Source organism: Caretta caretta, chromosome 14 (genome assembly GCF_965140235.1).
Source record: "Caretta caretta isolate rCarCar2 chromosome 14, rCarCar1.hap1, whole genome shotgun sequence".
Taxonomy (NCBI): Eukaryota; Metazoa; Chordata; order Testudines; family Cheloniidae; genus Caretta; species Caretta caretta.
In genome coordinates this window covers 34505235-34577323 of record NC_134219.1, presented here as the reverse complement: position 1 = coordinate 34577323, position 72089 = coordinate 34505235, and the positions used below count along the sequence as shown (strand labels likewise).

Here is a 72089-nt window from a genome sequence, read left to right as displayed (position 1 = left end):
TCCCACAGCTCCCACTGACTTCAGTTGGAAAGCCAGGCTCAGTGTGTCACAACTTGGACATCCAAAACAGGAGGCATCTAAAGCAAGTGGCCCGTTTTGAGAACGTCAGCCTGAATCTCCCTGCTCTGTAAAACGAGGAGAGGATTGCTCTGTCTCACCAAGTAGACCAGGCTTTATTTCCTGTTCCCCAGGTCAGGTTACAGAAGTTGATATCCCTGGCTCCGATACCAACCAGACCACATTGGATGTGTCTACACAGCATTTTGGAGCAACCAGGAGCGAGTCTCCCAGCCCGGGTCAGCAAACTTAGCCCATCCGCCTCACTAGACTTCATATCCTGAGCTCCAGCCTCACCGGCTATCATTTTCCTGTGAGAGTTCATTTGAGAGCACAGTGATCGCTATGGAGCATTTAGTGATTTAATGAAGTCAAGACAAAAATGATCAAAGACAAAACCACCCCATCCCCTGTGGGAGAACACTTTTCACAAAGTGATCACTCTGTGCCTACGCTATCAGTCCTCATCCTCAAAGGAAACCTGCACAACACTTTCAAAAGACAATCCTGGGAGCTTAAATTCATAACTTTACTAGACACTCAAAATCATGGACTGAACAGAGACACTGGATTTATGGCTTATTACAACAATCTGTGACTCCCACTAACCACCCTCCCAGCTGCTTTTTTCCACCCCCCTTCCTTTCCTCCCTATGACTGGAGGGTAGTAACGAGCCACTTCACTTTGAATGGTCCCTTGAAATGTGTGTTAACTGCTTATGCCGAACAATCTGTTCCCCTTTGTATTTATCTGTGACACTCTCTGGCTTTGTCTACATTAGCACTTTTGTTGGTAAAACTTTTGTCTGTCGGGGTGTGAAAAGAAATATCCAGGCCTGACGGACAAAGGTTTTACGGAGCGCCCGTGTGAACAGCGCTATGTCGGCGGGAGACACTCTCCTGCCGACGAAGGGGCCGCCGCTTGTTCGGGTGGTTTGATTTTGCCGGCAGAAGAGCGGCTGCGCGGGAGACCTTGCTGCGGCACAGCTTTAGCAGCACGGCTGCGCCGCTGTGAGGTCCGTAGCACAGACCCAGCCTCCGTACATTTCCCAGCCATCAAGAGCAGCTCCGTGGACGCTCAGAAGCTTGCCTCTCTTGCCACAGAAGTTGGTCCAATAAAAAATATTCCCTCACCCACCTTGACTCTCTCATATCCTGGGACTGACATGGCTTCGACAAACACTGCATCCATCCATCTATCTATGATTTGAGGACTTCAATAGTGCAGACACAGGTGAGAGGTTTTTCGCAGGAGTGGGGGGTGAGATTCTGTGGCCTGCCTTGTGCAGGAGGTCGGACTAGATGATCATAATGGTCCCTTCTGACCTTAGTATCTATGAATCACTTTCATAGAGACCCACTAAGACTGTACTTAACAGCCAAGATCCTGATTACATTTTTTTCAGGCACAGAACTTTAAGTTCAGGGGAGTTGGGTGGGTAACTCCCTTCGGTTCCACTGGAAATTCCAGCTATAAATTATAAATTATTCCTTAGTATAGCAAAATGGTAAGGGGAGAGGAACAACACACCAGCGGCTGACTCCCTGCTCCCTTGTACCATGTGTAGTCATTTCTACCGATGCAAGGTGAGTGCAAAATGACTCCATATCAGAATTACCCACTTGTACTAGGAGGAGTGTTTCCATACCCAGTCACCACTCACATTGCTCACAGAGAAATGACTACACAAAGGTACAAAGCAGTGGAGAAAAAGGACCAAGCTAAAGATATGCACCGATGCGCTTGGTTAAAAAGCAATAACGTGTAGAAAAAACATTGACTTTAAAAAAATATTTGAATCTAATCTAATCACGTGCTTTAAAGCTTGCGAGCAGCGTGTTGAGCAACTCTGAAGAAGCCACACCTTGAGGAGTCTGAGTATTTAAGTTCTTTTATGCCTCCATTGAGACAGGTTCCCTGATGCATTGAATCCTTGCAACGTAAGGGACTCATAGATGAGACAAAGACTTTTTCTTCTCTCTTTGGGGTGGAGAATATACAGCTTGATAGTCAGGGTCAAAGTTTCCAGGGACAGCTGTTTTGAACAAGGGATGGTGGAAAATTTTCCATCAAAACTTTTTTCACCAAAAACCTGGGTTTCCAATGGAAGACAGAAGTGTCTGCTTTGGAAGACAGGAATCCCCAAAACTTTTTGAAAATGGGACTAAAGTCCTTAAATCGCTGATTTTGAACTTATTACCCATGAGGAACCTCATTATTTCGCTTTCTCTGAGGTACTTCTATGGCCTACATTGGAGTAAGCGCCTCACACAATTTCTTTAGCCTCACAACTCCCCTGTGGTGTAGGCAGCGCTGTGATCCCCATATTGCAAACAGGGAGCAGACACACCCAGAGACAGGGGGCAGCTTTTCAAAGGTATTTCACAGGCTAAAGATGCAGAGAGGTCCCATGTGGGATTTTCAAAATTGCCTAAACAGGGAAGGGCCAAAATCCAAAAGGCCCAGATCCACAAAGGAACTTGGGTACCTAACTACCACTTTAGGCCCCTGAAGATCCCAGAGTCAGGCCCCCTCTGGGATTCACAAAACTGTTGCTGAGCTGCCGTCAAACGCTGTCAGTCCCTAAACTCCCTGGGCTCCTGCTTTTTTGCAGTAAAAGTTCCCAAGGTGCCTCTGGGCATGTGCTCCGCAGCCCAACGCCAACCACACAGACACCTGAGCCCCAGAGCGATGTACGAGCTGGGAGGAGATAACCAGTCCTCTGCCTCATTTGTCTGTGGGGCCCAATTTGGTAAACATGGTCAGAGCTCACCTACCAGATTGGGCCCTTTTAGGCAATCTTATGCAAAGCAAGGATGGCTGGAGTTGGGGCAAGAGGAGGACCTCCCTCAACTTTTAACCCAGTGGTTAGGCTATGTAGTTGGGGTGTAGGATAACACTGGTTCAAGTCCCCCTTCTGGCTCAGGGGGAGAAAGGATTTGAACAGAGATCTGCCACCTCTCAGGTTTCATAGATTCCAAGGTCGGAAGGGACCATGGTGATCATCTCGTCTGACCTCCTGTATAACACAAGCCAGAGAACTTCCCCCAAAATAATTCCTAGAGCAGAACTTTTAGAAAAATATTGAATCTTGATTTATAAATTGTCAGTGAGGGAGAATCCACCATGACCCTTGGTAAATTGTTCTATGGGTAATCACCCTCACTGTTACAAATTTATGCCTTATTTCCAGTCTGAATTTGTCTAGCTTCAACTTCCAGCCATTGGACCATGTTGTACCTTTCTCTGCCAGATTGAAGAGCCCATTATTAAATATTGGTTCCCCATATAGGTACTCAGACTGTATGGAAGTCACCCCTTCACCTTCTCTTTGTTAAGATAAATCGATTGAGCTCCTTGAGTCTATCGCTATAAGGCAGGTTTTCTAATCCTTTAATCATTCTTGTGGCTCTTCTCTGAACCTCTTCAATTTATCAACTACTTGTCCACAAAGCATAACTACTTGTCCACTGCTCCATGAAGCTACTGTCTGTTGTAAAGAAATATAAAAGACAAAAATAAAATCATAATTAAAAACATTTCCCAAAGCTCACCAACCACAGCAGCAATCCTGCCCCTAATTCCCCTGCCTTGACCTGTGATCTTGAAGTTCTATCTAGGACTGTGACTTCTTTTCTGTTTCCCATACACAGAGAGTAAGTATATACTTTCCAGCTGAGCCTTTTAAAGCTGTCTAGGGGATTTGAACACACAGTTCCCACTAGTTTTATTGTGAATTGGATGACTGAATTCCTTAGACAGCTTTGAAAATCTCAGCCTCGATGACTTTTTTTATTTTATATTAAAGGCAAACAGCAACAGAAGGAATAAAAATAAAGTATCCATGACAGAGAGCACAGTGTGTGTATCGCCTCAGTAATTTTGTTTTAGAAGTGAGCACAAAATGGTAGCTGCCCCCAGGAGACTGCTAGCAATTGAGACCCCAATTCCCCACAATACTTGAGCACATGCTTAACTTGCAGGGCAATCTAGGGTGGCGGAGGATGGGGATGCGGATTAGGATTGCAATGTCCCAAACTGTGCATGAAAAGATGGCGGAGAAGAGAGGTTTATACTGGTTTTATTTCATGCCTAGGATTTCAATATTTCTTAGGGTTTAGGCTGGAGTGCATGGTTCTATGATTATCATTTTACCTGAAGTAGAATCTAATCCACTTTCCAAAATATCAAATCCAGTTTGAAGCCCTGGTCTGGATTCTCCAGCTAGTCCTTACACTGCTGGCCAAAAGGAGGAGGCAGGTTTAACAAGTCTAGAATTAAGTGGTGCCAATGTATTAACATTTAATTCTGTGTTCTCCTCATTACACGGCAGAGTTTGTTTGGTTCCATTCGATACAAGCCATGGCAGACGCAAAATAGGGAAATCAAAAGTCCGTCAGAGAATTCATCCTCCTGGGATCCAGGAATACCCAAAAACTGAAGGTTCTTCTCTTCTTGCAGCTTCTAGTGATCTACACTGTGAGCATGGCTAGGAACATCCTCGTTGTTGCGCTACTTGTGGGTGATCAGAACCTTCGCACCCCCCCTTCACACCTCCATTCTTTCTGCTTGGAGATCTGCTTCTCTTTGCCCATCTTGACAAGAATGCTGGCCAGTCTCCTGACTGGGGACAGACCCATTTCTGTTAGCAGCTGCATCATGCAATTTATACTTTTGATTCTCTGGCAGGTGCTGAATTCTATCTCCTAGCTACAATGTCTTATGATCGGTATTTAGTGATATGTAACCCCTTGCCTTATGCAGCCCTTATGAATGGCAGATTCTGCCTCCAGCTAGCAGCTGGTCTTGGATGAGCAGATTTCTGATTACTTCCATATTAATGGGTATGATGTTACAATTGGTTTTCTGTAGACAAATTAAATTACGCTTGGTGATCATGACAAACCTTTCCTGCAGTGACACCCACACACTGGACCTTATAACTTTCACCCTAGCCTTTACATTCACCCTACCCCCATTTCTTCTGGCAGTGAGGTCCTACGTCTTCTGGGCATGCCCAATGCTGTGAATTCAGAGTCTCTTTCCATGAAACTCTGTGCGAGTTGCTTCAAGTTCACCGTTTTCCAGACACGGCTAGTGGCAAGCCCATTTGCTGGGCCACTCAAAAAAGAAACACAAATGGGAGTGAACTCACAAGAAGGACTTTATCCTGATCCCTGCATAAGGGGCAGTGCAGACACTGCCCCAGGAGCAGACCAGGAGACGGATTTTGTCCCCGAGAGTCCCTGGCTCTTCCCTTGCCAGAGAAGAGGTAACATGAACCAGTTCTAGGCCCCACTGCAATTCACAATCCTCCCCCACCTCAGCTGCCGCCAAACCCTGTAGGTGTCACTCGGAGTTGGCACCTAAATTTGGGAAGTGACCGTTCCGTGTGTACCGATGTTTGTGTCTCTGAGGGTCGCCCTGCTGCTCCATTCTAGGTGTCTGGATGCCTAAGCCTGAGCGCAGTGCGTGAAGATGAACCACTTTAACTGTGGACTCAGTTATACCGGGATAAATGTGGAGAAGCCAATGACGGAAATTCTTGAAGCTGCCAAGGAATTTGGAAGCCCAGTTCTGAAAACTGATGGGAATTGAGGCATCCACATTTTCTAGGGACCTCTGAAAAATCTCAGCCTTCTGGGTACAAAGGATCAGATAATAGACATTTTTTTTGGAATATCATATATGAAACTTTGGAAATACAGAACAATCACCCGCTATCAACCTTGCATTCCTCACCATGTCACAACGGGTTTTGACAAACAAATCATCTATCCAGCTGGTCAGAACATGTTTGTTTTTTCCCGCAGGGAAAATTTTTGACTTTTTGGACAAAATACATACCCCTCCCAAACCCATTATTTTGTTTTCAAACAACCAAATTTTGAAAAATTTCAGCTGCAAACTGAACAATTTTTGGCCCCAGACTGCTAAAAACAAACATTTTCAGACGAAACTGCCACCCTCCAAAAGTTTCGGGGTTTTTGGCAGTTTTCTGATGAAAAATCAATAATTTGCAAGGGAAGCATATACTTTCCATTAAAAAAAAATCATTTAATCACACTCCCAATTCTCTGAAAAAGTTGACAATTTTTTGACCAGCCCTAATAATCTGGTTTGTCTGACTCAGCCATGTCTAGAATGTTCTTCATAGTCACATCTTTGTATTACACTAAGGTGTAACAGAGATGGTTGGACAATATTGGTCAAATGAGGTTTGGATTAAAAACAGGGTGGGGTGGAAATCATGAACATTTTAGTGATTTCCCACCCTCATTTTCTGACCAGATCCATAGAATATTAGGGTTGGAAGAGACCTCAAGAGGTCTTCTAGTCCAATCCCCTGCTCAAAGCAGGACCAACACCCACTAAGTCATCCCAACCACCAACACCCACTAAGTCATCCCAGCTAGGGCTTTGTCAAGCCAGGCCTTAAAAACCCCTGAGGATGGAGATTCCACCACCTCCCTAGGTAACCCAGTCCAGTGCTTCACCACCCTCCAGTGAAAAAGTTTTTCCCAATATCCAACCTAAACTTTAGGAGGTTCAACCCTCTAATTTGTCTAGGTCCTGCTGTATCCTATCCCTACCCTCCAGTGTATCTACCACTCCTCCCAGTTTAGTGTCATCTGAAAATTTGCTGAGGGTGCAATCCACACCATCCTCCAGGCCATCTAGGCCATGACCATCTAGCCCATCATTGCCAAGAGGAAAACCTCCGTCCCTGCTAGAGCCACCAGGAAGTAGAGCTGCAACATGCAGCCAGTGAAGGAAATTGTGTTGCTCTCAGACAAGAGGTTTTCCAGCATCTTGGGCATTGTAGCAGTGGGGCAGCAGATATCTAACGAGGAGAGGTTGCTGAGGGAGAAGTACATGGGGTTGTGCAGCTTAGCCTCAGTGCCTATGGCTATGAAGATGAGGCCATTGGCAGCAAGGGTTATCAAGTAGACCAACAAAAAGGGATAAGCGAATGGCTGGGCAATTGGAAAGTCCCGTAAGGATGAATTCAGTCACCATCATTCCATTGTCCATTTCTCTGCTTGAAGAGGAGCTCTCCTGCATGGGGTTAAATAAAAGCGATTTCATTATGTGAAATTCTATGCATGTTAATGATGGATGGTCTTAGTGTTAAGGCAAAGGAGTGGGAGACAGAAGATCTAGGTTCTCCTCCACAGGCATGTGCCTACCTGTTTTCCCCTAATGATAAACAAACATTCTCAGATTGATACATTTTGGTTTTTGTTTTTAACCAAACTGAAACATTTAATTGGGGTAGGTTAGACATTAAACTCTCTCCCCCTGAGCTGCTTCAGCGATCCATGGGCGTTGCAGTGTGGGTGCTTCATGGTCCTGTTTTCCTCTCTGAGCTGGACTCTCTGGCTGGATTACATCTCATCTGATGGACTGCAATGGAGGCATAAACAGGGGAATATCGACTAGGCATAGAGAGGTTATTTTACCTCTATATTTGGAACTGGTGCATCCGCTGCTGGAATCCTGTGTCCAGTTCTGGTGACCACAATTCATGAAGCATGTTGATAAATTGGAGAGGGCTCAGAGAAGAGAAACAAGAATGACCAAAGGATTAGAAAACACACCTTACAGTGATAGACTCAAAGAGCTCAATCTATTTAGCTTAACAACAAAGGTTAATGGGTGACTTGATTACAGTCTATAAGTACCTACATTGGGAACAAATATTTGATAATGGACTCTTCAACCTAGCAGAGAAAGGTATAACAAGATCCAATGGCTGAAAACTGAAGCTGAACAAATTCAGACTGGAAATAAGGCATAAATTTTTAACAGTGAGGGTAATTAACCATTGGAACAAGTAATCAAGCGACATGGTGGATTCTCCATCACTGACACTTTTAAATCAAGATTGTTATTTTTATTAAAAAGATCTGCTCTAATTCAAAGAGCAATTATTTTGGGGAAGTTTTATGGCCTGTGTTATACAGGAGGTCAGACTAGAGGATTAGTGGTCCCTTCTGGCCTTCAAATCTATGAATTTTTGAATGGTTCAAGCAGAAGTGAGTCCTCAGTGCATCAAGGGAAATGTAGTCCAGCCCAAGAGCCCAGCCCACAGCTCCCATGAAGTATCATGGCTGCTCAGTTGGGTGCATCCAACTGGCCTGAAATTGAATGTTTTGACTGGATTTGACAAACTGATATTTTCATTTCAAATCATCCTGATCCAGGACAAAATATTTCATTCCAATTTTCCATCAGGAAAAACATTTAAAATGTTTGGCTGAAACTCCTGTGAAAAATGTTGATTCTGACAAAACTGCATTTTCTGTCAAAAAACATTTTGATGGAAAATTCCCAAGCAGCCGTCTCTATTTGCTCCTCTCCAGTCATATAGTGCAATATAGACTATATATTTCGTTAGCAGCTCAGCCACTTATCAGCTATCTTCACCCTTTCTAACATGTCATTGATTGACTTCTCTCCCTGCCAGCTTTCTCTCCATTTCTAATTTAAATAATACCCCTACAGATTTTTTTTTTAAACTACTAAACTCGCAATCTGATCCACCTCTGTTTATGGTAGGGGATTAGCTGGAACAGTTTGATCAGAGCTGTCGCTGTGATAGAAGGATAGGTGCAGCCGCACTTTAAGAGATCAAGGACACCGCATTTCAGCACCGAGTCCTGTCGGTGGTGTCAGTGGAAGTGTGCGGACCAGGCTCATGCATGGGGGGGCGGGGGCAGAAAAGCCCCCAGAGGAGCAGGGTCCCTGAGATCCTGACTGAGCCTGGGGCTGCTGACACCCCCTTCCCGCCTTTGTCTGAGGTGTGTCCCTCTCTGTCTCCCAGCCATTGCCCTGAGCAATGGGGCTGTGAATAAGAGGCATCTCTCCCCCCCCCCCACTACCACCCAGGCTAGAGAGGGGTAGGGGAGGGGAAGGGAAAGGGGTGGTGGCTTCAAATGAGATAGGGGAATGTGGAGCTGACAATCCCCACCTCCTTAGCCCACCCCTCCCCCTTCCACCATTCCCTTGATCCCCTTCCAGTGTTTCTCCCCTCCCCCTGGCCTGACACTCCCCACCCCCCGGAACACTCTCCCCACCCTCAATCCTCTCCCCTACCACCCATCCCCATTTATCAGCAATTCATAGAGTTTAAGACCAGAAGAGACCATCAGGTCCTCCTGTCTGACTCCAGCATAGCCCTTACATTTCACCCAGTTAGACCCGAACAGGGCACCCAGGGCAGTGCCACTCACTCGGATTTGGCCTACCCGGACTCCCGCCATCATGATGGCTGGGCCAAACCTGAGTGGTGCTGGGACCCCAGAGCAGAGCTGATACTAGGCGTTAGCAGACTAAGCAATCGCTTAGGGCCTCGAGCAGCTCAAGGGGGCCCCCTATAAGTTATTAGTATGTGTGCTGTGGGGGGGTCCCCCCAAATATTCCTGCTTAGGGCCCCCAATGGGCTGGTACCACCTCTGCCCCAGAGCTTGCAGTGCCTGGAGCAGGGGGACGAGCCCAGCCAGCCCTGTGGGACAGGAGCTGCCATGCCACCTTTGAAACATTCTGGTGACAATTTCTGGTCTCGGCCCACAGGTTGAGAAACCCTGGTCCAGATTGTCTGAGAATTCAGAAATCTCACTTTAAAAAAAAAAAGACAAAATGGTGACGAGCGCAGCTGCTTTGCTGTTTGATACTCAGATGCTGTGTAGCCCTTTCTTCTCGCTCAGTCTTTGGTCACGTGCGCTTATAACATTTGCGGATGTGCAAAGATTTAAATAGGTAAGAGGAGTCCGTACTGGGATCATTACAGTCAGAATCAACTTGAACTGTAGTTTACCTGATGAATTTGGATAATGATATTTTGGTGAATTGTAGCCAGAGCTATCCTGGTATAAGGAATCTTTGCGTTGCTGTAACTGCCAGGTATAAGGGCTTGTGCCAGTGTAATTATATTGGTTAAAAAAAAAATCACACCCCTAATACACAAAGTTATTCTGGTATGAAATCTAGCCCAAACTAGAACAAGGTTGGTGGGCAGAGCTCTCCCTGAAAGTCTTCCGACCTCAGACATGGCTTTTACCAGCAAGAAAGTGATTTTGCTTGTAGAGCTTATACAGATGGGTTCCCTGAAAGAAATAAGCTATATTAGTAAGAGCACATTTTTTGGTTGGTACACCCAGGTCTACGCTAGGGATTTTGCTGGGGAGGAAGTGTCATTAAAAAGCCTAACCAACATTACTGTACTGGGAAACATTTCTGTTTAGACCTGGCCAGAGACACAACTGTATTATACAGTGGGGCTCCTGGGTAGCAGCAGAGGGTAATGAAAGGAGAAAGGACCATTTTACTCTGGGAATACCCCTAGAGGACAGGAGATAAGGAAGAGGGAACAGGCTGTTATACTCTGTAATGACTGCTAGAGGAGAGTGGAAGATAAGGACAATGGAAAGGGGCAGCTGCACTCTACATTTGCTGCCACTGGGTGGCAGCAGAGAATAAGGACCCCGCCGTGTTGTGTTACTGGCACCCACTGAGAGCCAAGAGAAAAGGACATCTACAGAAAAGCCTTCTCAGCCGAGGTGCTGTGGCTGCTGGATAGCCAGGCAGGACCAACGATAAAGACAATATACTGTGCACTAGGTGGCGGCACAGGGTAAGGGATACACATGGGGGAGTCTATTGTGGAAAATATAGATCGCGAGCGAGACATAAGAAGCCATCAGTGAGAGCCAGGAGGATTCTGTAGAGGATAAACAGGAGGAAAAGATGAACTATACTTCAGCTTCGAAGAATTAGATTTTTCTTGGTAAATGTTGATTTCACCCAACACAAACTGATGAAAAAAATTTCCATTGATGACCATTGAAATTTACAGATCGGCAAAGAACGAAAAATGCTGCTTGAGAACTTAGAGTTTGATTTAAGGATATTTACTTGGTATATTTTGACACGGGATGTTAAAAATTTGTATTTTAACAGTTTAAAGCTTTAACTTTTTGAATCTCAACAAGTACTGTAATTAAATAACTATTGACTGACCCACTCACGGTCTGATCCCCCATAATTTTCTGCAACTGAAAATGTATTTAAGTATTTTTTATTTTTATGGATTAAATCAATATTATCCATTGAAACAAATAAAAACCGACTTCTGCCAAGCCTAGCGATAGGTGCCCTTTTCTCTTGCATTACTCTCAGCTCTCACCTTGTCCCAGTAGCAGAGATGCCCAACTCCTTTCGGACACTGCTTTGCCATCTTAGGTCCATTAGACGCTGTAGCAGCATAAATAGTATAAAAGTTGCAATGTTGCTACCTAGTGACTGTTACACAATGCAGCTACTTAGCGAAGGGATGTCAATCCGGAGCCCTCTCAGGGAGTCATTATTCAACATATCAACATTTTCATTGCTTTCCCAACACCCATCAGCCTGTGCCATGCCATTGAAACCTGGGGCCTGAGCTATAAAGCACCTGGGACAAGGAGCACACAGCATCCTTACCCCTCTGCGCATTCCTCCACCCAGGATCCTCATCTCACAAGTGGTTCCCAAGTTCACAATCTGGGAGTTCCCACAAATATCCCAGTGTGCAGCACTACACTCAGCCTGTATCCAACGCAATCTACGAGAGTGGGGGGCAAATGTTCTGTGCATCCCCTCTCCCAGAGAGCTCAGGTAGACAATCACCCAGATAGAGTCACTCATGGCCCACAGGGAGAGCATGGAGACATTTCTTCAGTGAATGGTAAATTTGCCAAAAAAAAAAAAAAAAATGCATTTTTCAGGGCAGTGAAACTATTCAGGAATTCAGGTTGAATTTGGTGAAGAGTTTTCGGGAGAAAAAATTGGGAATGTCTTGAAATGTTTTAAATTCGCACTGAAAAAATTTCATTCAACTTGAATAGAATTTTTTCAGCCGTTCATGTCAGTGAGAGACTCAATTTGGTTAAAAACAAAAAAACTCACTAATTTGATCAGTTTTGCTGTGACACTTCCTGTAATACCCAGTGCTGTGAAGCACCTCGCCACCGCCTGCCCTCAGTGTGAGGAAGACTTGTTTGTACCTACCTGGGGGTCAGCTCCCCAACTCCACCAGCCCTGGGCGACAAGCACTCCTCTCCAGGCCTCTGCAGGCCCTGCTGTTACTTTACAGTTCGCGTTGGGCACATACCAATGCTCAAGGCCTCAGAGCATCCCCCTGGAGTGACCAGCGCCTGGTCCACTGGACACTTGCCATATTCACAGATCTGCTGCTTCCAAAGAACCAGAAAACCTTAGCTTAACCATTCCATCTCGGATCACCGCTCTTCTTAACACACAGCACTTACATATGTTTCCAGTGAAAACAAATAGAAGTTTATTTAGCAAAGCTTAGAGATTCCAGTAGTAGCAAGTACTGGAAACAAATGGTTACCTATAACAAAATAAAATCATAACATGTATTCTAGCGCCCAAACTTAGTTAACAAGATACATGTGTCTTGTAGAGTATTGCTCCCGCAAAATCCTTGCTGTGTTTTATAGCCAGGCTAGTGGTGACCCTCCTTTCATAAGACAAACCCTGTTAACTTGTCTCCTAGGTGAAGGACTCTCAACACCCCCTGCTGTTTTGTTTCTCTCCGATTTTGCAATCTCTTAACTTGCACCAGGCTCGTTCTGTAAAGAGGCCTCCATGGTGAGGCCTACAATATACAAATGGCCAGACAGGGAGAAAAGCATCCTGTTATCTCAGAGGTATAAAACTATAGGGTTAGAAGGGACCACAGGGGTCATCTAGTCTAACCCCCTGCCAAGATGCAGGATTTGTTTTGTCTAAACCATTCAAGACAGCTGGCTCTCCAGCCTCCTTTTGAAAACCTCCAGTAAAGGAGCTTCCACAACCTCCTTAGGCGTCTGTTCCGTTGTCCCACTGTTCTTACAGTTAGGAAGTGTTCCTGGAGGTGTGTCACCTCCTGGTGACCTGGCTCAACTCCAAGATGGTATTTTCAGTATAGATACATAATCCTTGTGAAATGTTTGGCTCAATAATTCTTAAGGAGTTATAACAATCCGTGTGATATTGGCTCTCAGTACAGAGCTCACATGCCACCCTCTGGTGAGCTCTTGTGCAGATATCAAACCCAGGGGATCCCTATGAAACTATGCACACTCTGTGCCCTTGGCCAGTTGGCAGAGGTCCCGGTCTCATATGGGCCACCAAGCTGTAAACGTAATGATTCCCTCCGCTCTCATCGGAGAGGTTAAAGACCAGGAGTAAAATTTTCAGAAGTGCCCAAGAGCCAGATTTTCATAGAATCATAGAATATCAGGGTTGGAAGGGACCTTAGGAGGTCATCTAGTCCAACCCCCTGCTCAAAGCAGGACCAATCCCCAATCAAATCATCCCAATCAGGGCTTTGTCAAGCCTGACCTTCAAAACTTCTAAGGAAGGAGATTCCACCACCTCCCTAGGTAACGCAATCCAGTGTTTCACCACTCTCCTAGTGAAAAAGTTTTTCCTAATATCCAACCTAAACCTCCCCCACTGCAACTTGAGACCATTACTCCTTGTTCTGTCATCTGCTACCACTGAGAACAGTCTAGGTCCATCCTCCTTGGAACCCCCTTTCAGGTAGTTGAAAGCAGCTATCAAATCCCCCCTCATTCTTCTCTTCCATAGACTAAACAATCCCAGTTCCCTCAGCCTCTCCTCATAACTCATGTGTTCCAGTCCCCTAATCATTTTTGTTGCCCTCCATTGGACTCTTTCCAATTTTTCCACATCCTTCTTGTAGTGTGGGGCCCAAATCTGGACACAGTACTCCAGATGAGGCCTCACCAATGACAAATAGAGGGGAACGATCACGTCCCTCAATCTGCTGGCAATGCCCCTACTTATACATTCCAAAATGCCATTGGCCTTCTTAACAACAAGCGCACACTGTTGACTCATATCCAGCTTCTCGTCCACTGTAACCCCTAGCTCCTTTTCTGCAGAACTGCTGCCGAGCCATTCGGTCCCTAGTCTGTAGCGGTGCATGGGATTCTTCCGTCCTAAGTGCAGGACTCTGCACTTGTCCTTGTTGAACCTCATCAGATTTCTTTTGGCCCAATCCTCCAATTTGTCTAGGTCCCTCTGTATCCTATCCCTACCCTCCAGCGTATCTACCTCTCCTCCCAGTTTAGTGTCATCTGCAAACTTGCTGAGGGTGCAATCCACACCATCCTCCAGATCATTTATGAAGATATTGAACAAAAAAGGCCCCAGAACCAACCCTTGGGGCACTCCACTTGATACCGGCTGCCAACTAGACATGGAGCCTTTGATCACTACCCATTGAGCCTGACAATCTAGCCAACTTTCTACCCACCTTATAGTCCATTTATCCAGCCCATACTTCTTGAACTTGCTGGCAAGAATACTGTGGGAGACCGTGTCAAAAGCTTTGCTAAAGTCAAGGAACAACACGTCCACTGCTTTCCCCTCATCCACAGAACCAGTTATCTCATCATAGAAGGCAATTAGATTAGTCAGGCATGACTTGCCCTTGGTGAATCCATGCTGACTGTTCCTGATCACTTTCCTATCCTCTAAGTGCTTCACAATTGATTCCTTGAGGATCTGCTCCATGATTTTTCCGGGGACTGAGATGAGGCTGACCGGCCTGTAGTTCCCAGGATCCTCCTTCTTCCCTCTTTTAAAGATGGGCACTACATTAGCCTTTTTCCAGTCGTCCGGGACTTCCCCCAATCGCCATGAGTTTTCAAAGATAATGGCCAATGGCTCTCCAATCACATCCGCCAACTCCTTTAGCACTCTCGGATGCAACGCATCCGGCCCCATGGACTTGTGCACGTCCAGCTTTTCGAAATAGTCCCGAACCACTTCTTTCTCCACAGAGGGCTGGTCACCTCCTCCCCATGCTGTGCTGCCTAGTGCAGTAGTCTGGGAGCTGACCTTGTTCGTGAAGACAGAGGCAAAAAAAGCATTGAGTACATAAGCTTTTTCCACATCCTCTGTCACTAGGTTGCCTCCCTCATTCAGTAAGGGGCCCACACTTTCCTTGACTTTCTTCTTCTTGCTAATATACCTGAAGAAACCCTTCTTGTTACTCTTAACATCTCTTGCTAGCTGCAACTCCAGGTGTCATTTCGCCTTCCTGATTTCACTCCTACATGCCCGAGCAATATTTTTATAATCTTCCCTGGTCATTTGTCCAATCTTCCACTTCTTGTAAGCTTCTTTTTTGTGCTTAAGATCAGCAAGGATTTCACTGATACATTTTTAAATGTATTTAGACGCCAATAGGACTTTCAGCACCATCTTGGGGCTTAAACCCATTTTTGGCATGTTCTGCACCTGGATGCTTTTGAAAATCCCACTAGGCACCTCAATACCTTTAAGTACATCTGGCCTCAAGCGAGCTTGGTGACACAGGAACACAAATCTCATTGAGAGGCCAGGGGCTGAAGAGCATCCATCACTTCGGAAGTTGGGTTTTCAGAGCTAGGTCCACAAAGGGACTCAGGTGCCTAGGGCTAGCATTTAGGCACCACTGAGAGCCTCAAAACACCAGCTCAGCTGACACCTGATGTCATAGGTGGCTAAATCTCTGCCACTAAAGGCCTGTAGGAGCCAGTCTCTGCCAGTGAATATATGCACAGCCCCCTCAGTCTAGGCACTCATCTCAGACCTCACCCCCACAGGAGCCTCAAGCTAGACGTGGCCCTGCCTGTCTCACCTGCAGGGCTCAATCCGGTAGGCATGCTCCCAGCATGCCTATCCCCAGCCAAAGTGGCTGAGGGGCATGGAGCCTCCATTATAACCCTGATCCCAGTGGCTAGGGCATTCAGCCAGGATGTGGGGGAGACAGGTCCAATTCCCTCCTCCCCCCCCCAAAGAGGAGCCATTTAAACTTGGGTTTCCCTCTTCTCGGGTGAGTTCCCCGTGCACTGGTATGGAGGGCAATCAGGTCTGGGGCTCCCTCAGAGTCTCCTGAGGACATTGTTCCACTGTGTAAAACTAATTAAACATGCATTGGGCCAGAGGAGGACTCTGCCATCCAGTGGCTAGGACACTCGCCTGGGGTGGGGAACCCACAGTCATATCCCTGCTCCGTATTAGTCGGGGGGACTGAACCTGAGTCTCCAACAGCCTGGTGAGTTCACCCCTCCCCCTTGGGGTTCCCAGCTGAAAATCCCAAGCAGAGGCAGTGTCGAACTCCATGGGAGAGATGGGGCTTAGGCAACACACTAACTGATTTTTCCTCTTGGCTAGGTGAGGCAGCTCCTTGCTCCACATGCTGATCTCTGGGGATCCCTTTCTTAGCTGCCTACTTCTCCCCATGCACCGTATAGGGAGCCTGGCTCCCCATGCACCGTATAGGTTCCCACTGGCTGGCATGGCACTAAAACTTACTCATTGCAACACCTAAGTCCCTTCGTAGATCTAGCCCTAAGTTATTCTAGTGTATGGAATTAATCGAGATATCTACCCACATTCAGCAAGTAAAATACAGCTCAGTTTTATTCCAACAGTCCTGGTATTGATTCCTCTTATAATTTCAAAACTTTGCACATCCTCAAAATGTTATAAGTGCATATCACCAAAAATGGAGTGAGAAATAAGATCCACATAGCATGAGTCTTACACCATCTTGCCTTAAGGGATTAAAGTTTCTGAATTCTCATAAAATCTAGACACTTACTGACAGTTTTTTCAGGGCTTCCTTGACCTCGTGGTTAATCAGGCTGTATATGAAGGGATTGGCCATAGGAGTCAGAATTGCGTAGCAGATGAAGAACACTTTGTTCAGGTCTCTCAGTGTGTTGGTTTTTGGTAGCAGGTACACAGTGATTAGGGTCCCACAGAAAATGGCCACCACAATGAGGTGAGAGGAGCAGGTAGAAAATGCCTTTTGCCTCCCGGCAGTGGAAGGGATTCTCAGGATGGTGAAGATGATACACACGTAGGACATCATGGTTAATACAAATGGAGGCAGAGTGAATATAGCAGCCAGGATGGTAATGACAAGCTCTATCTGGTTGGTGCCATTGCAGCAGAGATTTAACATTTCTGTGGATTCACAGCAGAAATGATTGATTTTATTGGGGCCACAGAAAGTTAATTGTAACATAAGAACTATGACTATGATACCAGCCAGAAATCCATTTATCCAAGACCCAGCTGCTAACGACAGGCAGAACCTGGTATTCATGAGGGCCGCATAATGGAGCGGTTTGCATATCGCCGAGTACCGATCATATGACATCACTGCTAGCAGATAGCATTCTGCAGCAGCAAAGAAACTAACAAAATAAAATGGTGTCATACAACCACTAACAGAAATGGTATTGTCCCCTGTCAGGAAACTGGCCAGTACCCTGGGCAGGAGGGTGGAGGTGTAGCAGGTCTCCAAGCAGGACAAGTTCCCCAGGAAGAAGTACATGGGGGTGTGAAAGTGCCGATCAGCCACAACTAGCGCAACAATGAGGATGTTCCCGGCCAAGGTCACAACGTAGATCACTAGAAACAGCAGGAAGAGTAGGGCCAGCAGTTCAGGAAGATCCCTGAATCCCAGGAGGACGAATTCTGTGATGGACGTTTGATTCCTCCCTTCTGTGTTTGCCATGGGGTGTATCTAGGAAGGATAAAAAGTGAGGAAGAGAAAAATACGTCTTGGAGATGATTGGCAAAAACATACTTAAGCTTTAACCCAGCAAAGAAGAAGTTGGGGGGAAGGAAGCCCCCTGGTTTGATAATGGAGTTGCAGGAACAGAGCTGGCTGGTATGTTGACTCTTTGGATATATTATCGTAAGTTTTATGCAGCAGATTTAACAAAATATCAACATCTCTCGAATTGGACCAGGAACCCAGTTGCTATGTTGAAGGGTCTGAGAGCCCACCATAATGGGCAGCCATTTAGACACACATAGTTTGATTCACATAATCTCATATCTCTTCTCATGACAAAGTTTGTCCAAATGTGGGATACCATTACTGAGAAAGTCTTCATATTTTTGTATAAACCAAATCAATCAATCAATAAATCTAGTGCTGGACATCAAACTAGAGGATCTAATGGTCTTTTGTGGCTTTCCAATCTATAAATCTATGAATGTACCTCTGTGATTCTTTCACATTGTTACACAGTTCCAAAATATCAAAAATTCCCAACAGGTAGAGCCAGATTTACTACCTTTAGCAAATATTAATAAGAGTTGAAAACCTTTTCCATTATATAAGTTGTGGAACCTGAAAATGTTGTTAAATTGTGCTGGGAATTCTCTCCCTGTAACATGAATTCTTGGACTATTAAGGCTGAGACTTCGATAGTACTCTATAGGAGTTAGGCACCCGCTCCTCTTGACGAGTTGGGCACCTAAATCCATTAAGGCACTTAGAAAATTCCAACCAATATTGGTAGGAAAGTTAAAACTTTTATTTCACTGATTTTTCTATTCTCTCTCTCTCTCCTTAAGTATTCAGCTGTATATCCATCTCTTTATCTCCCATGTATATAGAATGGGTGCCGTGTGTCTGCAGGCTACAGCGTCCCTGTTTCACCATCCGTATTTAACTCCAGCAGCTACAACTGGCTTTGTCCCCTGCTATGGAATCCTCTCTGGGACCTTGTGACCAGTGTGAACCTCTAGTGACTCAGGATGGCCTCTTCAAAAACAGGTGTGACTGGTTGGTTCACAGAAACATACCTAGCAGAGGGAAACAGGGTTAAAACAATAAAATCCTATGCACACATTGTCTGATTTCACGGACCATTTCAGTCTCTTGCTGAAGTTCTCATAATCCTCATCGCAGCCGTCCAGGAGGCTCCAGTCTTCACTGGAAATGTTTTCCTTCAGGGTTGCCTTGTCGAAAGCTACCGGTTGGTGCCTTCTGTTCGCCATACACAGTGCCTTTTTCTCCACCTTCACAGTGAACGTGAGTCTGGCTCTCAGCAGGCGATGGCCGCTTCCGGTGTTGAATGATGGCACTACTGAAATATCCTGCAGGAAGCATCGTCTATCGATCAGGAAGTAATCGATTTCATTCTTTGTCTTCGCATTTGGTGCGATCCGGGTCCATCTTCTGTTGGCCTTCTTTCGGAACCAGGTGTTACCAATGAACATTCTCCTCGTCTCTGCCAATATATCTAGCCGTTCTCGCACGTTTCATTCTCCGATACCTCTGAACTTTTCGTCCTCTCTCCCTCTTCCAACCTTGGCGTTAAAATCTCCCATCGCAATCCTTTATGTGGAACTCTGAGCGAGGGTTTCCTCCAGCTCCTGATAGAATCCTTCCATATCCTCATCTTTGCATGCACTTGTGGGAGCGTAGATCTGGATAACTTTGAGGGTATTGTTTCGGTTCAGTAGGAGGTAAAGCACCCCGATACGTGATGACTTCAAATGGTATGAGACGATTTGTCTATCTAAACACTGCCTTTCCTTGCCAGTTTAAGCAGGTTCCACTTAACCCAGGTACCCCCAAAAAACAATGAGGCAGGTTGCCCCCTGCAACCCCGGCCTCTCGGATAGTCTGACACCCCAATCAGAATCTCTCCCCACTTAGTCATAGATTCCAAGGCCAGAAGGGTCCCTGGGATCATCTAGACTGCATCGCTGTGAAACACAGGCCGTAAGACTTCCCTGAATTAATTCCTGTTTGAACTAGAGCAAATCCTTCAGAAAAAACATCCAATCCTGATTTTAAAATTTCCACTGATGGGAAATCCACCATGACTCTTTGTAAATTGTTCCAGTGGTTAATTACCCTCCCTGATAAAAACTGTGCCTTATTTCTCGTATGAATTTGTCTAGCTTCAACTTCCAGCTCTTAACCCTTGTTATACCTTTCTCTGCTAGATTGATGAGCCCACCCTTATCACATTTCTCATCCCCACATGGTTACTTACAGACTGTGATCAGTTCGCCCCTTAACCTGCTCCTTGTTAAACTGAACTGACTGAACTCCTTGAGTCTTCCAATCCTTTAACCGTCCTCATGGCTCTTCGCTGAACCCTTCGTGAATTGTGGGCACCACAACTGGACGCAGGATTCCAGCAGTGGTCGCACCAGTGCCAAATACAGAGGTAAAATAGCCTCTCTGCTCCAGATCACCCTGTTTATATATCCAAGCACCACAGTAACCCTTTGAGCCACAGGCTGTTTTTTTATCCACTCCGAAGTCCCTTAGTTCAGGGTTCCTGCCCAAAGGTCCCCTGGGGGTTCGAGAAGGGCGTCTGAACCTGACTACACTGGTTCATGCAGTGTCGTAGCTGAAAGCTTGTCTCTCTCACCAACGGAAGTTGGTCCAATAAGAGATATTACCTCACCCACCCTGTATCTCTCATACACTGCTTCATGCATTTCTCCCACGGGGCTTTTCCTTTTGAGCATCAGACCACTGAGGTCTGTCTACAGCTACCATGAGGCAGTGCTTGCAGAATTTAACCCTTAGCTACCCATACCACAGCCACCCAAAGTAACTGTGCGTATCAGCAGGACTTGGACCTGGGCCTGTAAGGTTAAAGGGTAAGTAATATCCCCACACTGCAACCTGGCAGTGCCTGTAGCTGACTCATTCCCTGTGGCCCATAATCTGCAGTGGTTGTACGCCACGGTAAATTCCATCCTGCATGATCGGACTGAAAGTGCTCTTGGCTCCTTGACCCTATATTCGCCCATGGGGCGCACCAAGAAGTGTCCAGGCAACAATGTGGATCCCAGCCAGCTGCCATGACCACCTTGCTTCTCTGTGTCTGAAGTCCTGGTACTGACCTCGACTCTGACTTTGATTCTGACTCCTGATCGACCCCTAGAAACACAAGTGGGATGCTGAAACCTGGTTTTGACCCTTGTCCCAATTCCTGATTCTGCCTCCGGCTCTGACCCTCGGCTTGACTCTTGACCCTGATACTGACTCTGACCCCTGGCTTCAGTTCCGGGATCTCCAGCTCCTAACACTTGTCCTACCTACCTTTGCCCAGCATCCTGACACAGACTATGTATCGTAAAAATGAATACAGACACTTTCCACATTCTTCACAGAAGGTGAATCTTAAATTGCTCATGCTTAATTACTCAAGCACTTTAATACCCCGGTTCGGAAGGTGATATATAAATGCAAAGCAGCAGCAGTTTGGAATTGGGTGCTCACCTCTATTCGTAGGACAGCTCTCACTTCAGTCGATGAACTCATTTCTCAGGGTTTGAGACCACGTGGGTGAGGTAATACCTTTTATTGGATTCAGAGTAATAGCCATGTTAGTCTGTATTCGCAAAAAGGAAAGGAGTACTTGTGGCACCTTAGAGACTAACCAATTTATTTGAGCATAAGCTTTCGTGAGGTGCTGTAGCTCACGAAAGCTTCTGCTCAAATAAATTGGTTAGTCTCTAAGGTGCCACAAGTCCTCCTTTCCTTTTATTGGACCAACTTCTGCTGGCGAGAGACATGTTTTCGACACACAGAGCTCTTCAGGGTTTGGCAGACAGGACTCCGGTTCCACTGAGGTTCTTGTCTTTCATCATTCTGCAGAAATGGGACTTTCTCAGTAAAGAGACCTGCAGTTATCTGAAGGGATGAGCTGGTGCCTGTGATCTACCCTTGGAAAACGGGCTTCCCCTTCGATTTAATAACTGTAAATGCTCTCTCATATTTGTATTCTTTCTTCATGCTTTTCAATACAGTCCCACTTCAACCTTTCTCCCACTTGGTTCATTCTGTGTCTCCAGAGCGTTGTAGCCAACAATGCCCACTGTGAGTTGCAATTATACAAGTCCCATTCTACATCACGTTTTAGTCTAATGATCCTTTTGTGGAAAATATTTCAGATCATGGACAAACACCAGCTTACATTTTTGGGAGATGCCTGTCCAAGGTGATGGCCAGTTATCATGTACTTGCACCGCCCCCGAATTAGTATTCAAGAGATGCTGCCATCTAATGGGCATTTTTGAAAATAGCAGCCCATATCTCACTCTTACAACATGCTGCCACCTAGTGGCCATTTTACAGTATAACTTTCCCATTATTGACAGGTTTCAGAGTAGCAGCCCTGTTAGTCTGTATCCGCAAAAAGAACAGGAGGACTTGCGGCACCTTAGAAACTAACCAATTTATTAGAGCTTAAGCTTTCATGAGCTACAGCTTACTTCATCGGATGCATAGAATGGAACATATAGTAAGATATATATATATATATATAGAGAGAGAGAGATTAGTTGGAAGTTACCATACAAACTGGGAGAGGCTAATTAGTTAAGATGAGCTATTACCAGCAGGAGAACACTTCAACCTCTGTGGCCACTCAGTAAAAGATCTAAGGGTGGCAATTTTGCAACAGAAAAGCTTCAAAAACAGACTCCAAGGAGAGACTGCTGAGCTTGAATTAATATGCAAACTAGATAGCATTCACTTAGGTTTGAATAGAGACTGGGAGTGGCTGGGTCATTACACATATTGAATCTATTTCCCCATGTTAAGTAGCCTCACACCTTCTTGTCCACCGTCTAAATGGGCCATCTTGATGATCACGACAAAAGTTTTTTTCTCCTGCTGGTAATAGCTCATCTTAACTAATTAGCCTCTCAGAGTTTGTATGGTAACTTCCAACTTATCTGTATGTATATCTATCTCTTACTATATGTTCCATTCTATGCATCTGATGAAATGAGCTATAGCCCACGAAAGCTTAAGCTCTAATAAATTTGTTAGTCTCTAAGGTGCCACAAGTCCTCCTGTTCTTTTCCCCATTATTGTATTGGCTACTGAACTCTATTGGTCACTAGTCAGTATTTCTGACACCCCCACCCGCCTCATTTCCTCTACTCTGCTGCCATCTAGTGTTGATTTCCCAGCATGACAGCCTGTTGCTCTTTCCTCTAGTGGATTCTTCTCTTTATAGCTGCCTCTTTCCTGTTCTTGACTCTCATGTCACGTGGTGGCCCTTTGTTTAATATAACAGCCCATATCTCACTCCGTAACATCTACTACTATCCACCTTTCACTATGCAGCACAGAGGTCCTCGTCTCTTCAGTGCTCTCTACTCAGCACTTACACACAGGTTATACAGCTTCACCTCCCTTTCCATTGGTCCTTTGGCAACATAACTTCTCCTTTCTTGCCCCTCCACTTTGGCTGCTGTTCATTGGACAGCACAGCTGCACCTGTCCTCTCTGCCCTCCTGTGGCCCTAGACAGCATAACTGCATCTCTCCTCATTTCTTACCTACTGCTAGGTGGGTGCTGTTTCAAACTATAGCCACTGGGAACAAAATCGTACAAAAAATGATTGCAACATTCGTGGCTACAAGAGCGTATACTGTGGCAGCAGCTCTCAAAGGCTTAGCAGGGGTTTCCCATCCATCCAATGCCTTTCTGTTGATGTGGGCTCTGTGTCCAATGGAAATGCACAGATTGAAGCTACCATGACAGATTCCCAGTGACTCTCAAGGCTGAGATTCTCAGAGGCGTGTAATGTGATGTGCATCCATCTCCCATTTTAAAGGGATTTGGGTGACTAACTCTGTTATGTCCCTTGTGAAATCCCTTCTGCAGAGTCGGAGCCCTACAATTCTCACTGGTGCCCAGCTCCCCGGCCTCTGGCCAAGCCCTGACGTGCTCCCAGTGACTGAGCCAGCACTGCCATGTTTGGCATCACAGGAGTTCTGCCCGTTGGTAGGTGGTCGCCGCTTCCTCTCACCATAAGTTGCCTCACCCCCCGAGGAAAGGGCCCTGTGCGGAGCAGAGCTGCCTGGGGTACCTGGGGCTGACTGGACATGTGCCCTCAGAACTAGCCCTGTTGGACATTGGGCTTGTTGCAATTAGTTTTGGGGATGCTCATTGTAACAGGTCCCCTCCCTTTGAACTGCTCTGTGCAGCTGGGGGAAGCAGAGCAGCTGATGCCCTGCAGGGCCATGAGCAGAGTCCCTCGTCAGTGACCGTTTGACAGACCCGACCCCCAGAACGGCCTCAGTTCTACGGGTGCCCTAGCAAACCCCCAGCTAGGCCTGGACAGTTCCAGTGGACCTGACGTGTGAGTCTACCTCTTTGTTTGTCCAACCTCCCTGCCTCCAAGGGCCCGGTGAGCCTGGAGCTGTTGCTTTCCTGGAGCTGGTCACAGCCGGGTGTAGCCCAGATAAGAGCTATAACGCTGCTCCTGGTGAAGTGTCCAGAGGTCACTGCTGGGGCCTGGTTGTTTGCCTCCGGCCTCTGTGAGTTCAGTGAAGATGGTTGGTTTGCAGAGGGTTATGATGGTAATAAGCACAATTTCAGGGGTGGCAGATTTCCCAGCCTTACGTTCCCATCTCTGCTGCACAAGGAGTTACTATTTTCATTGTCCAAACATTTATTTTGATCAAGATCATGGCTTTTTAAAAGATCTAAACAATGGGTTACAATTTTGTCTCCATTCTGCCTAGTGCCCCTAACTCCATGATGGGAACATGGTTATGGCCACCTCCCTCCCTGGTCCTTCCACTGAGATGGACAACACTGAGTGCTGAGATTGTCACTAGGACTTTTCAACTTAATTTTAATGGGGGATGATTGCTGAAATCACCCAGACAGCCTGAGGTTTTCAAAGCTAAGTTTTTATCTCAGAGTCTCTGCACGTTTTTGCAAAAGCCACATTTACTGACTGCTTTCCTCAAAGCTTCCTTGACCTCTCTGTTTCTCAGGCTGTAGATGAGGGGGTTTACCAGGGGAGTCAGGACCGTGTAGCAAAGAGAGAGCACTTTGTTTAGGTCTCTCAGTGTACCACGTTTCGGTAGCATGTAGACAATCATTAGGGTTCCATAGAAAATTGTCACCACAATGAGGTGAGAGGAGCAGGTGGAAAAGGCCTTTTGCCTCCCGGTGGTGGAAGGGATTCTCAGGATTGTGGCGATGATGCACATGTAGGATGTCAGGGTTAGTAGGAATGGAGGCAGGGTGAATACACAGGCTAGTATGAAATCCGCCAATATTACCTGGTGGGTGTCACTGCAGGAGAGCTCTATCAGTGGGAGGGGATCACAATACAAATGGTCAATTTCATTTGGGCCACAGAATATTAACTGTGATAGGAATAAGACAAAGATGGTAATAGGCAAAAAACCATTTAACCAGGAGCCAGCAGCCAACTGGAAGGAAAACCTGATGTTCATAAGAGTTGAATAGTGCAGGGGTTTACATATCGCTAAATACCGATCATAAGACATCACTGCTAGGAGACAGCATTCTGTAGCTGCCAGAGAACCAAAGAAATACAGTTGTATGATGCAGCCACTGACTGAGATGGTTTTGTCCCCAGTCAGGAGACTGGCCAGCATCCAGGGCATGATGGCTGAGGTGTAGCAGGTCTCTACGCAGGACAAATTCCCCAGGAAGAAGTACATGGGGCTGTGAAGATGCTGGTCAGCCACAACAAGCACCACAATGAGGGTGTTCCCAACCACGGTTGCCATGTAGATCACTAGGAACATTAGGAAGAGAAGAATTTGCAGGTCAGGGAGATCCCCGAATCCCAGGAGGAAGAATTCAGTGATGGCTGTTTGGTTTCTGCAGTCTGCCATTGGTTGAGTCTAGGAACAATAAATCTGTGCGACTGAATTGGAAGGACACAGAGTTAAAAGTTAATCAAATCCCGTGAATTAATTCCATAAATATTCAGAAACTCCCTCCCCCTCCTGGTTACAGGCTGAAATATTAAGGCTAAATTTAGATTTCAGAGCAAAGTGCCAGGAAACTGAGTCCAAGGACAGAACATTGCTCTGAGGGGGAAGAGGGTGTTCGACACGGATACCAGTGATTACTATAAAAGCCCATTTATCCGGTAGCCACATACTGATATGACAGATCAGATCATTTCTCTGTCTATCATATCCTATCTAGTGACATACCAGAGCTTAACAATGATGCTTAAATGCTGTATTTCACTCCTGGCAATGGCCAGAATCATGCCATGTCTTAGGAGTCAAAATCAAACATCAACTAAAATCTTGGACTGAGATTTTTCAATGTGGTCTAGAGTTCTTAGGCACCGTCCTGCTGTTAGATTTCTTTCCATGAATTCTAACACTATATCCTGGTATATTCAGCATTTCAGTGCCCTGTAGGAGAAGGAATAATTTGCACCCCCTCACAAGAGATCAGTTCATGCCATAAATTATGAAGTGGAGTAAATTCTCCCTTAGTGCCTGTGGTGGTGATGGGAACGTGGTGGGACTGGCAGTGCCTTTTCTGTTTCCCAACAGTAGCTATGTAGCAGTCATAAAATACAGCTCTATGAAGGGTGGATCTTAGGAAGGTGCAAAACCAGGCTGATGTGCAACCCTAACTGGGGAATGACCCTCCCCACTCCATAATGAGTGTGAGATGATAATACAGGAAAGGCACTGGGTGAAAAAAGATGCTTTCCCTAAACTCAGAGTCTAGAAACAATCTGGCATGTGTGATCCGGGTTAGTAAGACTCTATCTCCACTCGTCACCCCATTGAAAAGTCGTGGAAGACCGGAGACATTCCAGAAGACTGGAAAAGGGAAAATATAGTACCCATCTTTAAAAAGGGAAATAAGGACAACCCGGGGAATTACAGACCAATCAGCTTAACTTCTGTACCCGGAAACGTAATGGAGCAAATAATTAAGCAATCAGTTTGCAAACACCTAGAAGATAATGAGGTGATAAGTGACAGTCAGCATGGATTTGTCAAGAACAAAGCGTGTCAAACCAAACTGATAGCTTTCTTTGACAGGGTAACAAGCCATGTGGATGCTGGGAAGCAGTAGATGTGATATATCTTGACTTTAGTAAGGCTTTTGATACTGTCTCTCATGACCTTCTCATAAACAAAGTAGGGAAATACAACCTAGATGGAGCTACTATAAGGTGGGTGCATAACTGGTTGGAAAACCATTCCCAGAGAGTAGTTATCAGTGGTTCACAGTCATGCTGGAAGGGCATAATGAGTGGGGTCCCACAGGGATGGGTTTTGGGTCAGGTTCTGTTCAATATCTTCATCAATTATTTAGATAATGGAATAGAGAGTACACTTATAAAGTTTGCGGACAATACCAAGCTGGGAGGGTTTGCCAGTGCTTTGGAAGATAGGATTAAAATTCAAAATGATCTGGACAAACTGGAGAAATGATCTGAAGTAAATTGGATGAAATTCAATGAGGACAAATGCAAAGTACTCCACTTAAGAAAGAACAATCAGTTGCACACATACAAAATGGGAAATAACTGCCTAGGAAGGAGTACTGCAGAAAGAGATCTGGGGGGTCATAGTGGATCACAAGCTAAATATGAGTCAACAGCGTAACACTGTTGCACAAAAAGCAAATATAATTCTCGGATGTATTAGCAGGTGTGTTGTAGGCAAGACACGAGAAGTAATTCTTCCATTCCTGGGCACCACATTTCAGGAAAGATGTGGACAAATTGGAGAAAGTCTAGAGAAGAGTAACAAATATGATTAAAGGTCAAAACCTGGGTTTGACCCGCATCCCAATCCTGACTCTGTCTTTGGCTCTGACCCTCGGCTTAACTCTGACTCTGATTTTTGCTTGATCCTCAGCTTGACCCTAACACTGGCTCTGACTCCTGGCTTCAGTTCTGTGATCCCAAGGTCCTGCCACTAGTCCTGCCTACCTTTGCCAAGGATTCTGGAAGTTTTCCTGGACCACCCCTTACACTTGTACAAGGCCAACCCTGTGGGACATGGAGGCAGTGGGTCACCCCCTGCCCAGCATGTTGCAAGGGGCACTAAACACGCCTGAACAGGTTGACAGCCCTCGGACAGAACTTCCCATGGTGCGAACACAATTGGGCAGCTTTGACCAACACTCCGTGAAGTAGTTGGGTTACATTCTGTCTCCGAGGGCCTCAAAATGGACCCCAGGAAGGTGAACGCTGTTCGGACCTGAGCGGCACCCCTGGAACATCAAGGAGCTGCAGTGCTTCCTTGGGTTTGCTAATTTTTATAGGCACTTCATGCCTGGGTTTTCAGACCAGATAGCCCCATTGACAGTGCTCCTCTGCAAACACGCCTCTTTCACCTACTCTCCGGAGGCTCAACAGGTGTTCGACCAGCTCAAGATGGCCTTCACCAGTGCTCCAGTCTTGAGCCATCCTGACCCAATGCGGGCCTTTGTCAGTGAGACTGATGCATCTAATGTTGCAATTGGGACCATACTTCCCCAAGAATCAGGCCCCCAACAGCACCTGTTCCCTTGTGCTTATTATTCTCGGAAACTCACACCCAGCAGAACAAAATTATGAGATTTTAGATACAGAGCTTCTAATAATCAAAGCCACCTTCGGGGAATGGCACCACCACCTTGAAGGTGCCCAACACCCAATACAGGTATACACAGATCCTAAAATCTTGGACTATCTCCGTAGGGCAAAGGCGCTGAACCAAAGACAGCTTCAATGGGCCCTGTTGTTCACACACTTTTATTTTACCATCACCTATCACCAGAACAAGGCAGCCAATGCCCTGTCCTGAAAAGGGGAATGCCTCCCTGACCATACCCAGCTGATGTGCATCCTCAAGCCCTATAATTTCCTGGATGCTCTATTCCCCAAGACCACTTCCTCCTTTAGTTAGTAAGAAGGCGCCCCTCAGCACCTTCAGACACCCTATCTAGACTCTAGGTGGTTATTACTGTGGATTTGATAGTCAAGCTTCCCTTATCTGCCAAGCATACCATCATCCTCCTAGAAGAGCCTGTCTGGGCAGCACCCCTAGAAGAGATGATGTAAGGCCTAGTGGGTCTATAGGATTACCAGGCAACAAACATCCCCACATTGCTACCTGTAATTTGATTATTACTTGCAACACACAATCTGCAGTGGTTTAACACCAGGGGAAGTTCCGCCTCATGTGATCTGACTGACAGTGGTCTTAGCTATCCCTGATTGGCTCCTTGACCCTATATAAAGTGATGGGGTGTAAAAGGAAGTGTCCAGGATCTGGTTGAAGAAAGGCTGTTTCAGTGGTGACTGTGGGGTGTTGGCTCGGTGGCTGGCTGGGCAGAGTGAGATGGATGAGAGAAATGAAACTGAAACCAGGCTAGACCATGAGTACAGGGAAAACATTGACGAAGACTGGATGCCAGCAAGGAAAAAGAAAAGGGGAGATTCTCTGCACCCAGAAGAAGGACCAGCAAATAGGAGGGCAGGAAAGGGAAATGGGGGGAAATTACCTAACAGTAAAATCCGTAGATAAGGACATAAAGATAGGGGATATCAGCCCCCTGAGAATGGCAGAGGGGATCAAAAAAGTGCTGGAGACAGAGCAAGAGCTAAGATGGTACCTGCTGGAGACTCATTAGTGGAATGTAAAAACAAAGACCAAGTAGGGACACTCCTTAAGACAAAGGTACTAAGTAAAATACAAATAAGTTGTCAGCTACCCAAATTCCTCACAGAAACAAGATGGGTAGTATCTGGGGTGCCAAATGAAATTTCAGGAAAGAAAGCAAGGAATAGGTGGAGATAAGGTGATAAGTGCTAAGTGGCTAATTCGCAGAAGAGGCAGTGATAGCAAGTGCCTTACAGCTGTGCTGGTCACATTTTAAGGGAGGGATGTGACCAGATAGTCCAGAATACAGAGTAACTTTAGGGTATCAAAGTCCTATAGTCCTCTTTCTGTGAAATGCTACAGCGGCCAGAGATTTGGTCATGTTGCAAATAATTCCAATGGGAAAATACAGTGCAGTAAGTGTGGAGGTGACCATTCATAGGATGACTGTGAGGAAGGGACAGAACAAAAATGTTGCAAATGTGGAGGAAAACACAGCTCAGAATATACAAGTTGTACTGAGGGGAGCAAGCTAGAGAACTACAAAAACCCCAAGTTGCTAATAACATGTCCTGTGCAGAAGCTGTTAGGAGATACCTAAAAGAGAACCTGATGTGAGGAAAGGCAATAGCCCTCAACAAGTTAATGGAAGGGAATGAGTAACGTTGTGTATATAATGTCTGCTGCAGTTTCCACGGTATGCATCCGATGAAGTGAGCTGTAGCTCACGAAAGCTCATGCTCAAATAAATTGGTTAGTCTCTAAGGTGCCACAAGTACTCCTTTTCTTTTTGCGAATACAGACTAACACGGCTGTTACTCCAAAAGTTGGGATGAAAAGAGATTCATTGCAGTAATGGTTGATGTAATCAATTGTAGTTCTCAAACAGGAAAGAAAACAGAAAATGAGAATTATAATTAAAGCTGCAGGCTAGCAACTTCAGTGTTGTCAGTTGTCAGTTGTCAGTGGAACAACTTCATACTTTCCTAAGTGAAACTACTATGGACAGTTAGAAACAGGGGTTACTATTTTCAGCTTGAATGCCCACAGCTTAATAGCACATAGGCAGGAATTAAAGACCAATATTTTTGATATGAAAACAAAGCCTGATCTAATATGCATACAAGACTTGGCTAATAGAAAAATGAGACTATAAAATCCCAGGATATGGTCTATATGGACATGATAAAGAAATGGAAAAGGTGGGGACGCATACCCTTTCACTAATGAGAACCTGAAGTACCTTGAAGTAGAGATTAGAAAGCTAAATATCAAGGATAATGCTATTGAGATACCAATACAAAACAATTCTGCATCTCTAAGACTTTATCATGTTTATAACCCATGCAGGAAACTAGAGGCTATGGACCTGAAAGAATTCACTGCAAGTGTCACTTGCCCACTCATTGTCTGTGGTGATCTGAATTGTCACAACCGATTGCGGGGAAGTAAGAAAAACATGGAAAATGTTCAGAGCAAATCTTTGAAGAGAATAATTTAGCAATCAATGATGGAGCGCCTACCAGGTTCCATACAGCTGATGGAAGCTTCTCATGTCTGGATCTGGGACCATAGGGAGTGAATGCAGCTGTGAAATTGACAGAGGGGTGGGAATGGCTAGTGACCACGTCTTGACATTAATTACATCTCAAGGAAAAGGATATCCCCACTTGGAATCTTAAAAAAGCAAACTGGAAAAATCTTTGGAAAGAGAAGTGAGCAATATGTGAGTAAGTAATGTATCTGTGAAGATATTGAGGAATTCTGTAGTAATATTAATAAAGGAATCATAAAGACAGCCAGCCTAGCTATTCCTAGGATGCCAACACTGCCTGAAGATAGGGGAAGTGTACCATGGTGGAACAGGGAATATGAAACGGTAATTAGGGAAAGGAATAAGGCATATAAGACAGCAAAAAATCCTTAACTAATGGACTTAATGAAATATAAAAAAGTAAGGTAGTTTCACAAAGGGCTATAAAAAGGGCAAAAAGAGAGAGCTGGACACCATAACATGGGGAAGTAAGTAAAAATACCAATACAGCAAAGATTATATATAAACAAACTAGGGAAATGAATGGAATAAAGAGTAAGAGTCACGTAACACCAAGTCTTCCAGTTGCGGGGCATGGAGTAATAAGCTCTAACAAAAGAAAAGCAAAAACCACCATGCTTCAAAAAGTCAGTAATGATAAATATCAGCGGTTACAAATCAGGGAGAAGAAAAGAACATTAAGGATAATTATGAGATGAAGAGGTGGGATGGGAGAAGAATGTGGATATTTTAAATGTAAACTTTAGTGTGGCTTAGGTAAAACCATGGAAAGCATAGTAAGGGAGAGAACAGTAGCACACCTAGAAAGAAGAAGGTTTATAGATAAAACACAAAGTGGGCTCCAGTAAGGTAAAAAGGGATTATGCTAGCACTAAATCGTGCTTTAGATGTGTGGCCAGCTGCTGTGGCCATCCTGTCTGACTCCTTATCAGGGCTGCAGCAGGCAACTCACAGTGGTGAGTCTGACAGCAGAAATGATTTTCTTAATGATATATTACTGCTAACAGCCAGACTGGTGGAACTGGATATAACCAATGTAATCTCATGGATTCTGGTGCAGACAGGGATAGCAGGCAACGAATTGGCTGGCAAAAAGTGTTATTAATCACAAACAAGTTGACCTCGGGATCCCCTTAAGCAAACTGGCATTTAAACACCTAATCAAAAGTGAGCTAAGGAAGGAATGGCAAGAACTGTAGGCAAATGAAATGAAGGGGAAAAAAATTCCTGATTCTGCCTCCGGCTCTGACCCTCGGCTTAACTCTTCACCCTGATACTGACTCTGACCCCTGGCTTCAGTTCCGGGATCTCCAGCTCCTACCACTTGTCCTACCTATCTTTACCCAGCATCCTGACACAGACGATGTACTGTAAAAATGAATACAGACACTTCCCACATTCTTCATAGAAAGTGAATCTTAAATTGCTCATGCTTAATTACTCAAGCACTTTAATATCCCGGTTTGGAAGGTGGTATATAAATGCAAAGCAGCAGCAGTTTGGAATTGGGTGCTCACCTCTATTCGTAGGACAGCTCACACTGGAGTCGATGAACTCATTTCTCAGGGTTTGAGACCAGGTGGGTGAGGTAATACCTTTTATTGGACCAACTTCTGCTGGCGAGAGACATGTTTTCGACACACAGAGCTCAGGTTCCACTGAGGTTCTTGTCTTTCATCATTCTGCAGAAATGGGACTTTCTCAGTAAAGAGACCTGCAGTTACCTGAAGGGACGGAAAATGGGCTTCCCCTTCGATTTAATAAGTGTAAATGCTCTCTCATAGTTGTATTCTCTCTTCGTGCTTTTCAAAATGGTCCCACTTCGACCTTTTTCCCACTTGGTTCATTCTGTGTCTCCAGAGCGTTGCAGCTAACAATGCCCACTGTGAGTTGCAATTATACAAGTCCCATTCTACATCACGTTTTAGTCTAAAACATCCTTTGTGGAAAATATTTTAGATCATGGACAAACACCAGCTTTCATTTTTGGGAGATGCCTGTCCAAGGTGATGGCCAGTTATCATGAACTTGCACCGCCCTGAATTAGTATTCAAGAGATGCTGCCATCTAATGGGCATTTTTGAAAATAGCAGCCCATATCTCACTCTTACAACATGCTGCCACCTAGTGGCCATTTTACAGTATAACTTTCCCATTATTAACAGGTTTCAGAGTAGCAGCCCTGTTAGTCTGTATCCGCAAAAAGAACAGGAGGACTTGCGGCACCTTAGAGACTAACCAATTTATTAGAGCTTAAGCTTTCATGAGCTACAGCTCACTTCATCGGATGCATAGAATGGAACATATGGTAAGATATATATATATATATAGAGAGAGAGAGAGATTAGTTGGAAGTTACCATACAAACTGGGAGAGGCTAATTAGTTAAGATGAGCTATTACCAGCAGGAGAAAAAAACTTTTGTTGTGATCATCAAGTATGGCCCATTTAGACAGTTGACAAGAAGGTGTGAGGCTACTTAACATGGGGAAATAGATTCAATATGTGTAATGACCCAGCCACTCCCAGTCTCTATTCAAACCTAAGTTAATGGTATCTAGTTTGCATATTAATTCAAGCTCAACAGTCTCTCCTTGGAGTCTGTTTTTGAAGCTTTTCTGTTGCAAAATTGCCACCCTTAGATCTTTTACTGAGTGGCCACAGAGGTTGAAGCGTTTTCCTACTGGTTTCTGAATGTTATGATTCCTGATGTCAGATTTGTGTCCATTTATTCTTTTGCGTAGAGACTGTCCGGTTTGGCCATTGTACGTGGCAGAGGGGCATTGGTGGCACATGATGGCATATATCACATTGGTAGATGTGCAGGTGAACGAGCCCCTGATGACATGGCTAATGGGATTAGGTCCTATGATGGTGTCACTTGAATATATATGTGGACAGAGTTGGCATCGGGCTTTGTTGCAAAGACACACATAGTTTGATTCACATCATCTCATATCTCTTCTCATGACAAAGTTTGTCCAAATGTGGGATACCATTACTGAGAAAGTCCTCATATTTTTTATAAGCCAAATCAAATCAATCAATCAATCAATCTGATATGATGGCTGTCATAAATATAAAGGGAAGGGTAAACCCCTTTGAAATCCCTCCTGGCCAAGGGAAAGCTCCTCTCACCTGTAAAGGGTTAAGAAGCTAAAGGTAACCTCGCTGGCACCTGACCAAAATGACCAATGAGGAGACAAGATACTTTCAAAAGCTGGGAGGAGGGAGAGAAACAAAGGGTCTGTGTGTCTGTCTATATGCTGGTTTTCTGCCGGGGATAGACCAGGAATGGAGTCTTAGAACTTTTAGTAAGTAATCTAGCTAGGTATGTGTTAGATTATGATTTCTTTAAATGGCTGAGAAAAGAACTGTGCTGAATAGAATAACTATTTCTGTCTGTGTATCTTTTTTGTAACTTAAGGTTTTGCCTAGAGGGGTTCTCTGTGTTTTGAATCTAATTACCCTGTAAGGTATCTACTATCCTGATTTTACAGGGGGGAATTTCTTTATTTCTATTTATTTCTATTTTTATTAAAAGTCGTCTTGTAAGAAAACTGAATGTTTTTTCATTGTTCTCAGATCCAAGGGTTTGGGTCTGTGGTCACCTATGCAAATTGGTGAGGCTTTTTATCCAACATTTCCCAGGAAAGGGGGGGGTGCAAGTGTTGGGAGGATTGTTCATTGTTCTTAAGATCCAAGGGTCTGGGTCTGTAGTCACCTAGGCAAATTGGTGAGGCTTTTTACCAAACCTTGTCCAGGAAGTGGGGTGCAAGGTTTTGGGAAGTATTTGGGGGGAAAGACGTTTCCAAACAGCTCTTCCCCAGTAACCAGTATTTGTTTGGTGGTGGTAGCGGCCAATCCAAGGACAAAGGGTGGAATATTTTGTACCTTGGGGAAGTTTTGACCTAAACTGGTAAAGATAAGCTTAGGAGGTTTTTCATGCAGGTCCCCACATCTGTACCCTAGAGTTCAGAGTGGGGGAGGAACCTTGACATGGTGGCATAGTGGTGGGATTAACCTGAAATCATTTTGAGATCCAGTTGAGACGTTTTGAACTAGAAATACAAATTTTAAAAAGGATTTTTTTTTTTCCTTTGGAAAGGAAGTCCAGAAAGCAGCTGAAACTGAAAACAGCTTGTTTTTTCTCTGCTTTGTGGCCAAGCAGAGACAAAAGGGGATTATCTTTGTGAATTGCAGGTTTTCTTTGCCTGGAGGCAGGGTACTTAACTCCTGCAGGGAAATTCACAGTCTTCCAACCCAGAGTTTTTTTAAGTAAATGGGGGGGGGGGGGTATTCTACCCATTTGCCTGGAGACAAAAGTGGCAGGGTTGTTTTTTTTAGGATTTTGATTTTTTACAAGGAGCACAAGTTTAAAAAGGATTTTTTTTTTTCCTTTGGGCTGCTGGTAAGCAGATTTCCAAGTAGTTGGAGGTTTTTTGCTTTGAATTGGGCCCAGAGCAGAGACAAGGGAATTGTCTTTTTCTGTAGGCTAACAATCACTATCAGAGAATAGGTATTCTATTCCAGCACAGCAAAATTGTACAGCCAAGTTTTGTTTGTTTATTTCTAAACCTCGGGTGTAAAGTTAGTTAAAAACAGAGAGGTTAGAATGACAAAATCCATGGCTCGACAAAAGCTGGAATTAGCCAGATTTCAGGCTGAGGAAAGACAAAGGGAACATGAAAGACAGATAGAACTCATGCGGCTGAAGAAGGAGGAGAAGGAACAAGAAAGGGAGGCAGCGAGAGAGGCAGCGAAAGAGGCAGAACAACACCAAGCGGCTGCTCACAGGAGAGCTATGGAAGCAAGGGACAAAGAACTGGAGGAGAAGGAAAAAGAGAGGAAGTATGTGGAGGAGATAGAGAAGATAAAGGCTCAGCAGAATATCCCAACAAACCCTAGCAATCCTTCTCCAAGTACCACTTCCCATCCCAGAAAGTTCCCCACCTACAAGGCAGGCGATGATACTGAGGCCTTTCTAGAAAACTTCGAAAAGGCCTGCCTTGTGTACAACATCTCTCCTGACCAATACATGGTAGAGCTGAGGCCGCAGCTCAGTGGACCCTTAGCTGAGGTGGCAGCTGAAATGCCTAAGAACACATGAAGAAGTATGAATTGTTTAAATCCAAGGCGAGAGTCAGAATGGGGATAACACCCGAGCTGTCTCGTTGGAGGTTCAGAGCCCTAAGATGGAAACCAGACGTGTCATTTACCCGACATGCCTACCACATTGTGAAACATTGGGATGCCTGGATATCAGGAGCAGGTGTTGAATCTCCAGTAAATTTGCCCTTCCTAATGCAAATGGAACATTTCTTAGAGGGTGTTCCTGAGGAAATAGAAAGATACATCCTAGATGGGAAGCCCAAAACTGTAATTGAGGCAGGAGAGATTGGAGCCAGATGGGTGGAGGTGGCAGAGAAGAAGAAAACTGATCGCAGTTGGAGCGGAGACCAGAAGGGACAACCCCAGACCACACCCTATTACCGGGGGCCGCCCAAGGCCCCACCTACCTCCCAAAGAACCCTCCAGACCCCTTATCGTCCCACCACCCCATTCTCCAGCAACCCACCTCACCCCAGTGACCCGTCAGCTGGACAATGTTTTAAATGTAACAAGCTGGGGCATGTAAAGGCCAACTGCCCCAAGAACCCCAACAGATTACAGTTCATTGCACCGGAATCACACCAGAGGTCCGCAGGCCCAGATACCTCCCAGATACCCTTGGAACGGAGGGAAACTGTGAGTGTGGGTGGGAAGAAGGTCACCGCGTGGAGGGACACCGGAGCACAAGTGTCAGCTATCCATGCTTCCTTAGTGGACCCCAATTTAATCAACCCAGAGATCCAAGTGACGATTCAACCCTTCAAGTCCAACTCTTTCAATTTGCCTACAGCCAAGTTGCCTGTCCAGTACAAGGGCTGGTCAGGAACGTGGACTTTTGCAGTCTATGATGATTATCCCATCCCCATGCTGTTGGGGGAAGACTTGGCCAATCATGTGAAGCAGGCCAAGAGGGTGGGAACGGTCACCCGCAGCCAGGCTAAACAAGCTGTGAGGCCTAGCTCTGTTCCGGAAACTTCAATCAGGACCCGGTCAGAGGTGATGGACCTGGACCCCAGGCCAATGTCTGCAACAGCAGTAGTGGATCCAGTCCCAGAGATCCAGATGGAACCAGTCCCTGAACCGGAACCAGCCGAATAACCAACACCAGACCCAGTGTCAGCACTGAATCCAGTACTTGCAACCTCAACACCAGAGGGCCCCACCGAACCTGAACTGGCAGCAGCCGATAACCCTACACAAGAGGCTCAGCCAGAGATGGGAAGCCCAACATAGTGCACCAGCGGAGAGTGGTTCACAGTCAACAGAAACAGCTCCATCCCCTATATCGCTTCCAGAGGGACCAAGCCTAGGTCCACAATCCAATGAGGACCTGATGTCTCCAGCATCAAGGGAACAGTTCCAGATCGAACAGGAAGCAGATGAAAGCCTCCAGAGAGCTTGGACAGCGGCACGGAGCAACCCACCGCCTCTCAGCTCTTCTAATCGATCCAGGTTTGTTGTAGAAGGAGGACTTTTATACAAGGAAACTCTTTCTGGGGGACACCAGGAAGACTGGCATCCTCAGAGACAGTTGGTAGTTCCAACTAAATACCGGGCCAAGCTCTTGAGCTTAGCCCATGATCACCCGAGTGGCCATGCTGGGGTGAACAGGACCAAAGACCGTTTGGGGGGGTCATGCCACTGGGAGGGAATGGGCAAGGATGTTTCTACCTATGTCCAGTCTTGTGAGGTGTGCCAAAGACTGGGAAAACCCCAAGACCAGGTCAAAGCCCCGCTCCAGCCACTCCCCATCATTGAAGTTCCATTTCAGCGAGTAGCTGTGGATATTCTGGGTCCTTTTCCGAAAAAGACACCCAGAGGAAAGCAGTACATACTGACTTTCATGGATTTTGCCACCCGATGGCTGGAAGCAGTAGCTCTAAGCAACACCAGGGCTAAAAGTGTGTGCCAGGCACTAGCAGACATTTTTGCCAGGGTAGGTTGGCCCTCCGACATCCTCACAGATGCAGGGACTAATTTCCTGACAGGAACTATGAAAAACCTTTGGGAAGCTCATGGGGTAAATCACTTGGTTGCCACTCCTTACCACCATCAAACAAATGGCATGGTGGAGAAGTTTAATGGAACTTTGGGGGCCATGATACGTAAATTCGTAAATGAGCACTCCAATGATTGGGACCTAGTGTTGCAGCAGTTGCTCTTTGACTACAGAGCTGTACCACACCCCAGTTTAGGGTTTTCCCCGTTTGAACTTGTATATGGCCGTGAGGTTAAGGGGCCATTGCAGTTGGTGAAGCAGCAATGGGAGGGATTTACACCTTCTCCAGGAACTAAAATTCTGGACTTTGTAACCAACCTACAAAACACCCTCCGAACCTCTTTAGCCCTTGCTAAAGAAAACTTACAGGATGCTCAAAAAAAGCAAAAAGCCTGGTATGATAAACATGCCAGACAGCGTTCCTTCAAAGTAGGGGACCAGGTCATGGTCTTAAAGGCGCTCCAGGCCCATAAAAGGGAAGCATCGTGGGAAGGGCCATTCACAGTCCAGGAGCGCCTGGGAGCTGTTAATTATCTCTTGGCATTCCCCACCTCCAAACGAAAGCCTAAGGTGTACCATATTAAGTCTCTAAAGCCCTTTTATTCCAGAGAATTAAAGGTTTGTCAGTTTACAGCCCAGGGAGGAGATGACGCTGAGTGGCCTGAAGGTGTCTAATACGAAGGGAAAAGTGCTGGTGGTGTGGAAGAGGTGAACCTCTCCATGACCCTTGGGCGTATGCAGTGACAGCAGATCCAGGAGCTGTGCACTAGCTACGCGCCAACGTTCTCAGCCACCCCAGGACTGACTGAACGGGCATACCACTCCATTGACACAGGTAATGTTCACCCAATTAGGTGAACCGGGTGTCTCCTCAAGCTAAAACTGCTATAGAACGGGAGATCCAGGATATGTTACAGATGGGTGTAATCCGCCCCTCTGGCAGTGCCTGGGCATCTCCAGTGGTTCTAGTTCCCAAACCAGATGGGGAGATACTGTTTTGCATGGACTACCATAAGCTAAATGCTGTAACTCGCCCAGACAACTATCCAATGCCACGGACAGATGAACTATTAGAGAAACTGGGACGGGCCCAGTTCATCTCTACCATGACTTAAGCAAGGGGTACTAGCAGGTACCGCCAGATGAATCTGCCAAGGAAAGGTCAGCCTTCACCACACATCTCGGGCTGTATGAATTTAATGTACTCCCTTTCGGGCTGCGAAATGCACCCACCACCTTCCAAAGACTTGTAGATGGTCTCCTAGCGGGATTAGGAGACTATGCAATTGCCTACCTTGATGATGTGGCCATATTTTTGGATTCGTAGACAGAACACCTGGAACATCTACAAAAAGTCTTTGAGCGCATAAGGGAGGCAGGACTAACTGTTAAGGCTAAGAAGTGTCAAATAGGCCTAAACAGAGTGACTCACCTTGGACACCAGGTGGGTCAAGGAACTATCAACCCCCTACAGGCCAAAGTGGATGCTATCCAAAAATGGCCTGTCCCAAAGTCAAAGAAACAGGTCCAATCCTTCTTAGGTTTGGCCAGATATTACAGGCGATTTGTACCGCAATACAGCCAAATCGCCGCCCCACTGACAGGCCTAACCAAAAAGGAACAGCCAAATGCCGTTCAGTGGACCAAAGAGTGTCAGAAGGCCTTTAACCAGCTTAAAGCGACACTCATGTCTGACCCTGTACTAAGGGCCCCAGACTTTGACAAACCATTCCTAGTAACCACAGATGCGTCCTAGCGTGGTGTGGGAGCAGTTTTAATGCAGGAAGGACCGGATCAAGAATTCCACTCTGTAGTGTTTCTCAGCAAGAAGCTGTCTGAGAGGGAAAGCAACTGGTCAGTCAGTGAAAAAGTATGTTACGCCATTGTCTACACTCTGGAAAAGCTACTCCCATATGTTTGGGGATGGCGTTTCCACCTGCAAACCGACCATGCTGCGCTACAGTGGCTTCATACCGCCACGGGAAATAACAAAAACATATTCGGCGGACTTTAGCTCTCCAAGATTTTGATTTCGACATCCAACACATCTCAGGAGCTTCTAACAAGGTGGCTGATGCACTCTCCCGTGAAAGTTTCCCAGAATCAACTGGTTAAAATCGTCCTTGAGATGTGGAAAATATTGTTAGTCTTTTTGTACTTGGGAGTACATTTAGAGGTGCATGTGTCTTATTAACTCTGTTTTCTCTTAGAGCTCCAGGAAGAAATCACAGCCAGCGTTTCACCCTATCTGTGATTTGGGGGGCATGTCATAAGGGAAGGGTAAACACCTTTAAAATCCCTCCTGGCCAGAGGAAAAACCCTTTCACCTGTAAAGGGTTAAGAAGCTAGGATAACCTCGCTGGCACCTGACCAAAATGACCAATGAGGAGACAAGATACTTTCAAAGCTGGAGCGGGGGAGAAACAAAGGTTCTCTCCATCTGTGTGATGTTTTTGCCCGGAACAGAAAAGGAATGGAGTCTTAGAACTTAGTAAGTAATCTAGCTAGATATGCGTTAGATTCTGTTTGTTTAAATGGCTGATAAAATAAGCTGTGCTGAATGGAATGTATATTCATAGAATCATAGAATATCAGTGTTGCAAAGGACCTCAGGAGGTCATCTAGTCCAACCCCCTGCTCAAAGCAGGACCAATCCCCAGTCAATCAATATTCCTGTTTTTGTGCTTTTCCAAGAGGGATTCTCTGTTTTGAATCTGATTACCCTGTAAGGTATTTACCATCCTGATTTTACAGAGGTGATTTTTACTTTTTCTTCCATTAAAATTCTTCTTTTAAGAACCTGATTGGTTTTTCATTGTTCTTAAGATCCAAGGGTTTGGGTCTGTGTTCACCTATCCAAATTGGTGAGGATTTTTATCAAGGCTTCCCCAGGAAAGGTGGTGTAGGGTTTGGGAGGATTTTTTGGGGGAAAAGACGTTTCCAAGCAGGCTCTTTCCCTGTTATATATTTATTAGACGCTTGGTGGTGGCAGCAATAAAGTCCAAGGGCAAAAGGTAAAACAGCTTGTACCTTGGGAAAGTTTTAACCTAGGCTGGTAAAAATAAGCTTAGGTGGTTTATCATGCAGGTCCCCACATCTGTACCCTAGAATTCAGAGTGGGGAAGGAACCTTGACACAGGGGCATGAATGTGCTTTGTGAATATTAGAGGGACAAGGTGGGTGAGGTAATATCTTTTATTGGACCAACTCCTGTTGGTGAACGAGAGAAGCTTTTGAGCTACACAGAGCTCTTCCTCAGGTGAATATTAAGAGTTTTAGCCTCTCCTTCCCACTGCAGCGCCAGTCAGTGTTCATAGCACCTTTTCACAGAGATGGAGCATGAGATTCATGTCTTGTGACAGGTCCTCAGTTGGGGAACTGTCCCAATGACAGAAATGGAGCTACCTGGATTTACACCAGCTGAGGATCTGGCTCAGTGTGTGCCCCAATGGGTGGCAAGTGGTGATAGAGTCTTACTAACCCAGATCACACATGCCAGATTGTTTCTAGACTCTGAGTTTAGGGACAGCATCTTTTCCCCCCTCCCCCGCCCCACCCCAGGGCCTTTCCTGTTCCTGTATTATCATCCCACACTCATTATGGAGTGGGGAGGGTCACTCCCCACTTAGGGTTGCACATCAGCCTGGTTTTACCCCTTCCTAAGATCCACCCTCCAAAGAGCTGTATTTTATGACTGCTACATAGCTACTGTTGGGAAACAGAAAAGGCACTGCCCGTCCCTCACCACGTTCCCATCGCCACCACAGGCACTAAAAGGGAGAATTTACTCCACTTCATAATTTATGGCATGAACTGATCTCTTGTGAGGGGGTGAAAATTATTCCTTCTCCTACAGGGCACTGAAATGCTGAATATACCAGGATATAGTGTTAGAATTCATGGAAAGAAATCTAACACAGGACGGTGCCTAAGAACTCTAGACCACATTGAAAAACCTCAGTCCAAGATTTTAGTTGATGTTTGATTTTGACTCCTAAGACATGGCATGATTCTGGCCATTGCCAGAAATGAAATACAGCATTTAAGCATCATTGTTAAGCTCTGGTATGTCAGATAGACAGAGAAATGATCTGATCTGTCATATCAGTATGTGGCTACGAGACAAATGGGCTGTTATAATAGTCACTGGTATCCGTGTCAAACACCCTCTTGCCCATCAGAGCAATGTTGTGTCCTCAGACTCAGTTTCCTGGCACTTTGCTCTGAAATCTAAATTTAGCCTTAAAATTTCAGCCTGTAACCAGGAGAGGAAGGGAAGTTTCTGAATATTTATGGAATTAATTCATGAGATTTGATTAACTTTTAACTCTGTGTCCTTCCAATTCAGTCGCACAGATTTATTGTTCCTAGACACAACCAATGGCAGACTGCAGAAACCAAACAGCCATCACTGAATTCTTCCTCCTGGGATTCGGGGATCTCCCTGACCTGCAAATTCTTCTCTTCCTAATGTTCCTAGTGATCTACACGGCAACCATGGTTGGGAACACCCTCATTGTGGTGCTCGTTGTGGCTGATCAGCACCTTCACACTCCCATGTACTTCTTCCTGGGGAATTTGTCCTGCCTGGAGATCTGCTACACCACAACCATCCTGCCCTGGATGCTAGCCAGTCTCCTGACTGGGGACAGAACCATCTCAGTCAGTGGCTGCATCACACAACTGTATTTCTTTGGTTCTCTGGCAGCTACAGAATGCTGTCTCCTAGCAGCGATGTCTTATGATTGGTATTTAGCGATATGTAAACCCCTGCACTATTCAACTGTTATGAATACCGGGTTTTTCCTCCAGTTGGCTGCTGGGTCCTGGTTAAAGCTTGTTTGGCTAGTATTATCTTTGTTTTATTCCTATCACTGTTAACATTCTATGGCCCGAATGACATTGACCATTTCTATTGTGATGTCATCCCACCTATAGAGCTCTCCTGCAGTGACACACACTGGTTAGTATCCTGTGTATTCACCCTGCCTCCATTCCTACTAACCCTGACATCCTACGTGTGTATCATTGCCAGCATCCAGAATCCCTTCCACCACCAGTAGGCAAAAGGCCTTTTCCACGTGCTCCTCTCACCTCATTGTGGTGACAATTTTCTATGGAACCATAATGATTGTCTACATGCTACCGAAACATGATACACTGAGAGACCTAAACAAAGTGGTCTCTCTTTGCTACATGGTCCTGACTCCACTGGTAAACCCCCTTGTCTACAGCCTGAGAAACAGAGAGGTCAAGAAAGCTTTGAGGAAAGCATTCAGTAAATGTGGCTTTTGCAAAAACGTGCAGAGACTCTGAGATAATAACTTAGCTTTGAAAACCTCAGGCTGTCTGGGTGATTTCAGCAATCATCCCCCATTAAAATTAAGTTGAAAAGTCCTAGTGAAAATCTCAGCACTCAGTGTTGTCCTTCTCAGTGGAAGGACCAGGGAAGGAGGTGGCCATAACCATGTTCCCATCATGGAGTTATGGGCACTAGGCAGAATGGAGACAGAATTGTAACCAATTGTTTAGATATTTAAAAAAGCCATTCGTGATCAAAATAAATGTTTCGACAATAAAAGTAGTAACTCCTTGTGCAGCAGAGATGGGAATGTAAGGCTGGGAAATCTGCCACCCCTGAAATTGTGCATATTACCGTCATAACCCTCTGCAAACCAACCATCTTCACTGAACTCACAGAGGCCGGAGGCAAACAACCAGGCCCCAGCAGTGACCTCTGGACACTTCACCAGGAACAGCGTTATAGCTCTTATCTGGGCTACACCCGGCTGTGACCAGCTCCGGGAAATCGACAGCTCCAGGCTCACCGGGCCCTTGGAGGCAGGGAGGTTGGGTAAACAAAGAGGTAGACTCACACGTCAGGTCCACTGGGACTGTCCAGGCCCAGCTGGGGGTTTGCCAGGGCACCCGTAGAATGGAGGCCATACCGGGGTTTGGGTCTGTCAAACGGTCACTGACGAGGGACTCTGCTCATGGCCCTGCAGGGCACCAGCTACTCTGCTTCCACCAGCTGCACAGAGCAGTTCAAAGGGAGGGGACCTGTTACAATGAGCGTCCCCAAAACTAACTGCAACAAGCCCAATGACCAACAGGGCTAGTTCTGAGGGCACAGTGTCTAGTCAGCCCCAGGTACCCCAGGCAGCTCTGCTCCACACAGGGCCCTTTCCTCAGGGGGTGAGGCAACTTATGGTGAGAGGAAGCGGCGACCACCTACCAACGGGCAGAACTCCTGTGATGCCAAACACGGCAGTGCTGGCTCAGTCACTGGGAGCACGTCAGGGCTTGGCCAGAGGCCGGGGAGCTGGGCACCAGTGAGAATTGTAGGGCTCCGACTCTGCAGAAAGGATTTCCCAAGGGACCTGACGGAGCTAGTCACCCAAATCTCTTTTAAATGGGAGATGGACGCCTATCTACCTTAAACGTCTCTGAGAATCTCAGCCTTGAGAGCCACTGGGAATCTGTCATGGTAGCTTCAATCTATGCATTTCCATTGGAAACAGAACTCACATCAACTGAAAGGCACTGGATGGATAGGAAACCCCTACTAAACCATGCTACATGGCAGAGAGGCATTGCTGGCACATGATGGCATATATCACACTGGTATATATGCAGGTGAACGAGCCTCTGATAGTGTGGCTGATGTGATTAGGCCCTATGATGGTGTCTCCTGAATAGATATGTGGACACAGTTGGCAACAGGCATGTGAAGTAGTTATGAGTGAGGACAAAGTCACAAAGTTCAGCCACCAGGTTTGCCGTGACATTATCAGGGATACTGTTCCTGACGACTTGTAGTCCATCTTTGTGTGGAATGTTGGTGTAGAGGGCTTCTACATCCATAGTGGCCAGGATGGTGTTTTCAGGAAGATCACCGATGGATTGTAGTTTCCTCAGGAAGTCAGTGGTGTCTCAAAGATAGCTGGGAGTGCTGGTAGCATAGGCCCTGAGGAGGGAGTGTTTGGGGACAACGTATACCTTCACAACAGCATCACTGCTACGGGTACCCGCATGGCCCCACAGTATGCCAACATTTTCATGGCTGACTTAGAACAAAGCTTCCTCAGCTCTCGTCCCCTAACGCCCCTCCTCTACTTGTGCTACATTGATGACATCTTCATCATCTGGACCCATGGAAAAGAAGCCCTTGAGGAATTCCACCATGATTTCAACCCCACCATCAACCTCAGCCTGGACCAGTCCACACAAGAGATCCACTTCCTGGACACTATGGTGCTAATAAGCAATGGCCACATAAACACCACCCTATACGGGAAACCTACTGACCACTATGCTTACCTACATGCCTCCAGCTTTCACCCAGACCACACCACACAATCCACTGTCTACAGCCAAGCTCTACGATACAACCGCATTTGCTCCAACCCCTCAGACAGAGACAAACACCTACAAGATTCGAGCATTCTTACAACTACAATATCCACCTGCTGAAGTGAAGAAACAGATTGACCGAGCCAGAAGAGTACCCAGAAGTTACCTACTACAGGACAGGCCCAACAAAGAAAATAACAGAAGGCCACTAGCCATCACCTTCAGCACCCAACTAAAACCTCTCCAACGCATCATCAAGGATCTACAACCTATCCTGAAGGACGACCCATCACTGTCACAGATCTTGGGAGACAGGCCAGTCCTTGCGTACACACAGCCCCCCAACCTGAAGCAAATACTCACCAGCAACCACACCCCACACAACAAAAACACTAACCCAGGAACCTATCCTTGCAACAAAGCCCGTTGCCAACTGTGTCCACATATCTATTCAGGGGACACCATCATAGGGCCTAATCACATCAGCCACACTATCAGAGGCTCGTTCACCTGCATATCTACCAATGTGATATATGCCATCATGTGCCAGCAATGCCCCTCTGCCATGTACATTGGCCAAACTGGACAGTCTCTATGTAAAAGAATAAATGGACACAAATCAGACATCAAGAATTATAACACTTAAAAACCAGTTGGAGAACACTTCAATCTCCCTGGTCACTCAATTACAGACCTAAAAGTGGCAATTCTTCAACAAAAAAACTTCAAAAACAGACTCCAACGAGAGACTGCTGAATTGGAATTCATTTGCAAACTGGATACAATTAACTTAGGCTTGAATAAAGACTGGGAGTGTGTCATAAATATACAGGGAAGGGTAAACCCCTTTGAAATCCCTCCTGGCCAGGGGAAAGCTCCTCTCACCTGTAAAGGGTTAAGAAGCTAAAGGTAACCTCGCTGGCACCTGACCAAAATGACCAATGAGGAGACAAGATACTTTCAAAAGCTGGGAAGAGGGAGAGAAACAAAGGGTCTGGGTCTGTCTGTGTGCTGCTCTTGCCAGAGACAGAACAGGAATGGAGTCTTAGAACTTTTAGTAAGTAATCTAGCTAGGTATGTGTTAGATTATGATTTCTTTAAATGGCTGAGAAAAGAATTGTGCTGAATAGAATAACTCTTTCTGTCTGTGTATCTTTTTTGTAACTTAAGGTTTTGCCTAGAGGGGTTCTCTATGTTTTTGAATCTAATTACCCTGTAAGATATCTACCATCCTGATTTTACAGGGGGGATTTCTTTATTTCTATTTACTGCTATTTTTATTAAAAGTCTTCTTGTAAAACACTGAATGCTTTTTCATTGTTCTCAGATCCAAGGGTTTGGGTCTGTGGTCACCTATGCAAATTGGTGAGGCTTTTTATCCAACATTTCCCAGGAAAGGGGGGGTGCAAGTGTTGGGAGGATTGTTCATTGTTCTTAAGATCCAAGGGTCTGGGTCTGTAGTCACCTAGGCAAATTGGTGAGGCTTTTTACCAAACCTTGTCCAGGAAGTGGGGTGCAAGGTTTTGGGAAGTATTTTGGGGGGACAGACGCGTCCAAACAGCTCTTCCCCAGTAACCAGTAATTGTTTGGTGGTGGTAGCGGCCATTCCAAGGATAACGGGTGTAATATTTTGTACCTTGGGGAGTTTTTGACCTAAGCTGGTAAAGATAAGCTTAGGGGGTTTTTTTCATGCAGGTCCCCAAATCTGTACCCTAGAGTTCAGAGTGGGGGAGGAACCTTGACAGAGTGGATGTGTCATTACACAAAGTATAACTATTTCCCCATGTTTATTTCCCCTCCTACTGTTCTTGTAAAGTGCTGGAAATGGCGCACCTTGATTATCACTACAATAGGTTCCCCCCCCCTGCCCCGGCTCTCCTGCTGGTAATAGCTCACCTTACCTGATCACTCTTGTTACAGTCTGTATGGTAAGAAGAAAAGGAGTACTTGTGGTACCTTACAGACTAACAAATTGTTTCATGTTCTCTTTGTATATAAAATCTCCCCACTATATTTTCCACTGTATGCATCCGATGAAGTGAGCTGTAGCTCACGAAAGCTTATGCTCTAATAAATTTGTTAGTCTCTAAGGTGCCACAAGGCCTCCTTTTCTTTTTAAGAATGGGAAAGAGGCAGCTATAGCGAGAAGAATCCACCATAGGAGAGAAGAGCAACAGGCTGTCATGCTGGGAAATCGACACTAGATGGCAGCAGAGTAGAGGAAATGGGGCGGGGGTGGGGGGCAACAGAAATACTGACTAGTGACCAATAGAGTTCAGTAGCCAATACAATAATGGGAAAGTTATACTGTAAAATGGCTGCTAGGTGGCAGCATGTTGTAAGAGTGAGACATGGGCCACTATTTTCAAAAATGCCCATTAGATGGCAGCATCTCTTGAATACTAATTCGCGGCAGTGCAAGTACATGATAACTGGCCATCACCTTGGACAGGCATCTCCCAAAAATGTAAGCTGGTGTTTGTCCATGATCTAAAATATTTTCCACAAAGGATCATTAGACTAAAACGTGATGTAGAATGGGACTTGTATAATTGCAACTCACAGTGGGCATTGTTGGCTACAACGCTCTGGAGACACAGAATGAACCAAGTGGGAGAAAGGTTGAAGTGGGACTGTAATTGAAAAGCATGAAGAAAGAATACAAATATGAGAGAGCATTTACACTTATTAAATCGAAGGGGAAGCCCATTTTCCAAAGGTAGATCACAGGCACCAGCTCATCCCTTCAGATAACTGCAGGTCTCTTTACTGAGAAAGTCCCATTTCCGCAGAATGATGAAAGACAAGAACCTCAGTGGAACCGGAGTCCTGTCTGCCAAACCCTGAAGAGCTCTGTGTGTTGAAAACATGTCTCTCGCCAGCAGAAGTTGGTCCAATAAAAGGTATTACCTCACCCACCTGGTCTCAAACCCTGAGAAATGAGTTCATCGACTCCAGTGTGAGCTGTCCTATGAATAGAGGTGAGCACCCAATTCCAAACTGCTGCTGCTTTGCATTTATATACCACCTTCCAAACCGGGATATTAAAGTGCTTGAGTAATTAAGCATGAGCAATTTAAGATTCACTTTCTGTGAAGAATGTGGGAAGTGTCTGTATTCATTTTTACAGTACATAGTCTGTGTCAGGATGCTGGGCAAAGGTAGGTAGGACAAGTGGTAGGAGCTGGAGATCCCGGAACTGAAGCCAGGGGTCAGAGTCAGTATTAGGGTCGAGAGTCAAGCTGAGGGTCAGAGCCGGAGGCAGAATCAGGAATTTTTTTCCCCTTCATTTCATTTGCCTACAGTTCTTGCCATTCCTTCCTTAGCTCACTTTTGATTAGGTGTTTAAATTCCAGTTTGCTTAAGGGGATCCCGAGGTCAACTTGTTTGTGATTAATAACACTTTTTGCCAGCCAATTTGTTGCCTGCTATCCCTGTCTGCACCAGGATCCATGTGATTACATTGGTTATATCCAGTACCACCAGTCTGGCTGTTAGCAGTAAAATATCATTAAGAGAATCATTTCTGCTGTCAGACTCACCACTGTGAGTTGACTGCTGCAGCCCTGATAAGGAGTCAGACAGGATGGCCACAGCAGCTGGCTACACATCTAAAAGCACGATTTAGTGCTAGCATAATCCCTGTGTATCTCAGCCATAAAGACGGATACAAAGTTAGCCATACAGCTTTCTTGAGTCCGAGTGAGGGCACACAGGAAGCTGTTCCCACTCTGTTCTTCCTCTTTGGAACCCTCTGTATGTATTTGTCAATAGTGTCCCCACTTATAGAAAATCAATATAATTGTGACATCTTGTCTATCATTCTTTTATTGATTTCATTATATAATTCCACGTCTTTCCCAACCGGGGGTGATTTTCTAATGATAGACTATTTTCCCATAGCTATACATTTTGGTCTCTTTCAATCCCTTCTTTTCATGAAGATCAGCTATCCACTTCTGTACCTTATTTACATGGGGAATGTTGACTTTTTGTCCGAACCAGTTAGCTTAGTGCTATCTTCACTATTATCTCGTACTTTGACCCAAAAAGGTTGAGTCCGGGAGCTTCGTTCTAAGAGTTAGAAGCAGCTGATGGAAATGCATATATCTGTAGTACAGAGATACAGTAATGAAGTCCCCACCTGATATGCAGTGCATGTGTGTGGATATAATCTAGTTCAGATTTGTATTCATTGCTGACCCAAAGGCCGGGCATCCATACTCAATAACTGGTCTAATTAGTGCTCTGTATAGCATTGCCACCATTTTCATATCCACTCCCCAGGATGTTCCAAAGGTATTTGACTTTTGCACTTATCTAATATTTTCAGTATGGTCCCTCCAAGTGAGCTTGTTATCAAATATCACACCGAAGAATTTGTAATGTCAGTACATTTATCTATTGGTCATATAGCTATAACTTTACATCTTTTTGGCTTTTTGTGAGGATCATTTCCTTAGTTTTGTCTATGAAAATTTGAAGCCCCACCTCTTCCCCATTCTGCACTTCTCTTAAGTGCATCATCATTCTTTTGGTGGCACTTTCAAGGTTTTTGCTTTTGATCCATATGGCACAGTCAGCAAACATGATCCCTATTCCTATCCTCATCTCTTCAGGGCGATCATTTATCATGATGTTAAAGAGGGCTGGCGTAACTACACTGCTCTGTGGAGTTTCACTTGCAATTTACTATACGTTAAGGAAAGCTTTCTCCAGTTGGACTTGTACAGTTCTTTTGCCTAAGAAGTTCCTTATCCATCTGTACATTATTCCTATGTTACCCATTTAGGCCACTTTATGAAGTAGTTCCTCTCTCCAGAACACATCGTAGGCTTTTTCTATGTCCAGGAATATTAATATAATTAATTCCATGATTCTCATGCTTTTCTGTGCTTCTGTCTCTATCCTGACAACGTGGTCAATCACACTCCCACCTTACTGGAGCCCACTTTGTGTTTTATCTATAAACCTTCTTCTTTCTAGGTGTGCTACTGTTCTCTCCCTTACTATACTTTCCATGGTTTTACCTAAGCCACACTAAAGTTTACTTTTAAAATATCCACATCCTTCTCCCATCCCACCTCTTCATCTCATAATTATCCTTAATGTTCTTTTCTTCTCCCTAATTTGTATCCTCTGATATTCATCATTACTGACTTTTTGAAACATGGTGGCCAAAGTTTCTGTTTTTCTTTTCTTAGAGCTTATTACTCCATGCCCCGCAACTGGAAGACTTGGTGTTACGTGACTCTTACTCTTTATTCCATTCATTTCCCTAGTTTGTTTATATATAATCTTTGCTGTATTGGTATTTTTACTTACTTCCCCACGTTATGGTGTCCAGCTCTCTCTTTTTGCCCTTTTTATAGCCCTTTGTGAAACTACCTTACTTTTTAATATTTCATTAAGTCCATTATTTAAGGATTTTTTGCTGTCTTATATGCCTTATTCCTTTCCCTAATTACCATTTCATATTCCCTGTTCCACCATGGTACACTTCCCCTATCTTCAGGCAGTGTTGGCATCCTAGGAATAGCTAGGCTGGCTGTCTTTATGATTCCTTTATTAATATTACTACAGAATTCCTCAATATCTTCACAGATCCATTACTTACTCACATATTGCTCACTTCTCTTTCCAAAGATTTTTCCAGTTTGCTTTTTTAAGATTCCAAGAGGGGATATCCTTTTCCTTGAGATGTAATTAATGTCAGGACATGGTCACTAGCCATTCCCACCCCTCTGTCAATTTCACAGGTGCATTCACTCCCTATGGTCCCAGATCCAGACATGAGAAGCTTCCCTCAGCTGTATTGAACCTGGTAGGCGCTCCATCACTTATTGCTAAATTATTCTCTTCAAAGATTTGCTCTGAACATTTTCCATGTTTTTCTTACTTCCCCGCAATCGGTTGTGACTATTCAGATCATCACAGACAATGAGTGGACATGTGACACTTGCAATCAATTCTTTCAGGTCCATAGCCTCTAGTTTCCTGCATGGGTAATAAACATGATAAAGTCTTAGAGATGCAGAATTGTTTTGTATTGGTATCTCAATAGCATTATCCTTGATATTTAGCTTTCTTATCTCTACTTCAAGGTACTTCAGGTTCTCCTTAGTGAAAGGGTATGCGTCCCCACCTTTTCCATTTCTCTATCATGTCCACATAGAACATATCCTGGGATTTTATAGTCTCATTTTTCTATTAGCCAAGTCTTGTATGCATATTAGATCAAGCTTTGTTTTCATATAAAAAATATTGGTCTTTAATTCCTGCCCATGTGCTATTAAGCTGTGGGCATTCAAGCTGAAAATAGTAACCCCTGCTTCTAACTGTCCACAGTAGTTTAACTTAGGAAAGTATGAAGTTGTTCCACTGACAGGTTGCTAGCCTTCAGCTTTAATTATAATTCTCATTTTCTGTTTTCTTTCCTGTTTGAGAACTACAATTGATTACATCAACCATTACTGCAATGAATCTCTTTTCATCCCAACGTTACTCATTCCCTCCCATTAACTTGTTGAGGGCTATTGCCTTTCCTCACATCAGGTTCTCTTTTAGGTATCTCCTAACAGCTTCTGCACAGGACATGTTATTAGCAACTTGGGGTTTTTGTAGTTCTCTAGCTTGCTCCCCTCGGTACAGCTTACATATTCTGAGCTGTGTTTTCCTCCACAGTTGCAACATTTTTGTTCTGTCCCTTCCACACAGTCATCCTATGAATGGTCACTTCCACACTTACGGCACTGTATTTTCCCATTGGAATTATTTGCAACATGACCAAATCTCTGGCCGCTGTAGCATTTCACAGAAAGAGGACTATAGGACTTTGATAGTCCAGAATATCAGAGTAACTTTAGGGTATCTGGTCACATCCCTCCCTTAAAATGTGACCAGCACAGCTGTCAAGCACTTGCTATCACTGCCTCTTCTGCTAATTAGCCTCTTAGCACTTATCACCTTATCTCCACCTATTCCTTGCTTTCTTTCCTGAAATTTCATTTGGCACCCAGATACTACCCATCTTGTTTCTGTGAGGAATTTGGGTAGCTGACTACTTATTTTTATTTTACCTAGCACCTTTGTCTTAAGGAGTGTCCCTACTTGGTCTTTGTTTTTACATTCCACTAATGAGTCTCCAGCAGGTACCATCTTAGCTCTTGCTCTGTCTCCAGCACTTTTTTGATCCCCTCTGCCATTCTCAGGGGGTTGATATGCCCTATCTTTATATCCTTATCTACGGATTTTACTGTTAGGTAATTTCCCCCCATTTCCCTTTCCTGCCCTCCTATTTGCTGGTCCTTCTTCTGGGTGCAGAGAATCTCCCCTTTTCTTTTTCCTTGCTGGCATCCAGTCTTCATCAATGAGTTCCCTGTACTCATGGTCTAGCCTGGTTTCAGTTTCATTTCTCTCATCCATCTCACTCTGCCCAGCCAGCCACCGAGCCAGCACCCCACAGTCACCACTGAAACAGCCTTTCTTCAACCAGAGCCTGGACACTTCCTTTTACACCCCATCACTTTATATAGGGTCAAGGAGCCAATCAGGGATAGCTAAGACCACTGTCAGTCAGATCACATGAGGCGGAACTTCCCCGGTGTTAAACCACTGCAGATTGTGTGTTGCAAGGAATAATCAAATTACAGGTAGCAATGTGGGGATGTTTGTTGCCTGGTAGTCCTATAGACCCACTAGGCCTTACATCATCTCTTCTAGGGGTGCTGCCCAGACAGGCTCTTCTAGGAGGATGATGGTATGCTTGGCAGATAAGGGAAGCTTGACTATCAAATCCACAGTAATAACCACCTAGAGTCTAGATAGGGTGTCTGAAGGTGCTGAGGGGCGCCTTCTTACTAACTAAAGGAGGAAGTGGTCTTGGGGAATAGAGCATCCAGGAAAATATAGGGCTTGAGGATGCACACCAGCTGGGTATGGTCAGGGAGGTCTTCCCCTTTTCAGGACAGGGCATTGGCTGCCTTGTTCTGGTGATAGGTGATGGTAAAATAAAAGTGTGTGAACAACAGGGCCCACTGAAGCTGTCTTTGGTTCAGCGCCTTTGCCCTACGGAGATAGTCCAAGATTTTAGGATCTGTGTATACCTGTATTGGGTGTTGGGCACCTTCAAGGTGGTGGTGCCATTCCCCGAAGGTGGCTTTGATTGCTAGAAGCTCCGTATCTAAAATCTCATAATTTTGTTCTGCTGGGTGTGAGTTTCCGAGAATAATAAGCACAAGGGAACAGGTGCTGTTGGGGGCCTGATTCTTGGGGAAGTATGGTCCCAATTGCAACATTAGATGCATCAGTCTCACTGACAAAGGCCTGCATTGGGTCAGGATGGATCAAGACTGGAGCACTGCTGAAGGCCATCTTGAGCTGGTCGAACACCTGTTGAGCCTCCGGAGAGTAGGTGAAAGAGGCGTGTTTGCAGAGGAGCACCGTCAATGGGGCTATCTGGTCTGAAAACCCAGGCATGAAGTGCCTATAAAAATTAGCAAACCCAAGGAAGCACTGCATTGATGTTCCAGGGGTGCCGCCCAGGTCCGAACAGCGTTCACCTTCCTGGGGTCCATTTTGAGGCTCTCGGAGACAGAATGTAACCCAACTACTTCACGGAGTGTTGGTCAAAGTTGCCCATTTGTGTTCGTACCATGGGAAGTTCTCCCCGAGGGCTGTCAACCTGTTCAGGCGTGTTTAGTGCCCCTTGGAACGTGCTGGGTAGGGGGTGACCCACTGCCTCCATGTCCCCCAGGGCTGGCCTTGTACAAGTGTGAGGGGTGGTCCAGGAAAACTTCCAGAATCCTTGGCAAAGGTAGGCAGGACTAGTGGCAGGAGCTTGGGATCCCAGAACTGAAGCCAGGAGTCAGAGCCAGTGTCAGGGTCAAGCTGAGGGTCAAGCAAAAATCAGAGTCAGAGTTAAGCCGAGGATCAGAGCCAAAGACAGAGTCAGGATTGGGATGTGGGTCAAACCCAGGTTTTGACCTTTAATCGTATTTGTTACTCTTCTCTGGACTTTCTCCAATTTGTCCACATCTTTCCTGAAATGTGGTGCCCAGGAGTGGAAGAATTACTTCTCATGTCTTGCCTACAACACACCTGCTAATACATCCCAGAATTATATTTGATTTTTTTGCAACAGTGTTACACTGTTGACTCATATTTAGCTTGTGATCCACAATGACCCCCAGATCCCTTTCCACAGTACTTCTTCCTTCTGCAGTCATTTCCCTTTTGGTATGTGTGCAACTGATTGTTCCTTCCTAAGTGGAGTACGTTGCATTTGTCCTTATTGAATTTCATCCTATTTACTTCAGACCATTTCTCCAGTTTGTCCAGATCATTTTGAATTTTAATCCTATCCTCCAAAACACTCACAACCCCTCCCAGCTTGGTATTGTCCACAAACTTTATAAGTGTACTCTCTATGCCATTATCTAAATCGTTGATGAAGATATTGAACAGAACCCAACCCAAAACCCAGCCCCGTGGGACCCCACTCATTATGCCCTTCCAGCATGACTGTGAACCACTGATAACTACTCTCTGGGAATGGTTTTCCAACCAGTTATGCACCCACCTTAGAGTAGCTCCATCTAGGTTGTATTTCCCTACTTTGTTTATGAGAAGGTCATGAGAGACAGTATCAAAAGCCTTACTAAAGTCAAGATATACCACATCTACCGCTTCCCGCCATCCACCAGGCTTGTTACCCTGTCAAAGAAAGCTATCAGTTTGGTCTGACACACTTTGTTCTTGACAAATCCATGCTAACTGTTACTTATCACCTCATAATCTTCTAGGTGTTTGCAAACTGATTGCTTAATTATTTGCTCCAGTACCTTTCCGGGTACAGAAGTTAAGCTGACTGGTCTGTAATTCCCTGGGTTGTCCTTATTTCCTTTTTCATAGATGGGTACTATATTTGCCCTTTTCCTGTCTTCTGGAATGTCTCCGGTATTCCATGACTTTTCAATGGGTGGCGAGTGGTGATAGAGTCTTACTAACCCGGATCACACATGCCAGATTGTTTCTAGACTCTGAGTTTAGGGAAAGCATTTTTTTTTCACTCAGTGCCTTTCCTGTATTATCATCCCACACTCATTATGGAGTGGGGAGGGTCATTCCCCAGTTAGGGTTGCACATCAGCCTGGTTTTGCACCTTCCTAAGATCCACCCTCCAAAGAGCTGTATTTTATGACTGCTACATAGCTACTGTTGAGAAACAGAAAAGGCACTGCCCGTCCCTCACCACGTTCCCATCGCCACCACAGGCACTAAAAGGGAGAATTTACTCCACTTCATAATTTATGGCATGAACTGATCTCTTGTGAGGGGGTGCAAATTATTCCTTCTCCTACAGGGCACTGAAATGCTGAATATACCAGGATATAGTGTTAGAATTCATGGAAAGAAATCTAACAGCAGGACGGTGCCTAAGAACTCTAGACCACATTGAAAAATCTCAGTCCAAGATTTTAGTTGATGTTTGATTTTGACTCCTAAGACATGGCATGATTCTGGCCATTGCCAGGAGTGAAATACAGCATTTAAGCATCATTGTTAAGCTCTGGTATGTCACTAGATAGGATATGATAGACAGAGAAATGATCTGATCTGTCATATCAGTATGTGGCTACCAGATAAATGGGCTTTTATAGTAATCACTGATATCCATGTCGAACACCCTCTTCCCCATCAGAGCAATCTTCTGTTCTTGGACTCAGTTTCCTAGCACTTTGCTCTGAAATCTAAACTTAGCCTTAAAATTTCAGCCTGTAACCAGGAGAGGAAGGGGAGTTTCTGAATATTTATGGAATTAATTCACGAGATTTGATTAACTTTTAACTCTGTGTCCTTCCAATTCAGTCGCACAGATTTATTGTTCCTAGACTCAACCAATGGCAGACTGCAGAAACCAAACAGCCATCACTGAATTCTTCCTCCTGGGATTCGGGGATCACCCTAACCTGCAAATTCTTCTCTTCCTGATGTTCCTTGTGATATACATGGCAACCATGGTTGGGAACATCCTCATTGTGGTGCTCATTGTGGCTGACCAGCATCTTCCCAGCCCCATGTACTTCTTCCTGGGGAATTTGTCCTGTGTAGAGACCTGCTACACCTCAGCCATCCTGCCCCGGATGCTGGCCAGTCTCCTGACTGGGGACAAAACCATCTCAGTCAGTGGCTGCATCACACAACTGTATTTCTTTGGGTCTCTGGCAGGTACAGAATGCTATCTCCTAGCAGCGATGTCTTATGATCGGTATTTAGCGATATGTAAACCCCTCCACTATTCAACTCTTATGAATACAAGGTTTTCCTTCCAGTTGGCTGCTGGCTCCTGGTTAAATGGTCTTTGGGCTATTACCATCTTGGTCTTATTCCTATCACAGTTAATATTCTGTGGCCCAAATGAAATTGACCATTTGTATTGTGATCCCCTCCCACTGATAGAGCTCTCCTGCAGTGACACCCACCAGGTCATATTGGCGGATTTCATACTAGCCTGTGTATTCACCCTGCCTCCATTCCTACTAACCCTGACATCCTACATGTGCATCATCGCCACAATCCTGAGAATCCCTTCCACCACCGGGAGGCAAAAGGCCTTTTCCACGTGCTCCTCTCACCTCATTGTGGTGACAATTTTCTATGGAACCATAATGATTGTCTACATGCTACCGAAACGTGATACACTGAGAGACCTAAACAAAGTGGTCTCTCTTTGCTACACAGTCCTGACTCCCCTGGTAAACCCCCTCATCTACAGCCTGAGAAACAGAGAGGTCAAGGAAGCTTTGAGGAAAGCAGTCAGTAAATGTGCCTTTCGCAAAAATGTGCAGAGACTCTGAGATAACTTAGCTTTGAAAACCTCAGGCTGTCTGGATGTTTTCAGCAATCATCCCCCATTAAAATTAAGTTGAAAAGTCCTAGTGAAAATCTCAGCACTCAGTGTTGTCCTTCTCAGTGGAAGGACCAGGGAAGGAGGTGGCCATAACCATGTTTCCATCATGGAGTTATGGGCACTAGGCAGAATGGAGACAAAATTGTAACCAATTGTTTAGATCTTTAGAAAAGCCATTCTTGATCAAAATAAATGTTTGGACAATAAAAATAGTAACTCCTTGTGCAGCAGAGATGGGAATGTAAGCCTGGGAAATCTGCCACCCCTGAAATTGTGCATATTACCGTCATAACCCTCTGCAAACCAACCATCTTCACTGAACTCACAGAGGCCGGAGGCAAACAACCAGGCCCCAGCAGTGACCTCTGGACACTTCACCAGGAACAGCGTTATAGCTCTTATCTGGGCTACACCCGGCTGTGACCAGCTCCGGGAAAGCAACAGCTCCAGGCTCACCGGGCCCTTGGAGGCAAGGAGGTTGGGCAAACAAAGAGGTAGACTCACACGCCAGGTCCACTGGGACTGTCCAGGCCCAGCTGGGGGTTTGCCAGGGCACCCGTAGAACTGAGGCCGTTCCGGGGGTCAGGTCTGTCAAACGGTCACTGACGAGGGACTCTGCTCATGGCCCTGCAGGGCACCAGCTGCTCTGCTTCCACCAGTTGCACAGAGCAGTTCAAAGGGAGGGGACCTGTTACAATGAGCGTCCCCAAAACTAACTGCAACAAGCCCAATGTCCAACAGGGCTAGTTCTGAGGGCACATGTCCAGTCAGCCCCAGGTACCCCAGGCAGCTCTGCTCCGCACAGGGCCCTTTCCTCAGGGGGTGAGGCAACTTATGGTGAGAGGAAGCGGCGACCACCTACCAACGGGCAGAACTCCTGTGATGCCAAACACGGCAGTGCTGGCTCAGTCACTGGGAGCACGTCAGGGCTTGGCCAGAGGCCGGGGAGCTGGGCACCAGTGAGAATTGTAGGGCTCCGACTCTGCGGAAGGGATTTCACAAGGGACATAACAGAGTTAGTCACCCAAATCCCTTTGAAGTGGGAGATGGATGCACATTACCTTACACGCCTCTGAGAATCTCAGCCTTGAGAGCCACTGGGAATCTGTCATGGTAGCTTCAATCTGTGCATTTTCATTGGAGACAGAGCCCACATCAGAAGAAAGGCACTGGATGGATTGGAAACCCCTGCTAAGCCTTTGAGAGCTGCTGCCACAGTATACGCTCTTGTAGCCACGAATGTTGCAATCATTTTTTGTACGATTTTGTTCCCAGTGGCTATAGTTTGAAACAGCACCCACCTAGCAGTAGGTAAGAAATGAGGAGAGATGCAGTTCTGCTGTCTAGGGCCACAAGAGGGCAGAGAGGACAGGTGCAGCTGTGCTGTCCAATGAACAGCAGCCAAAGTGGAGGGGCAAGAAAGGAGAAGTTATGTTGCCAAAGGACCAATGGAAAGGGAGGTGAAGCTGTATAACGGTGTGTAAGTGCTGAGTAGAGAGCACTGAAGAGACGAGGACCTCTGTGCTGCATAGTGAAAGGTGGATAGTAGCAGATGTTACGGAGTGAGATATGGGCTGTTATATTAAACAAAGGGCCACCACGTGACATGGGAGTCAAGAACAGGAAAGGGGCAGCTATAGAGAGAAGAATCCACGAGAGGAAAGAGCAACAGGCTGTCATGCTGGGAAATCAACACTAGATGGCAGCAGAGTAGAGGAAATGAGGCGGGTGGGGGTGTCAGAAATACTGACTAGTGACCAATAGAGTTCAGTAGCCAATACAATAATGGGGAAAAGAACAGGAGGACTTGTGGCACCTTAGAGACTAACAAATTTATTAGAGCTTAAGCTTTCGTGGGCTATAGCTCATTTCATCAGATGCATAGAATGGAACATATAGTAAGAGATAGATATACATACAGATAAGTTGGAAGTTACCATACAAACTCTGAGAGGCTAATTAGTTAAGATGAACTATTACCAGCAGGAGAAAAAAACTTTTGTCGTGATCATCAAGATGGCCCATTTAGACAGTTGACAAGAAGGTGTGAGGCTACTTAACATGGGGAAATAGATTCAATATGTGTAATGACCCAGCCACTCCCAGTCTCTATTCAAACTTAAGTTAATGGTATCTAGTTTGCATATTAATTCAAGCTCAGCAGTCTCTCCTTGGAGTCTGTTTTTGAAGCTTTTCTGTTGCAAAATTGCCACCCTTAGATCTTTTACTGAGTGGCCACAGAGGTTGAAGTGTTCTCCTGCTGGTAATAGCTCATCTTAACTAATTAGCCTCTCCCAGTTTGTATGGTAACTTCCAACTAATCTCTCTCTCTCTCTCTCTCTATATATATATATCTTACTATATGTTCCATTCTATGCATCCGATGAAGTGAGCTGTAGCTCATGAAAGCTTAAGCTCTAATAAATTGGTTAGTCTCTAAGGTGCCGCAAGTCCTCCTGTTCTTTTTGCGGAAACAGACGAACAGGGCTGCTACTCTGAAACCTGTCAATAATGGGAAAGTTATACTGTAAACTGGCGACTAGGTGGCAGCATGTTGTAAGAGTGAGATATGGGCTGCTATTTTCAAAAATGCCCATTAGATGGCAGCATCTCTTGAATACTAATTCAGGGGCGGTGCAAGTACATGATAACTGGCCATCACCTTGGACAGGCATCTCCCAAAAATGTAAGCTGGTGTTTGTCCATGATCTAAAATATTTTCCACAAAGGATCATTAGACTAAAACGTGATGGAGAATGGGACTTGTATAATTGCAACTCACAGTGGGCATTGTTGGCTACAACGCTCTGGAGACACAGAATGAACCAAGTGGGAGAAAGGTTGAAGTGGGACTATTGAAAAGCATGAAGAAAGAATACAAATATGAGAGAGCATTTACACTTATTAAATCGAAGGGGAAGCCCATTTTCCAAAGGTAGATCACAGGCACCAGCTCATCCCTTCAGGTAACTGCAGGTCTCTCTACTGAGAAAGTCCCATTTCTGCAGAATGATGAAAGACAAGAACCTCAGTGGAACCGGAGTCCTGTCTGCCAAACCCTGAAGAGCTCTGTGTGTCGAAAACATGTCTCCTGCCAGCAGAAGTTGGTCCAATAAAAGAAAAAGAGGACTTGTGGCACCTTAGAGACTAACCAATTTATTTGAGCAGAAGCTTTCGTGAGCTACAGCAGCTCACGAAAGCTTATGCTCAAATAAATTGGTTAGTCTCTAAGGTGCCACAAGTCCTCCTTTCCTTTTTGCGAATACAGACTAACACGGCTATTACTCTGAATCCAATAAAAGGTATTACCTCACCCACGTGGTCTCAAACCCTGAGAAATGAGTTCATCGACTGAAGTGAGAGCTGTCCTACGAATAGAGGTGAGCACCCAATTCCAAACTGCTGCTGCTTTGCATTTATATACCACCTTCCGAACCGGGGTATTAAAGTGCTTGAGTAATTAAGCATGAGCAATTTAAGATTCACCTTCTGTGAAGAATGTGGAAAGTGTCTGTATTCATTTTTACGATACATAGTCATAAATGATCTGGAGGATGGTGTGGATTGCACCCTCAGCAAGTTTGCAGATGACACTAAACTGGGAGGAGGGGTAGATACGCTGGAGGGTAGGGATAGGATACAGAGGGACCTAGACAAATTGGAGGATTGGGCCAAAAGAAATCTGATGAGGTTCAACAAGGACAAGTGCAGAGTCCTGCACTTAGGACGGAAGAATCCCATGCACCGCTACAGACTAGGGACCAAATGGCTCGGCAGCAGTTCTGCAGAAAAGGAGCTAGGGGTCACAGTGGACGAGAAGCTGGATATGAGTCAACAGTGTGCGCTTGTTGCCAAGAAGGCCAATGGCATTTTGGAATGTATAAGTAGGGGCATTGCCAGCAGATTGAGGGACGTGATCGTTCCCCTCTATTTGTCATTGGTGAGGCCTCATCTGGAGTACTGTGTCCAGATTTGGGCCCCACACTACAAGAAGGATGTGGAAAAATTGGAAAGAGTCCAATGGAGGGCAACAAAAATGATTAGGGGACTGGAACACATGAGTTATGAGGAGAGGCTGAGGGAACTGGGATTGTTTAGTCTATGGAAGAGAAGAATGAGGGGGGATTTGATAGCTGCTTTCAACTACCTGAAAGGGGGTTCCAAGGAGGATGGACCTAGACTGTTCTCAGTGGTAGCAGATGACAGAACAAGGAGTAATGGTCTCAAGTTGCAGTGGGGGAGGTTTAGGTTGGATATTAGGAAAAACTTTTTCACTAGGAGAGTGGTGAAACACTGGAATGCGTTACCTAGGGAGGTGGTGGAATCTCCTTCCTTAGAAGTTTTTAAGGTCAGGCTTGACAAAGCCCTGATTGGGATGATTTGATTGGGGATTGGTCCTGCTTTGAGCAGGGGGTTGGACTAGATGACCTCCTAAGGTCCCTTCCAACCCTGATATTCTATGATTCTATGAAAATCTGGCTCTTGGGCACTTCTGAAAATTTTACTCCTGGTCTTTAACCTCTCCGATGAGAGCGGAGGGAATCATTACGTTTACAGCTTGGTGGCCCATATGAGACCGGGACCTCTGCCAACTGTCCAAGGGCACAGAGTGTGCATAGTTTCATAGGGATCCCCTGGGTTGGATATCTGCACAAGAGCTCACCAGAGGGTGGCATGTGAGCTCTGTACTGAGAGCCAATATCACACGGATTGTCATAACTCCTTAAGAATTATTGAGCCAAACATTTCACAAGGATTATGTATCTATACTGAAAATACCATCTTGGAGTTGAGCCAGGTCACCAGGAGGTGACACACCTCCAGAAATACTTCCTAACTGTAAGAACAGTGGGACAACGGAACAGACGCCTAAGGAGGTTGTGGAAGCTCCTTTACTGGAGGTTTTCAAAAGGAGGCTGGATAGCCAGCTGTCTTGAATGGTTTAGACAAAACAAATCCTGCATCTTGGCAGGGGGTTAGACTAGATGACCCCTGTGGTCCCTTCTAACCCTATAGTTTTATACCTCTGAGATAACAGGATGCTTTTCTCCCTGTCTGGCCATTTGTATATTGTAGGCCTCACCAAGGAGGCCTCTTTTCAGAACGAGCCTGGTGCAAGTTAAGAGATTGCAAAATCGGAGAGAAACAAAACAGCAGGGGGTGTTGAGAGTCCTTCACCTAGGAGACAAGTTAACAGTGTTTGTCTTATGAAAGGAGGGTCACCACTAGCCTGGCTATAAAGCACAGCAAGGATTTTGCGGGAGCAATACTCTACAAGACACATGTATCTTGTTAACTAAGTTTGGGCGCTAGAATACATGTTATGATTTTATTTTGTTATAGGTAACCATTTGTTTCCAGTACTTGCTACTACTGGAATCTCTAAGCTTTGCTAAATAAACTTCTATTTGTTTTCACTGGAAACATATGTAAGTGCTGTGTGTTAAGCAGAGCGGTGATCCGAGATGGAATGGTTAAGCTAAGGTTTTCTGGTTCTTTGGAAGCAGCAGATCTGTGAATATGGCAAGTGTCCAGTGGACCAGGCGCTGGTCACTCCAGGGGGATGCTCTGAGGCCTTGAGCATTGGTATGTGCCCAACGCGAACTGTAAAGTAACAGCAGGGCCTGCAGAGGCCTGGAGAGGAGTGCTTGTCGCCCAGGGCTGGTGGAGTTGGGGAGCTGACCCCCTGGTAGGTACAAACAAGTCTTCCTCACACTGAGGGCAGGCGGTGGCGAGGTGCTTCACAGCACTGGGTATTACAGGAAGTGTCACAGCAAAACTGATCAAATTAGTGAGTTTTTTTGTTTTTAACCAAATTGAGTCTCTCACTGACATGAACGGCTGAAAAAATTCTATTCAAGTTGAATGAAATTTTTTCAGTGCGAATTTAAAACATTTCAAGACATTCCCAATTTTTTCTCCCGAAAACTCTTCACCAAATTCAACCTGAATTCCTGAATAGTTTCACTGCCCTGAAAAATGCATTTTTATTTTTTTTGGCAAATTTACCATTCACTGAAGAAATGTCTCCATGCTCTCCCTGTGGGCCATGAGTGACTCTATCTGGGTGATTGTCTACCTGAGCTCTCTGGGAGAGGGGATGCACAGAACATTTGCCCCCCACTCTCGTAGATTGCGTTGGATACAGGCTGAGTGTAGTGCTGCACACTGGGATATTTGTGGGAACTCCCAGATTGTGAACTTGGGAACCACTTGTGAGATGAGGATCCTGGGTGGAGGAATGCGCAGAGGGGTAAGGATGCTGTGTGCTCCTTGTCCCAGGTGCTTTATAGCTCAGGCCCCAGGTTTCAATGGCATGGCACAGGCTGATGGGTGTTGGGAAAGCAATGAAAATGTTGATATGTTGAATAGTGACTCCCTGAGAGGGCTCCGGATTGACATCCCTTCGCTAAGTAGCTGCATTGTGTAACAGTCACTAGGTAGCAACATTGCAACTTTTATACTATTTATGCTGCTACAGCGTCTAATGGACCTAAGATGGCAAAGCAGTGTCCCAAAGGAGTGGGGCATCTCTGCTACTGGGACAAGGTGAGAGCTGAGAGTAATGCAAGAGAAAAGGGCACCTATCGCTAGGCTTGGCAGAAGTCGGTTTTTATTTGTTTCAATGGATAATATTGATTTAATCCATAAAAATAAAAAATACTTAAATACATTTTCAGTTGCAGAAAATTATGGGGGATCAGACCGTGGGTGGGTCAGTCAATAGTTATTTAATTACAGTACTTGTTGAGATTCAAAAAGTTAAAGCTTTAAACTGTTAAAATACAAATTTTTAACATCCCGTGTCAAAATATACCAAGTAAATATCCTTAAATCAAACTCTAAGTTCTCAAGCAGCATTTTTCGTTCTTTGCCGATCTGTAAATTTCAATGGTCATCAATGGAAATTTTTTTCATCAGTTTGTGTTGGGTGAAATCAACATTTACCAAGAAAAATCTAATTCTTCGAAGCTGAAGTATAGTTCATCTTTTCCTCCTGTTTATCCTCTACAGAATCCTCCTGGCTCTCACTGATGGCTTCTTATGTCTCGCTCGCGATCTATATTTTCCACAATAGACTCCCCCATGTGTATCCCTTACCCTGTGCCGCCACCTAGTGCACAGTATATTGTCTTTATCGTTGGTGCTGCCTGGCTATCCAGCAGCCACAGCACCTCGGCTGAGAAGGCTTTTCTGTAGGTGTCCTTTTCTCTTGGCTCTCAGTGGGTGCCAGTAACACAACACGGCGGGGTCCTTATTCTCTGCTGCCACCCAGTGGCAGCAAATGTAGAGTGCAGCTGCCCCTTTCCATTGTGCTTATCTTCCACTCTCCTCTAGCAGTCATTACAGAGTATAACAGCCTGTTCCCTCTTCCTTATCTCCTGTCCTCTAGGGGTATTCCCAGAGTAAAATGGTCCTTTCTCCTTTCATTACCCTCTGCTGCTACCCAGTAGCCCCACTGTATAATACAGTTGTGTCTCTGGCCAGGTCTAAACAGAAATGTTTCCCAGTACAGTAATGTTGGTTAGGCTTTTTAATGACACTTCTTCCCCAGCAAAATCCCTAGCGTAGACCTGGGTGTACCAACCAAAAAATGTGCTCTTACTAATATAGCTTATTTCTTTCAGGGAACCCATCTGTATAAGCTCTACAAGCAAAATCACTTTCTTGCTGGTAAAAGCCATGTCTGAGGTCGGAAGACTTTCAGGGAGAGCTCTGCCCACCAACCTTGTTCTAGTTTGGGCTAGATTTCATACCAGAATAACTTTGTGTATTAGGGGTGTGATTTTTTTTTTAACCAATATAATTACACTGGCACAAGCCCTTATACCTGGCAGTTACAGCAACGCAAAGATTCCTTATACCAGGATAGCTCTGGCTACAATTCACCAAAATATCATTATCCAAATTCAGCAGGTAAACTACAGTTCAAGTTGATTCTGACTGTAATGATCCCAGTACGGACTCCTCTTACCTATTTAAATCTTTGCACATCCGCAAATGTTATAAGCGCACGTGACCAAAGACTGAGCGAGAAGAAAGGGCTACACAGCATCTGAGTATCAAACAGCAAAGCAGCTGCGCTCGTCACCATTTTGTCTTTTTTTTTTAAAGTGAGATTTCTGAATTCTCAGACAATCTGGACCAGGGTTTCTCAACCTGTGGGCCGAGACCAGAAATTGTCACCAGAATGTTTCAAAGGTGGCATGGCAGCTCCTGTCCCACAGGGCTGGCTGGGCTCGTCCCCCTGCTCCAGGCACTGCAAGCTCTGGGGCAGAGGTGGTACCAGCCCATTGGGGGCCCTAAGCAGGAATATTTGGGGGGACCCCCCCACAGCACACATACTAATAACTAATAGGGGGCCCCCTTGAGCTGCTCAAGGCCCTAAGCGATTGCTTTGTCTGCTAACGCCTAGTATCAGCTCTGCTCTGGGGTCCCAGCACCACTCAGGTTTGGCCCAGCCATCATGATGGCGGGAGTCCGGGTAGGCCAAATCCGAGTGAGTGGCACTGCCCTGGGTGCCCTGTTAGGGTCTAACCGGGTGAAATGTAAGAGCTACACTGGAGTCAGACAGGAGGACCTGATGGTCTCTTCTGGTCTTAAACTCTATGAATTGCTGATAAATGGGGATGGGTGGTAGGGGAGAGGATTGAGGGTGGGGAGAGTGTTCCGGGGGGTGGGGAGTGTCAGGCCAGGGGGAGGGGAGAAACACTGGAAGGGGATCAAGGGAATGGTGGAAGGGGGAGGGGTGGGCTAAGGAGGTGGGGATTGTCAGCTCCACATTCCCCTATCTCGTTTGAAGCCACCACCCCTTTCCCTTCCCCTCCCCTACTCCTCTCTAACCTGGGTGGTAGTGGGGGGGGGAGAGATGCCTCTTATTCACAGCCCCATTGCTCAGGGCAATGGCTGGGAGACAGAGAGGGACACACCTCAGACAAAGGCGGGAAGGGGGTGTCAGCAGCCCCAGGCTCAGTCAGGATCTCAGGGACCCTGCTCCTCTGGGGGCTTTTCTGCCCCCGCCCCCCCATGCATGAGCCTGGTCCGCACACTTCCACTGACACCACCGACAGGACTCGGTGCTGAAATGCGGTGTCCTTGATCTCTTAAAGTGCGGCTGCACCTATCCTTCTATCACAGCGACAGCTCTGATCAAACTGTTCCAGCTAATCCCCTACCATAAACAGAGGTGGATCAGATTGCGAGTTTAGTAGTTTAAAAAAAAAAATCTGTAGGGGTATTATTTAAATTAGAAATGGAGAGAGAGCTGGCAGGGAGAGAAGTCAATCAATGACATGTTAGAAAGGGTGAAGATAGCTGATAAGTGGCTGAGCTGCTAACGAAATATATAGTCTATATTGCACTATATGACTGGAGAGGAGCAAATAGAGACGGCTGCTTGGGAATTTTCCATCAAAATGTTTTTTGACAGAAAATGCAGTTTTGTCAGAATCAACATTTTTCACAGGAGTTTCAGCCAAACATTTTAAATGTTTTTCCTGATGGAAAATTGGAATGAAATATTTTGTCCTGGATCAGGATGATTTGAAATGAAAATATCAGTTTGTCAAATCCAGTCAAAACATTCAATTTCAGACCAGTTGGATGCACCCAACTGAGCAGCCATGATACTTCATGGGAGCTGTGGGCTGGGCTCTTGGGCTGGACTACATTTCCCTTGATGCACTGAGGACTCACTTCTGCTTGAACCATTCAAAAATTCATAGATTTGAAGGCCAGAAGGGACCACTAATCCTCTAGTCTGACCTCCTGTATAACACAGGCCATAAAACTTCCCCAAAATAATTGCTCTTTGAATTAGAGCAGATCTTTTTAATAAAAATAACAATCTTGATTTAAAAGTGTCAGTGATGGAGAATCCACCATGTCGCTTGATTACTTGTTCCAATGGTTAATTACCCTCACTGTTAAAAATTTATGCCTTATTTCCAGTCTGAATTTGTTCAGCTTCAGTTTTCAGCCATTGGATCTTGTTATACCTTTCTCTGCTAGGTTGAAGAGTCCATTATCAAATATTTGTTCCCAATGTAGGTACTCATAGACTGTAATCAAGTCACCCATTAACCTTTGTTGTTAAGCTAAATAGATTGAGCTCTTTGAGTCTATCACTGTAAGGTGTGTTTTCTAATCCTTTGGTCATTCTTGTTTCTCTTCTCTGAGCCCTCTCCAATTTATCAACATGCTTCATGAATTGTGGTCACCAGAACTGGACACAGGATTCCAGCAGCGGATGCACCAGTTCCAAATATAGAGGTAAAATAACCTCTCTATGCCTAGTCGATATTCCCCTGTTTATGCCTCCATTGCAGTCCATCAGATGAGATGTAATCCAGCCAGGGGAGTCCAGCTCAGAGAGGAAAACAGGACCATGAAGCACCCACACTGCAACGCCCATGGATCGCTGAAGCAGCTCAGGGGGAGAGAGTTTAATGTCTAACCTACCCCAATTAAATGTTTCAGTTTGGTTAAAAACAAAAACCAAAATGTATCAATCTGAGAATGTTTGTTTATCATTAGGGGAAAACAGGTAGGCACATGCCTGTGGAGGAGAACCTAGATCTTCTGTCTCCCACTCCTTTGCCTTAACACTAAGACCATCCATCATTAACATGCATAGAATTTCACATAATGAAATCGCTTTTATTTAACCCCATGCAGGAGAGCTCCTCTTCAAGCAGAGAAATGGACAATGGAATGATGGTGACTGAATTCATCCTTACGGGACTTTCCAATTGCCCAGCCATTCGCTTATCCCTTTTTGTTGGTCTACTTGATAACCCTTGCTGCCAATGGCCTCATCTTCATAGCCATAGGGACTGAGGCTAAGCTGCACAACCCCATGTACTTCTCCCTCAGCAACCTCTCCTCGTTAGATATCTGCTGCCCCACTGCTACAATGCCCAAGATGCTGGAAAACCTCTTGTCTGAGAGCAACACAATTTCCTTCACTGGCTGCATGTTGCAGCTCTACTTCCTGGTGGCTCTAGCAGGGACGGAGGTTTTCCTCTTGGCAATGATGGGCTAGATGGTCATGGCCTAGATGGCCTGGAGGATGGTGTGGATTGCACCCTCAGCAAATTTTCAGATGACACTAAACTGGGAGGAGTGGTAGATACACTGGAGGGTAGGGATAGGATACAGCAGGACCTAGACAAATTAGAGGGTTGAACCTCCTAAAGTTTAGGTTGGATATTGGGAAAAACTTTCACTGGAGGGTGGTGAAGCACTGGACTGGGTTACCTAGGGAGGTGGTGGAATCTCCATCCTCAGGGGTTTTTAAGGCCTGGCTTGACAAAGCCCTAGCTGGGATGACTTGGTGGGTGTTGGTGGTTGGGATGACTTAGTGGGTGTTGGTCCTGCTTTGAGCAGGGGATTGGACTAGAAGACCTCTTGAGGTCTCTTCCAACCCTAATATTCTATGGATCTGGTCAGAAAATGAGGGTGGGAAATCACTAAAATGTTCATGATTTCCACCCCACCCTGTTTTTAATCCAAACCTCATTTGACCAATATTGTCCAACCATCTCTGTTACACCTTAGTGTAATACAAAGATGTGACTATGAAGAACATTCTAGACATGGCTGAGTCAGACAAACCAGATTATTAGGGCTGGTCAAAAAATTGTCAACTTTTTCAGAGAATTGGGAGTGTGATTAAATGATTTTTTTTTAATGGAAAGTATATGCTTCCCTTGCAAATTATTGATTTTTCATCAGAAAACTGCCAAAAACCCCGAAACTTTTGGAGGGTGGCAGTTTCGTCTGAAAATGTTTGTTTTTAGCAGTCTGGGGCCAAAAATTGTTCAGTTTACAGCTGAAATTTTTCAAAATTTGGTTGTTTGAAAACAAAATAATGGGTTTGGGAGGGGTATGTATTTTGTCCAAAAAGTCAAAATTTTCCCTGCGGGAAAAAACAAACATGTTCTGACCAGCTGGATAGATGATTTATTTGTCAAAACCCGTTGTGACATGGTGAGGAATGCAAGGTTGATAGCGGGTGATTGTTCTGTATTTCCAAAGTTTCATATATGATATTCCAAAAAAAATGTCTATTATCTGATCCTTTGTACCCAGAAGGCTGAGATTTTTCAGAGGTCCCTAGAAAATGTGGATGCCTCAATTCCCATCAGTTTTCAGAACTGGGCTTCCAAATTCCTTGGCAGCTTCAAGAATTTCCGTCATTGGCTTCTCCACGTTTATCCCGGTATAACTGAGTCCACAGTTAAAGTGGTACATCTTCACGCATTGCGCTCAGGCTTAGGCATCCAGACACCTAGAATGGAGCAGCAGGGCGACCCTCAGAGACACAAACATCGGTACACACGGAACGGTCACTTCCCAAATTTAGGTGCCAACTCTGAGTGACACCTACAGGGTTTGGCGGCAGCTGAGGTGGGGGAGGATTGTGAATTGCAGTGGGGCCTAGAACTGGTTCATGTTACCTCTTCTCTGGCAAGGGAAGAGCCAGGGACTCTCGGGGACAAAATCCGTCTCCTGGTCTGCTCCTGGGGCAGTGTCTGCACTGCCCCTTATGCAGGGATCAGGATAAAGTCCTTCTTGTGAGTTCACTCCCATTTGTGTTTCTTTTTTGAGTGGCCCAGCAAATGGGCTTGCCACTAGCCGTGTCTGGAAAACGGTGAACTTGAAGCAACTCGCACAGAGTTTCATGGAAAGAGACTCTGAATTCACAGCATTGGGCATGCCCAGAAGACGTAGGACCTCACTGCCAGAAGAAATGGGGGTAGGGTGAATGTAAAGGCTAGGGTGAAAGTTATAAGGTCCAGTGTGTGGGTGTCACTGCAGGAAAGGTTTGTCATGATCACCAAGCGTAATTTAATTTGTCTACAGAAAACCAATTGTAACATCATACCCATTAATATGGAAGTAATCAGAAATCTGCTCATCCAAGACCAGCTGCTAGCTGGAGGCAGAATCTGCCATTCATAAGGGCTGCATAATGCAAGGGGTTACATATCACTAAATACCGATCATAAGACATTGTAGCTAGGAAATAGAATTCAGCACCTGCCAGAGAATCAAAAGTATAAATTGCATGATGCAGCTGCTAACAGAAATGGGTCTGTCCCCAGTCAGGAGACTGGCCAGCATTCTGGTCAAGATGGGCAAAGAGAAGCAGATCTCCAAGCAGAAAGAATGGAGGTGTGAAGGGGGGGTGCGAAGGTTCTGATCACCCACAAGTAGCGCAACAACGAGGATGTTCCTAGCCATGCTCACAGTGTAGATCACTAGAAGGTGCAAGAAGAGAAGAACCTTCAGTTTTTGGGTATTCCTTGATCCCAGGAGGATGAATTCTCTGACGGACTTTTGATTTCCCTATTTTGCGTCTGCCATGGCTTGTATCGAATGGAACCAAACAAACTCTGCCATGTAATGAGGAGAACACAGAATTAAATGTTAATACATTGGCACCACTTAATTCTAGACTTGTTAAACCTGCCTCCTCCTTTTGGCCAGCAGTGTAAGGACTAGCTGGAGAATCCAGACCAGGGCTTCAAACTGGATTTGATATTTTGGAAAGTGGATTAGATTCTACTTCAGGTAAAATGATAATCATAGAACCATGCACTCCAGCCTAAACCCTAAGAAATATTGAAATCCTAGGCATGAAATAAAACCAGTATAAACCTCTCTTCTCCGCCATCTTTTCATGCACAGTTTGGGACATTGCAATCCTAATCCGCATCCCCATCCTCCGCCACCCTAGATTGCCCTGCAAATTAAGCATGTGCTCAAGTATTGTGAGGAATTGGGGTCTCAATTGCTAGCAGTCTCCTGGGGGCAGCTACCATTTTGTGCTCACTTCTAAAACAAAATTACTGAGGCGATACACACACTGTGCTCTCTGTCATGGATACTTTATTTTTATTCCTTCTGTTGCTGTTTGCCTTTAATATAAAATAAAAAAAGTCATTGAGGCTGAGATTTTCAAAGCTGTCTAAGGAATTCAGTCATCCAATTCACAATGAAACTAGTGGGAACTGTGTGTTCAAATCCCCTAGACAGCTTTAAAAGGCTCAGCTGGAAAGTATATGCTTACTCTCTGTGTATGGGAAACAGAAAAGAAGCCAAAGTCCTAGATAGAACTTCAAGATCACAGGTCAAGGCAGGGGAATTAGGGGCAGGATTGCTGCTGTGGTTGGTGAGCTTTGGGAAATGTTTTTAATTATGATTTTATTTTTGTCTTTTATATTTCTTTACAACAGACAGTAGCTTCATGGAGCAGTGGAACATGTTATGCTTTGTGGACAAGTAGTTGATAAATTGAAGAGGTTCAGAGAAGAGCCACAAGAATGATTAAAGGATTAGAAAACCTGCCTTATAGCGATAGACTCAAGGAGCTCAATCGATTTATCTTAACAAAGAGAAGGTGAAGGGGTGACTTCCATACAGTCTGAGTACCTATATGGGGAACCAATATTTAATAATGGGCTCTTCAATCTGGCAGAGAAAGGTACAACATGGTCCAATGGCTGGAAGTTGAAGCTAGACAAATTCAGACTGGAAATAAGGCATAAATTTGTAACAGTGAGGGTGATTACCCATAGAACAATTTACCAAGGGTCATGGTGGATTCTCCCTCACTGACAATTTATAAATCAAGATTCAATATTTTTCTAAAAGTTCTGCTCTAGGAATTATTTTGGGGGAAGTTCTCTGGCTTGTGTTATACAGGAGGTCAGACGAGATGATCACCATGGTCCCTTCCGACCTTGGAATCTATGAAACCTGAGAGGTGGCAGATCTCTGTTCAAATCCTTTCTCCCCCTGAGCCAGAAGGGGGACTTGAACCAGTGTTATCCTACAC

General features: G+C 45.2%; 3 protein-coding genes and 1 pseudogene across 3 annotated transcripts; 2 read left to right on the top strand and 2 right to left on the bottom strand.

The window, feature by feature from the left end:
• Positions 1-16715: 16715 nt before the first annotated feature.
• Positions 16716-17651, bottom strand: LOC142069215 (olfactory receptor 10A7-like). The gene has a single exon (XM_075119724.1). It carries the CDS (start codon positions 17649-17651, stop codon positions 16716-16718), a length of 936 nt encoding a protein of 311 aa, XP_074975825.1.
• Positions 17652-24619: 6968 nt separating this feature from the next.
• LOC142069214 (olfactory receptor 6N1-like) lies at positions 24620-25576 on the bottom strand. The gene has a single exon (XM_075119723.1). It carries the CDS (start codon positions 25574-25576, stop codon positions 24620-24622), a length of 957 nt encoding a protein of 318 aa, XP_074975824.1.
• A 16784-nt stretch (positions 25577-42360) lies between these two features.
• LOC142069213 (olfactory receptor 10A7-like) lies at positions 42361-43296 on the top strand (annotated as a pseudogene).
• Positions 43297-56234: 12938 nt separating this feature from the next.
• Positions 56235-57191, top strand: LOC142068914 (olfactory receptor 6N1-like). The gene has a single exon (XM_075119033.1). The coding sequence runs from the start codon at positions 56235-56237 to the stop codon at positions 57189-57191; it is 957 nt and encodes a 318-aa protein (XP_074975134.1).
• Positions 57192-72089: the final 14898 nt, after the last annotated feature.

What these genes read in the sequence shown, in the direction of transcription:
- LOC142069215 (XM_075119724.1), bottom strand. Translation starts at nt 17,651, where the DNA reads ATGGCAAACACAGAAGGGAGGAATCAAACGTCCATCACAGAATTCGTC.
- LOC142069214 (XM_075119723.1), bottom strand. Translation starts at nt 25,576, where the DNA reads ATGGCAGACTGCAGAAACCAAACAGCCATCACTGAATTCTTCCTCCTG.
- LOC142068914 (XM_075119033.1), top strand. Translation starts at nt 56,235, where the DNA reads ATGGCAGACTGCAGAAACCAAACAGCCATCACTGAATTCTTCCTCCTG.